This window comes from Gobius niger (assembly GCF_951799975.1).
Source record: "Gobius niger genome assembly, chromosome: 12".
Taxonomy (NCBI): domain Eukaryota; kingdom Metazoa; phylum Chordata; class Actinopteri; order Gobiiformes; family Gobiidae; genus Gobius; species Gobius niger.
This window is the reverse complement of record NC_136863.1, coordinates 29,684,779-29,748,478: the sequence shown is the minus strand read 5'-3', so window position 1 is coordinate 29,748,478 and position 63,700 is coordinate 29,684,779. Positions and strand designations below refer to the sequence as shown.

General features: G+C 42.2%; 2 protein-coding genes and 1 long non-coding RNA gene across 3 annotated transcripts; 1 reads left to right on the top strand and 2 right to left on the bottom strand.

Moving 5' to 3' along the window:
• Nucleotides 1–14,930: 14,930 nt before the first annotated feature.
• LOC306971346 (uncharacterized protein) lies at nt 14,931–24,244 on the bottom strand (the record flags this gene model as incomplete). The annotated part of the gene is made up of 3 exons (XM_079567586.1): nt 23,702–24,244; nt 16,655–16,739; nt 14,931–14,968 (listed from the first exon to the last, which is right to left on the bottom strand). Exons 1-3 carry the CDS (start codon nt 24,104–24,106, stop codon nt 14,931–14,933), a joined length of 528 nt encoding a protein of 175 aa, XP_079423712.1. The 5' UTR covers nt 24,107–24,244.
• A 1,381-nt stretch (nt 24,245–25,625) lies between these two features.
• LOC306971528 lies at nt 25,626–27,360 on the bottom strand. The gene is made up of 3 exons (XR_013793458.1): nt 27,238–27,360; nt 26,738–26,836; nt 25,626–25,806 (listed from the first exon to the last, which is right to left on the bottom strand). It is a non-coding gene; the product is annotated as an uncharacterized lncRNA (long non-coding RNA).
• elapor2a (endosome-lysosome associated apoptosis and autophagy regulator family member 2a) lies at nt 27,307–50,503 on the top strand. Its single transcript, XM_079567805.1, has 22 exons — nt 27,307–27,535; nt 30,522–30,642; nt 31,774–31,963; nt 32,940–33,087; nt 33,205–33,294; nt 35,156–35,261; nt 36,007–36,159; nt 37,412–37,500; nt 37,593–37,773; nt 39,469–39,597; nt 39,672–39,762; nt 40,879–40,981; nt 42,065–42,202; nt 42,990–43,259; nt 44,437–44,610; nt 44,678–44,858; nt 45,489–45,585; nt 45,720–45,821; nt 46,922–47,048; nt 47,147–47,325; nt 48,592–48,760; nt 49,963–50,503. The coding sequence occupies exons 1-22, from the start codon at nt 27,449–27,451 to the stop codon at nt 50,029–50,031; spliced, it is 2,994 nt and encodes a 997-aa protein (XP_079423931.1). The 5' UTR covers nt 27,307–27,448; the 3' UTR covers nt 50,032–50,503.
• The last annotated feature ends 13,197 nt before the right edge of the window (nt 50,504–63,700 follow it).

The window sequence follows — 63,700 nt, the reverse complement described above, 5'->3', positions numbered from 1 at the left end:
ATAAAAACTTGCAAATCAGAAACAAAAATACAATGGAAATAAATTATACAGTAATTTCCCTTTTCCTTTGTGGAATGAAATTGGTTTTGTCCTTTAGTTATCCACATGTAACAGCAGACATTTTTGTTCACACTGTCCATCTAGTCATGTTTATTGGTTTATTTGGTTGGGACAGTGCATGTTAATGAACATACATGAGTCTCATTAGTGCTGTGCAATTAATCGAAATTCGATTACAATTTAGATTATTCCACTAAACGATTACAAAATTAGCATAATCAGAAAAAAACGTTTCCCCCCCTTTTTTTTTTTTGCAAAGCAGACTTGCATATTTCATGGCGCTGGGATTATTTCCCCTTCGCATTTCACGTGCCATGACTCATGCTTTTGCCTGACAAAAAAACAAACAGTGCTGCTCAGTTTACTTGTGCAGGTGTGAGGGCTGGCCAGCAGGGGGCAGGTGTGAAACAGAGACCTCTCCTTAATCGAGGCAAACTTGAAATCATTTGTACTTTTATGACTGTTCAGAAAACAGAAAATATTCAGCATAGTTTATTAATAAATATATGAATAAAATAAGGACCTTTTTTATGGGGAACAAATAATCGTTTGAATAATCATGATTTCAATTATGACAAAAATAATCGTGATTATTATTTTTTCAATAATCGAGCAGCCCTAAGTTTCATGCATGTAAACAAGCCACACCAGATTGTAGCCTTGGGCTAATTTCCATCCGTTGTCCCCCAATGCGCACTTTCAAAAGCACTCTCATTCATCCTAGACTATTGTACATGTTTTTAGTGGTAGGGGAAACCAGAGTACCCGGAGGAAACCTACGCTGATACAGGGAGAACAGGCAAACTCCACACAGAAAGGCCCTGGACCTTCTAACTGTGAAGCACAAGCGCTCACCACTGTACTACCTTGTCCCCTTTTGCTGCACTTTCATAAAAATCTAAATACATAAAATAAATGCCACAATTCTTAATATTATAATGAATCGTCAGTACGCCCTCTTCAATTCAATACACACATGTGTTCAATATGATTCGATGAAAGACTGTTAATGTGCCTCGAATAGTATGTTTCCCTTTTCAAAGGGAAAATAAGAGCTATAGGGCAGTGGTTCTCAACTGGTTTGGCGTCGGGACCCACAAACAGACACCCTGACATGACAAGCCACCACCCAAATATGACCTGGACTTGTAAAATATAATGTGAAGTTTTGTCTTTTCCTCAGAAAAAGTGTTATTGGATAAGCACCAAATAAGCCAAATAGCGGAAATTATTATAAAAACAACCCGATAACACTCATTTTAACAGAGTAGTGATATTGTTCTTAAACATATATGAAAAAAATAAATAAAATAGAAGTTGTATGTACATTATTCAAATCGAAATATGTATTGATTTGTGACAACAATGAATCGTTGCTTCCCTGTAGCTGCCAAAGTGTGTCCAAGAACAGCGATGCAAATAACAGGGTTTAAACAGCCGACATTCAGATGAGTCGCCAGCCAACAAGGCAACAGCTCCATGTTCCTGAAACTTTGAGTCAGTGACATCCTAAAATGACATGATTTTCTTGTTCCAAACTTGACCTATAGCACATGCTGAATAAGCATGATGCACTTGACCCTGACCATGGGGCTACACCGGGTCAGCTGCAGGTGAGTGGATTTGGTTACAACACACCGCCAACCCAGGCGCAGTCAGAATCCCGGCGCCCAGACGGATTATCGTGAAGACACCTGAAAAAGGGATAGTCTCCTCTCAACATATGGTCAGCCCGCAGTCACAGCAAATCTGACCGCTCGTCTGGGGGCTCTGGTGGTCTTCAGGCTATTAGTGTCACCTTGTATTGTCTGTGGCTACAACAAAGACTCAAGCGTATACAAGCAAACAGGGAACATCTCGAAAAGTGACATCTTACACTCGCTTTTGAAACATCTTTTCTACATCGGTATTTCATGAGGCCTTATGTTTGGGAAATTTGCTCTTTCACTTTCTATTCAGACACATCGGAAAGTTGGCCAATATCTTCTGATGACAGGGAGTGAGTGTTTCGAAAGGGCTATAGATACAGACGGCGATGCGTCATACAAAGGGGCGTGGCCGAGCCGAGGGGGAAGAAAACCTCTCATGGGAATTACAATGTTTCACTCTTTTTTTAGCAATTTTCTGTCTGACTATAAACATATTTATCACACACAAATAAAGTCCAACCAAACTCCGGTCCATATGGAAGTATTTTCACTGCAAATTGCTCAGTAGAAACAACAACAACAAAAATGGCACTTGTTGCTAACTCTAACATAAGTAGCATGAAGCTAACGTTAACTTCCTGGTTAGCATGATCTGTTTTTTAAGTATTTGTGGGCTCTTGAACCACTTTGCTCCGCTCTGTATCTTAATTTAGTGGAAAAATTGATTCTTAAATATATCAACATCAACATTTTCTTAAAGTAATGGGAGAAAGATCATTTTTTGTGGAAATTCTACCTCTTCGTGTGTCACTTCCTTTGCCCGAGCATCTATAAAACATTGCAAAACCTGAATATGATTGTGTTTGACTATGTTCTTGTGAAAATGTCTGACGTGTCACAATAGACGCTCGAGTACAGACTGTACCCTTCACCTTCTCGTGCGCCATGTCAGGGCTGTAAAGTACGAGTCGCAGCAATACTGTCTTATCCTTCTCCCTTTGATTTGATTGCAGAGCGTTCTTGGACAGTACCACAGTGATTGTCCTGACCATGATAAAGAGTAATCTGCTTACTGTGGTCAGATGAGAGGCCAGTGGATCTTCTTATAAACCCCCTTCTCCCCCTTCCATCCTTCTGCTCAACAGTCCCCCCACTGCCCCCGCTGATACTGGCCCGGCTTATTTGTTATGGGGGGGGGGCATAATCTTTCACTGTTGCATTTGCTTGGATATAAGTCTGAATGCTTTCCTTGCCAAAGGTCTTTCATACATGTTCTCGTTTTTGCTTCCACTCAGAGGATTTCTGGAATGTAAAATGGAAATGCTGTTTGAGTGATAACAAAATGCCATGCCCTAAAATTAGTGTGGAAAGTGGAAACATGTTTTACTTCGCTAAATCAACCTTTTTCAGTGGTTATAATGATGAGAAACAAACCTCAGTGTTTTCAAAGGATGCAGCAAAATTTTGTCCTTAGTCTAGTCATGGTAATGTGTTTAATTCTTATTATAAGGTACTATACTGGTCAAAAGCTGTTTTTATGTATTGTTTTGTTATTATTTTTATTTCAAGATTATTAATATTGTAGATTCTCACTGAATCTACAATATTAATGAATGAATGAATGAACACATATGCAATTATGTTTTAAACAAAAAAAAGTTTAAATAGTATTGCACTTTGCACTTTTTACTTTTTTTCAATGAGCTTCATGATGTAGTCACCAGAAATGGTTTTCGCTTCACAGACTGTTAAACAATTTCAGGGACGACCTTATGAAGCTCATTGAGAACATGCCAAGAATAAATTTTGAAGTTATTTAATCCTTTTTTGTTTCCTATATAATCCCACATGTTCATTCATAGCCTTCAATGAGAATCACACAATGTAAAAAGTGTTGAAAAAAAAAGAAATGCCAATACTTAAAAAGTGTTTCCTTTTCTTAAACTTTTGACCTGTATTATATCTATGAGAGCATATGGACGAATGATAAAACAGCAAACAAACTTTTCCTTTACAAAGACCTAACGTTATCTCCAAATGTTTGGGTGGACATTGTTCAATAAAAGTGCAGACTGCAGACATTTCAGCTCGTCAGCATACAATCAACAGTTTAGGGGAGGCTTATGGACAACTGTAGCCTCTGGAGGGTCCTACACCTTAATGTTCGGGAGACTCCAGAGGCAACCTTCAAATACCCGTTTGCTGCTTTGTAGCAGCTGTTCTCTTAATCTGACGTATTTGTCTGGCAGAGACCGTCCTCATTGTGCCTTTATCTGCACAAACCCGTGTGTGCTCCGAATCAGCCACAAATCTCTTAACAGTACGATAATTGCGCTTAATCTTTCGTGAAATATCGAAGGTTTTCATACCTTCATACTTTCATTTCACGCTTTTCATCAGCAGAGAGATCCTTTTTCTTTCCCATATTGCTTGAAAATGATGGTCTGCTTAATAATGGTGAACGTCCTTTATCAGTACTTTTTCCCTTAACTGGACTTACCTGACAACTAATCATCTTAGGCTTCTGTTATTCAACTTAAACTGTGAATCTAATATATGATAGACACATTACATGCAAAATGAGATATGTAGCTTTTATTTGTTATAATTTTGATTATTGAGGCTCAGCTTGTAAAAACCCCAAATTAAAAATCTCATAAAATTAGAATATTAAATGGACTGCAAGCCATAATCATCAAAATTATAACAAAGGCTTAACATATGTCACTTTGCATGTAATGAGTATATCATACATTAGTTTCACATTTTAAGTTGAATAACAGAAATAAATAAACTTTTTCATGATATTCTAATTCTATGACGAGCACCTGTAGTAGCACACCCAGACGCTTTACATTAAATTATTTATTCACTCCATACACTTAAACTACCTGCGTCATCTGACCAAAACCAACCATTCACTCACATTCACACGTAGGTAAGGTGGGTGAAGTTATTCTCCTGAACGCAAAGTCAATCACCAACCTTTTGGTTATAGGACAACCTGCTCTCCCATTGGAGCCACTGATTGAAAGCGGAGATCAGAGAAATGCATGCTCCATCTGCATCAAAACTAGTACGGATGGAGAGAAAGAAGAACTGTTTGGAAATGACACAAATCAAACAAACATAAATCAAACCTAGGACTGGGAAGCAGCTCACACTTCTGCAGAATCAACAGGGGAAACACTAAAGTCTGTTAAACAGAGGAGAGAAGTTATAAAGTTCGCTCTAAACGACACTCGCTATTTCAAAGTCTTCAGCATTGGAGTGTCGCATTACAAATAAGGGTGATGGAAACATTTACTGTATCTACTCCAGTCATACCCAACTTACTTCCACAGAAAACATATCCACCCTTGATTACTGTAAATGATGCAAAAGTTACAAGAGTCGTGTGAAACGTCAATGGGACAGGGAGGTTAAACTCTCCCCAGTGCCCCATCATCACGGAGAGGCGTGACTAACATCCCTGTAGGGTTAAACAACAGGCCGTGAGTCAGACGGAGGGCCTGTTTTTTTTTTTTTTACAAAAACTGACACTATCCAGTCGTAACCACGCCCCCCTCTGACCGGGAAGTGCATGTGGCCCTGCGTAAGCCCGACTTTAATGTCCCACAGCTGTCTGGAGCACTTTCACTTGTGTGTAAATAAGAGAGAAGTTTTAGAGAAGATTATTTTTGTTTCTTCTGCTTGTGATACTATATAAGGAGATCAAGAGGAACATAGTCAGATAAGCGAGGCTGTTTGTGTGGCAGTTTAAAAGGCACATAAAATACACACCTTTTATCTACGCTACAATGTTCCCTTATGAAGTACCTCTTTTATTTAACCTTTACTTAACCAGGAAAGTCCCATTACCTTGTGGAGCTGACATAATGTGCAGAGCCTGGAAGGGGAGAGTTCAGCTTCCTGGCCGTGGGAAAGATGGCTGAACCTGCCCTGTCCGGATCATTGCTGTTGAGCCAAAAACACAACAGCCTTACACAGTCCACTGAGAACGTCTGAGCATCTGATCATTTCAGCTTTGAAACAGTTTGTCTCCACCTCAAAAATGTTGTTGCCTAATCAAAACTATAGCTTGAAACTATTGTTTTTAGCTTTGTTTAAACCGCTTCACCTCCCTCTGTGCCAGAAAAGATCATGTTCCGGCATTTCGCATCCTCAAAAGTTATATGACTATATGACTTTGACTTGTTTTCAGACAGGACAGTTAGTGGCCAAGATTATATTTTCATAAATTATGATAAATTTAGTTTCCTTTTAATTTTGGACAATATATTTACGGAGAGTGTGAAACATACTCCTAACATTTTGGTTGTTTCACCAAGATAGCAATGAAATTCGACTTATTGAGCATATGGAACATCTTTTGGAAGCTATTTGGAATTTTAGCTATATACACTGGCTGAGATTGTCACTTTTTTTTCTGAACACAACCTCAAACAAAACCACATGGTGACTGGAAAATGTGCAAAAGTTCCATTTTTGTTACGATTTTCCTAATTTGGTTGACCCTGAATTAGTAGAAGACTTGGTTTTATTCAATACAATGTTGAAATGGTTTGGTAAAATAACAAAAATAATATCATCAGCACAATATTCAGGACAATTCTACAATAAATGTAACGTCTTTTCACCGTCTTTACATGACATTATTTCATATCTTTTTCAGTGAAAATAGGAGCTTACATGAGATTGATTTTCTGGCGTTGTTGTCGTAGTTCCTGTCGTCACTTCGAACCAACTGATAGTGGTTATGAGTTGGGCGGGTTGACACAGAGGAGGCCTCTTCCTGTGTGCATTTGGGGGTTTCCTCACTCGATGTCACTGCCTGGAAGTCACCCTCCCCCCTATCCTCTCCTCTTGGTTCTATCTGAAGTCATTCCTGGGACAGATGTTTCGAGTCTTCTATGTTTGTGCACATGTGTAAGCCTCCGTCCGTGATGTTAGCGCTTGTGTTTGTCTTGGCACCCCCCCTAGAGGGACCCCCGCTGCCCCCCTCCCACACTTTTAAACAGGATATGGCCCCAACCTGGTCACAGACATGTCTTCCTGCCAGTGACGTCCAACAGCGGCTGATAATAGTGACTTTCCTTACTTTAAGAGGCGTTGAAGATTTTTGTTGTTGTAGGTTTCTAGTGTATTTACTTCAGATTGTAAAGACAAGATTGACCCTTTTATAGTATATACAGTATGCAAGATCAACACTGTATTTTCTCTTTCCTTTTCTGTTGTACAGGGCGAAAAAAAAAAACTGTACACATTTTAAAACTCTGTGTTCTTATATTTTCACACAACATTGGAGATTTAATGTTACCAATCTTAGAAGTTTTGGTCCACTCTTTCAAGGGTCTTCAGGGATGGTAGACGATCGTTATAAACCAGGGATTTGAGAAAACCTCACAGGAAACAATCACGAGCTTGCAGACCAGTCTACGCCGCCTCTCAGAGAGATCAGTCGCCTGGGGAAGGCTTCCCTCAAAAAGTCAGTTTGTATGAGTGAAGAAGATTGAAGAATTCTATGAAGAAAACGTCCCGACATGCCAAGGGCAACTGCATATTTGCGAGCAGAATGCAGCACAGACCGACAACCTCGTTTTCAGCTGTTGTAAGGTTGTCCTCTTTGGTCCTATGTTTCCTTTGGACACATTCCCCTTTACCAGACGGCATCACCCATCATAAAATCAATATTTGATCCGGATCGCTATCTTCCATCCATCCATCCATCCATCCACAAACAGATGCCCTAGCAACCTCAGCTGGCTCCTTTCGATGTGAAGGAGCAGCAACTGTACTCCGAGCTCCTCCCGTGTAACTGAGCTCCTCACCCGATCTCGAAGTGTGCGCCCAGCCACCCTAAGAAGGAAACTCATTTCGGCCGCTTGTATTCGCGATCTTGTCCTTTCGGTCATGACCCACATCTCATGACCATGGGTGAGAGATCGATCGGTAAATCAAAAGCTTTGCCCCCCGACTCAGCTCCCTCTTCACCACAACAGTCCGATACAGCGACCGTCTATCGATCTCACGCTCCATCCGTCCTTCACTCGTGAACAAGACCCCGAGATACTTGAACTCCTCCACTTGACCCACTGACTGCAATCTTGACAAACTAAAACACAAATGTAAATACTGTGCAAATAACCATTTTTATAGGATTGTTAGCTTGTACTGAAGTCATATGGTGCAAATTTGATGTAAATAGCACCTTTAAAAAAACAACAATCTTTGCTTAATTAGTCTAATTAAAATGGGGTGTTTGAATTATCACATGGTGAATACTCGTAGTATCATTATTTCTTAATCAAGTCTATGGATTTTAGAATTAAAGTAGGCAACAAAAATGAATGCAGCCGTTTATCTACATTTGCAGTGAGTAGATTGCCACAGATTGCACATAATTGTCCTCTATATAAACACTTCCTCCTCTGTATTTGACCTACTTCTTTGTCAGACTCTGCTCTGCCACAGACATATACTATGTGTACAAGTTGGACGTGCTGAAAACTGTAGCTTGACTTCTTAACATCAACTTTGAATTTCTTTGTTATTTTGCCTGACGTTGTGCATTCTTTCCACATTATCCTTCTCCCCACTGCCCGCTTGGCCCAACTGCAGTCTGAGCATCAAACCACAAACCACAGCCTTCAAGAAAATAGTTAACACAATTCTAGTTGATAAAAAAAGATTCGTTTATTCAGCCAGTCTATAGTTTTTCAATCGTTCAAGTCATTCACATAAACACACTCTCTGTTCCCTTCATCGTCCTCACATTTCAGCTCCATCCTGCCTCTACCCCATATCACAACAGCAGAACCATGGCCTTCCTACCTCTTCATCTCCTCCTCTTCACCACCACCACCAGTATTAGACCATCAATGTAATAGTTCCAGCAAAACCTTTGACCCTCAGTTGATTTACACAATTAATGAAATATCACTGTGGACACACGAGAAAATACTCAGATGTATGGAAAATATTATCCACAAATAAGCAGACTTCCCTATCCCTGCCCTTAACTCTGGATCTTCATCAGTAATGGCCTTCTTCATGTGTGTAGGGGTATATGCTTGTTAACCTGATATTATCCTGACCTGGTGTGTCTCTTCATCCAGGTTATGTCCATGTCTTTGGCTAAATTTTTACATGCACACCAAAAATCAAATCTTTATCTGATTTCAGGTGAAGTGGCTGTTCACAGCATAATTTTACCAAAATCTTATTTTGAAATCCAATCAATCAAAGATTATTTATACGAATAGCAACAACAACACCAGGCACACCAACACCAAGGTGCTTCACAGAAAGATGAAAATTTTAAAACACTAAATCATTGCATCCAAGACATAATTCATGTACAGAGGACCCCCGAAATAACAGAAAGGTGTGAACAGACCACATATGGAGGGTACAAGCAGGGCTTCACTTAGTAGCGAGTTAATCATCTTCACCTGGTGCTGCAGGTGAATCAGTTCCTCCTGGTGGTGCAGGTGAATCAGTTCCTCCTGGTGGTTCAGGTGAATCAGTTCCTCCTGGTGGTTCAGGTGAATCAGTTCCTCCTGGTGGTTCAGGTGAATCAGTTCCTCCTGGTGGTGCAGGTGAATCAGTTCCTCCTGGTGCTGCAGGTGAATCCGTTCCACCATGGTGCTGCAGGTGAATCAGTTCCACATGGTGCTGCAGGTGAATCAGTTCCACATGGTGCTGCAGGTGAATCAGTGCCTTCTGGTGGTGCAGGTGAATCAGTTCCACATGGTGCTGCAGGTGAATCAGTTCCACATGGTGCTGCAGGTGAATGAGTACTACCTGCTGCTGCAGGTGAATCAGTTCCTCCTGGTGCTGCTGGTGGAACGGATTCAAGCAAGGGCAGAGATGTAGTTCCACTGAACAGTTGATCCAAACTTCTACACATGAAGAGATGCGTGGAAAACTTGAAGATTTGGATGATCAGCTTTCCGGATTGTGTGTAAATGCGTCATATCTGATTGCTGGGGGACCAGTGTTCACTGTATGGCACATTGCACATCTATTCAACAGAGCAGGAAGTCTTCATTTGCATTGGCGTCAAAGCATCACAGTAGTTTGTTCCATTCAAGCCCAGCATGTTCATTCAGCCCTACAGCAGGAGTTAACTATACTTCCTCTGTATTTGCATACCTCAGTAACACCTCCTGAGTGGCTGTGATATCTGGCTATTAAAAAAGGGAAAGTTCAACAATACAAATGATGAAATATGAAATATTATGATGATATAAAGTACATTGACCTAAATAACATTTATGCTGTTTATGCTGTATTTAGGCCTAGTCTGAACATATCTTTTTGTTGTTAAAATAAAGTCATCCCATCTACTTGTTTGAGAAAAGCTGCCTAAAAAAATGTCCCGGCAAGCACCACATGCCCCGCCGTCCATCCTCTGCATGTTTGTTTATGATTCGCTGAGTAAGCAGGATTCCCTGTTACACGAAACAGGAAGGCTATTCAATACACACATGTGCTGTAACAATCAGCCTGGTGGGGACAATGGCCTGTCTGTGGGTGTGCGGGTCGAGGCATTTGGACTCACTCTCCCACAATGCACCAGGAGATTTCTAGTGACCATTCTGTACTCCTTTTGGGCTTTTTGTACTTGACTGGTAGAGGAGACAACACCAAAATGTCTTACTCACTGGGGGGTTGAACATGTACAGTATGCCAAGATTTAAATGGACATGTCATGCATAATTATGACTTCTAAACCTGCTTTTGGACACCTCAGCCATGATAATTAATGTTTTCTAATTGTACAGGGAAAGTAAACTAAATGAGCAAAGACCGGCCTTTTAGGGATCTTGGATGTTGCGAGGAGCAGAGTAAAAGTAGCAATAAGCACATGGTTAATAGACACATCTTTCCTCCATAATACCACTGGGTGCGTTGCAATAGGTTGCATTCACATTCTACAATTTGACGATCATCTCAGATGGAGGGTATGGACCAATACAATTCTATGGGAGAGTTTTTGAAAGAAATGTCCTTTTTCCTGGCTGAAAGTCTTTTCTACTGAGCAACATCATGCAAATGTTTTTGTCACCACTTTTGGACAGGTTGAAGCTGGGGTACCTGATTTTTTGTTGTTGTAGACTAGTTAATTTAGTTTTGTCACCAGAGTGTGTTGTAAACACAGCAAAAAACAGACCTCGTTGCATTGTCTTCACCTAAATGTTTATTGAGTGATGGAAGTAGAATCTGGGTATTAGCCAAGCGCACCTCCACATGGACAACACCTCTCACCCACTGCACGGGACTGTAAAGGAGCTGAGCAGCCCCTTCAGTGGCAGACTGAGACATCCTCAGTGCAAGAAGGAGCGCTACCGCAAGGCCTTCATCTCCACTGCTGTTAGACTGTACAAGAAGACTGTAAAGTAACATGTGCATTAACCCCTTTGCCAAAATACATGCAATAATTTCTCTACGTCACTTTATCTGCATCACTTATTAAAGGAATAGGCCACCGTTTTTACATACCGAGATATGTTCCTACCTCACTTTAGTCGAGTTAATATATACCCGTCTGGTCTTTGTCCGTGCGCTCTGTCACGCAAACGGAGCACATACGCAGCCTCTCCCACATGTCATATAGCTCCAAAAAAGCTCACGATAGAAGCTACCAAGCTCTTCCACGTCTTCCCTATTTAAATAAAGTTACGTGAAGTGTTTTCATGCAAAGTATATTTACACAGAAATGTAGCATGTCGATTTTATAAGCAGATAAAAAGGGGCACTATATTGTGAGGCGTAATGATACGAGGAGCAAAACGTCCGCGCAGTAACTCCAAAAGACTTCTATCATGAGCTTTTTTGGAGCTATATGACATGTGGGAGAGGCTGCGTATGTGCTCCGTTTGCGTGACAGAGCGCACGGACAAAGACCAGACGGGTATATATTAACTCGGCTAAAGTGAGGTAAGAGCATATCTCAGTATGTAAAAACGGTGGCCTATTCCTTTAACCACTTGCACTATGTTTGTAAACCTGCACAACTAATACTGATTTTTTTGTTAAATTATAGTCTGTTTATTTCATTTTTTACTACGCCACCTTAAAGGAATAGGCCACTGTTTTTAAATACTGAGATATGTTCGTTCCTGAGGAGTTGATATGTAGCTGTCTGGTCTTCACACGTGCCCTCAGTCACGTTAGCATATACGTAGCCTCTTCTCTTCTCATCTACGGATCCAAACGGAAGCTAGAAGCAACCAAGCTCTTCCAAGTTTTCCCTATTAAAGGGGCTGGAAGCAAGTTCGCCATTTTATACTCACTACTGCCACCTCAGGCCATATATGTAACTGCACCTTCTATATTAAGCTCGTGCATGACGGCAATTCGGGCCGAAGTGACACATTTTTGAGTGACCGTACAGGATTTTAGAGGCAGTTGTGGTGAACAGGTCTGAGCTCATTCTATACATTAGGACATGGCTGGAACATGTAGGTGGGGGATAATACTTAATTTTAACATTTTTAAACTCCTTATAGTCCCTTTAAACATGTCGATTTTCTAAGCGGATAAAAGGGAAACTATATAGCTGGGCGTAGTAAGATTACTATGTCTTGCAATATAGTAGTATAGGCATAGTAATATTACTACTTAGAAAATCGACATGTTTAATTTTGTGTGACTATACTTGGACTGTGTACAGGCTCATGTAACCATATTTAAATAGGGAAAACGTGGAAGAGCTGTGTTTGGATCAATAGATGAGAAGAGAAGAGGCTAGATGCTAACGCCGTCTGTGCTGTGTTTACGTGACTGAGCGCACGAGTAAAGACCAGACAGGTACGCATCAACTCGTCTAAGCAAAGGTATATCTCAGTATTTAAAAACGGTGGCCTATTCCTTCAAGGGGACAAAAACTATAAATAGTATAAATATAATTAGCTTGAACAATTCGGATGTCCAGGAGGGATTGCGAGAGCTAAGAAACAACTTTGGGCCACAACCAGAGATGTCACAGTTTGAACAGGAAAGATCAGGTACTCTAGCTTTGAGTAGAAGACGTTGACCTTTGTGACAGTTTTTGCTTCATGTGGATTGTTCCAGTAATGACAGAGGTATTAACCAAAAACAAATACTTTTTTTTTTATGGTTTCCATTACTATTATGGAGTTCTTACCTGCCTGCCACCTCTTTTTAAACTGTAGGCTTTTAAGAATGTTGCGCTGTCAGGTGAACTTAACCTATTAGCCTATTATCTATTTCCAGTATTATGGGAAATTGTTAGGGAAACAGACAATAACTGTTTTGACCTATTTTACGGTCCTTATGCAAAATGGCAAAGATCTCGGTCAGCTTCCGTCGTGATGAGGGCGAGACCTCCAGCTTGTTGACATTCTATCCCAGATGGATTGTGAATAAGTGTGCCTGTGGTTCAGTTGTATTTAAACATGTTAATCCTTTGAAATCACCCACAAGTCCGCGCAGGATTAGTCAGCCCAGTCATAATGGCACTGCAGTGGGAGGGGGAGTGGTGAGGCAGGGCACTAGGATCAGTGTTGTATTGATGAGGAAAATGCACTTGTTATTTCCCATAAGTTGTGTAGTTGTTAAAGATTACATGGGAAGGGGTTAGAAGCTGCCCTGCTTGCCTCACATACAGCCACAAGGAGCACCAGTCAAACTTACATGTATGTATTTCCCAATGCGACAAATAAAGTCTAAGCCCCATAATGGAAAAATGAATGGTTTGTACACACTCGTCCTGTTGCGTGTGGGTAAATACTGTACGTACGTCTAATAAAAAATACCACTTTATTGTTGCTGTATAAGCAGTTCTCTTGCATTACGGATATTGTTAGCACAGACAGAGTCACTTACGATAATTGCTCATGATGTAATGTATACTGCATAATAAAAAGATACATTAAATGTATATACAAAATGGTTGCATGGAACATAATCAGCCCCATTTTGTCATTTAAACCACTACCCCCATGGGATACTTTTAGGAAATAAAAACAGATGAGAACTACTTATGATATGTAACCGTGGGATTTAGGGCGAGTATAGTATGTGGCCAAAACGCTTTCCACACAAAGAAAGAAAATAACTGTTGCGTCCTCTTGGGAAACATTTGGCGCACAAGGAGAAAATGCATTAATAAATGTGACTTTTACGAGGTATTTTGCCAAAGACAGTACAAACCGTTTCCAAACTCATTTTTACTGTTTTTGGAAAACATGTAAAAAGACATTGTTTTTCTCTTATTGCCAATGTAACCATACACAATGACTTGTGGCTAACGAAATGTCAAATGTAGAAATGTAAAAACCTCTTACCCAAACCTACTAAAAGCTTCTTGAAGGCCTCATTTGAAAGCTAGGACCTACAAAACTGATCCAAATTATTTTTGTCATGTTATCTCTGCATTTATGTCACTTTTTTGTGTCATTTTTGATACATTTCTGTCACTTTATCGTTGTGTTTGTGTTGCTTTTTTTATCATTGTGTTACTGCTGCTATTCCATCACGTTTTTGTCACATTTTTTGTCACGATTTAGTTACTTTTTTGCTGTTTTCATTGCTTTTTTGTCACCATTTTGTTGCTTTTTGGTCTTTTTGTTTACAGCCCATAGACCAGTGCAATGCCTCATTTGAAAGACAAAACCTTGTAATTTCTGAAAATATATGCAACATCTGTGTGAGTAAAAAAACTACTTACAGGTGGCGGATGACACTGGTTAACAAAATGGATAGAAAAGGGCAAGGAGAGGCTAAAAACACAGGCTAAGGAAAAGAAAGGCATTAGCGACCCATGTGTTACAACCAAACAATATGTCAGCTGGTTATGAGCAGCAGCCTCATGACTTAAAGGATCTGTATCACGCTATGTGAGCCATTCCACAGTAAAGTATAGGCATTTATATTGTCTGCTCCATAGTACAGCGACGTGTCAGGTGAGCTAAACCCCCGACAGGCTGTGGGCGGGGCCATCCCTTTGCAGAGTTGCCGATATCGATTTTGAACAAGGTGTGAGGAGCCTCTCAGAATAAAGATGGGCGGAGCCAATAACAAGGTTGACTCTTCCCAACTAGATTGGTTGGTATGCATGAAGCCTGCTGCTAAAAGATCAATAGTTGCTGACAAAGCTGCTTGAGCTCTTTTTTTTTTTCTGATTTTAAGTTCAGTATACTTATTCTACTGGCAGATCGATGTAACAAGTCAAAATCACTCATATTATGGTCAGAACTTCTCAATGTAGAATGTTTGCATGGGAAATGCTAAAACAACCAAGGACAGAGGATTGGATTAAAAACATGTTTGTACAATGGTTGGTGAATATTGTTCTCTGCATTTGACCAATCATGCTTGATCTGGTAGAAAATCATAAAACAGACCTCAAGACATGGAAAGAACATGCACAACTCTAAATCTCCTTAATTGTGAGGAAAAAGAGCTCATCTGAAGGTTGAATACTTTGTTGACATGACCTCTGTCTGTCTGGCTATAGGTGGGGGGGGTACGGTAAAGTTGTTCTTCCAAATTAATGTTTTGCCCATCACCACGGTAACCTCCAGCAGAGAAGCCCCGCCCCTGGCCATAAGCGCACGCACACACAGGAGCAGACGTGGCCTTTATGACTGTTTACTCAGGCTTAAGCCTTAACTCGTCATGATGAAAAGCAAGAAAACTTTAACCATAACTTGAGGATACTGTGTAAGCCCATCATTTTCCACACTTAAAGTATTAGACATAGATTATATTCTTCAGTTTTTAAAGGGACAGCGTTTTGCTTAAATCAACTTAAAACAACACAAATTTAAAAAAAACCCATAAGATTCTAAGCACGTTACCTAATGATGAATAAAATTTTATCTTTTTAATGTTTTTGAATTTGAATTGAATTTGAAACACTTTCTCTAATAGATTTTGGATTGTCTTAAGTATTTTAACAATGAGACTGTACAACTTTTACTTGTATTGGAGTAATAATATTGACTAAAAGTACTTCTACTCCACTGGATTTAACCTATCAAAAGCCCATGAAAGCTGACCTTTATTGGGACCTTTTTTGTACTGCTGATTCTTTGGACCCAGTGCACCTCGTCTTCACCAATCACAAAAACCTCTCAAAACAACAAAGTAGAAGAGCAAGTACATATTCAGTGTTTGTGTACGTCTGCAGCAACATACCTTGTGTTTTTCCAATGACAGAGTCGTTACTGAGTATTGGAAATGTAAAACTTGTTGCTGTTAACTGTTCAACCCATCCACCCACAGGACGCATCAGCACAAGCATTCCAAGAAGGATTTCTTTGAGATCGAACATTCAGATATCCACAATGAAATGTTTTGTATGCTTAAATTAGAGAATTAAACATGTTATCCATGCACTACAAAAAGGGAATATCAAGCATTGGCTTAAATGACTTGAATTGAGGAAATATATCTTGTTTAGAGAGGGTTTTAACTCATGTAGACCTTTTCCCTGATCTGACCAAGATTATTTTGCTAGTTTGATGAAATTTCAGACTGGTTCTATGGTAAATCTCACTTGAAATAAGAAAGTAACACTGCCAATGGGACAAGACCATCTTTCTTACCCCATTGGCAGAGAAACGTACTTGAAATGAAGGCGAAATGTATTGAAACAAGTCAGAAACATCTCAGAACAAGTGAAATAATCTAGGTCAAATGCCCGACTAAATCTTAACGAGTTAAAACAACAAAAATGTGGATTATTATGCTCAAATTGAGATGTCTAAACTAATCTAGTAAATTACTTTTTGCAGTGTGGTTATAAAATGTGGAAAATTGATGCAAATGTGCCCAGAAGTACTTTAAAAGCCATCGGCACAATCTGCTCCCTTATTGTAGAGGTCAAGAATGTTCCAGTTGACCATAGCGCGTGTGTCGGACAGAAGGAAGCGAGGGATGAGTGGAGGAAGAGAGGAGCACTTCCGTACCTGATAACTCTCCATCCTCCGGCTCCCTGCAGTCTGACCGGGCCCACCACGTTTCCTGGAGGTCTGGATCCTGGAACGCTGGGTCCTGGCACGGGACAGGGGGCAGAGGTGCAGAGGGGAGAGGCAAACAAAAGGCTGTGGTCAGTCACTGGAAGGTCATTGCACAATAACAAGCACATTAATCCAATATCCACGGTGGAAGGCCCATTAAGATATGAATGGTTCCAAAGGCAATGCATGTGTGCAAGCTCTCGTCGCACAGGAGTTTTCCATGATCAAAAACTGTACCGTGTTGTTTTAGCAGAGGACAGTTCGCCTCTCACCTTTGGAGGCTTCATCAGCAACTCAGGATCTCTTCGCAGTAGAGTCAACTCAAAAAATACTTTACAGCCAGTTGCTTTATCTTTTTAAGTTGAGTTAACTTTTTCTGTGCACAGGTGAGGTATTTTTCTTGCTCCTCATCAATGGGTTTAAGCAGGTGAGCAGCATAACTGTTAGTAGTTATCAATACAGGAACGATACCAATAATTCCAGCCCAAGTGTCACCTGGTATCAGATCGAATCCATGTCGCCCATCCCTAGTTGACAAGTTTGCTCCATGTATGTCCTGTACATTGCTTACATCATTTTGAAGTTATGTAAAGTCATAAGACAGCGTCAATAGCCCCAATGAAAGATTCCAGAAATGGTTCAACCAAGCCCTGTATTTGCACAACAACAATCTTTGACCAGACTGTAGACCTACCTAGGTGCTGCTCCTGTGCCACAAAACTGGACTTATCGCAGCGCATTCCATTCTCCGACACATTCCTAGATAAAGCTTTGGATACGGTGTTCTATTATTGTTCATATTTGACATTTAAAGTACTTGATAAAAGCAGCACACGCAGTCCCAGTTAGGCTTTAGTTGATCCACAAGTATTGTTTGTTTGTAAAAAGCAAATATGTACATACTGGAGTCCTTTCACGGTCGCACACAGGTTATTCCTCACCGTGGTTGTGTGTGCTAGAGAGAAGTACAGTTGGAGAAGTGGTCAGAAGCAAGAAAAGACAGCACCTTATCACCAGCGACCATAATAGAATGTTTATGGACTGCACTGAAATCCTACATTTATATTGTTTGAATATGGAGGGTGTACCATACAATACAATACCATACAATACCACATTAAATAATACATTAAAGGGACCATAGGGAGTTTAAAAATGTTAAAACTAAGTATTTTCCTCCCCCTACATCCTGCACTGTCACTCAGAAAGGTGTCACTTCGGGTCCGAATTGCCGTCATGCATGAGCTTAATGTAGAAGGTGCAGTTACAAATATGGCCTGAGGTGGCAGCAGTAAGTATAAAATGGCGAACTTGCATCCAGCCCCTTTAAAGGAGACGTGCAAAATTGACTGTTTTCAGATTTGAACCATGTTACAATGTTGTTCCCTCAAACAGTGATTTCACTTTCATGTAATTTCCTATAAGCCGCTACTTTTTTCACACGCTTTGAACTCTGCGGCTTAAACAACAACGCGGCTGGTTTATAGATTTTTTAGTCATACAGAATATTGTGATGTATTATCAATAACACATCAATATGCATCTGGGTCTAAAAACACTCGGCTATTTCTTTATTTTTTTTTAATAAAGTGATAGGTAATACCCAGGTATAAAGTCATGGGTATATAAGATATAAAGTGCATATTTACATAAGTGAGGATGACGCAGGACACAATAGAAGAGACAAATGGGGTACATATGGGGATGGAGGGTTGTGTGATTGGATGAATAAGTAAAACAGAGCTAAATGAAAGGGGTATGATCATGTGTGATCATATGTCGTCATTACATTGACATTCCAAGCTCCCCCTTTCCCCTCTTTCTCTTTCCTACTTGTCTATCTGTTTTCTTTCCCTCTCCCCCTCTCCCACCCTCTCTAACCCCTGCCAGAGACCTGGAGGGCTCGAGGCACCTCCCCAAGGCCAAAACCAGACCAGGGACAATCAGCCACACGGGGCCTTCAACCCCAGCCCTAGCGCTAGTTTGGTTCCCTTTCCCATGTTTTGTCCTAGATTGGTGTGGGGTGCATTAAAATAAGCATGATGCTTACCCAATACTTTTTTCCCCTTTGTTTTGTTTTTTGTACGTCTGTTCTTATGTAGTGTATTAAAAAGAGTGTGAAGGTGGGTGAGTTAGTGGATGCCCCTGGTGGTAGACCCAGGGCAGCGGGCACTCGGCTATGTATAATGAAAGAACTTCCAATGTGAGAAAGGCATAATAACAGCTTCAAATCTTTTATGTTCTGAACACTTTTTTTTATAAAAGTAATGTACCTTTAGGCCACCGTTCTCTTTGAATATTTGACCATGCATGAAGAGAAAAGTCCTGTTTGTAAAAAAGTGGACACCTGCGGCTCATAGAAAAGTGCAGCCTAATTATAAAGTAATTGTATTTGTAAATTACATGTGACAGAGTGAAAGCTTTAGGGAGGTTGTTTTCCTGCCTTGTCACCTGCATTGTCCCATGTTCATGTCATCACTGGAGTCATTTATAAATATCTAAGAACAAATGTGTTATTGGCAAGTGTAAGGTTCAGTCATGGAACATGGTCTGTGTAGGAACTTAACGACTAACCAACTAAAACCAAACTGAAGCTGCTTGTGAAACACCTTCAAAACAAGGACAAAAACAAGCTACGCATTTCTACAAATAAATTATGTTTAAATATGTGGTTCTACTTTTTCCAACCAACGTACCTGTGTCCTCGCTCCATTTTCTGGTAAGGGCTAAGAACCACTCGGATGACTACATACTTTGGAAACCCTTTCTGGATTTTGTTGTGTAATAAACAGAACCCGGAAGTAAGTCCATTACGCCCCTCTCTAGCAGGTCTGCTCTCAAACTGCATTCTTATGATTTGATGCTTGCATACCGACAAAAATGGTGGCCAGTGTTTTGTTTTGATCGTGTTTAATTCCTCTTGCTGCCTGTGGAGGGAGCTATATGTACACATAAATGCTTGTATGCTACAAATGTGCACGACACGTCCACTTTAAAAAGATTCCAATCCCTACACAGACACAATTTCTTCTTCCCTGACATTTAACCTTGACACGTACAGTATCTCTCGCTCACTGACCCCACGTTATGAAATGGCCAGGTTCAGATAAGCTCCTATACAGTGCAAGAGCCTTTGTTCGAGGGGGTGTTCACGGCTCCTCCAATCAGGGTGGCTGCAGTTCAGATAGAGCTACTGATTCTTAGAGTGGGCCGCGGTCTTACGTAACCCACTCCTCAGTGTGAGGATGGGGACAGTCGGAGTGGGATTAGCCCCTTCAAATCAAAGACACGTACGTTCAACACGGATCAACACGGACGACGTGTCCATAACGTCATGTGCCCAGGACGGACCACGGGCCACGGGCGGTGTGATGGTGTGTGGTTACGCAGTGTTTAAAAGAAGCAACTCTTCACTGAACTCGCAAACTGTTGTTGAGTCCATGGACAAGAGAATTGGCCCGGGTTCGGTTGAACAATATTTCTCTAGACAGGTCGCTCAAATGCAAGGGGACAAATGTGAAGTCCATCCTCCTCTCTGCTCATTATCATTCTGCTGCAGTCCCCCTCGTGATCACTTTATCGATCTGTCATGCAGGGACAGGGACAGCGCTTACCCTGACCATGTCACCGTCTTCCCGGAACCGACGGAAATGTCCCGAAAACACTATGACACTTTGGGGCGTGACATTATCCACTCCCTCACTGGACGCTGTGGCAAGTCTTCTTCAAAGGTTATAAGCCAGTGGTGTCCAAAGTGCGGCCTGGGGGCGAAATGCGGCCCTCAGACCAATTTATGGTGGCCCTCGGCCTCTTGCTGTATCGGTACACATCACCAGAGATGGACCTTTTTATTTGAAATGTAATAATTCTGTACAATTCAAACCTAACAACTAACATTTTATTGTGAGACAGAGCTGGCATGAAGGTTTTAAGCTTAAATAGAGGTATGGGGCACAATTTAAACCTCTGCTAGTCGAAGGTTTTGCGGCACTAACTACTGATCTATACAGCCCTTCACCCCGTGTACGCTTCAATATGCAGCCCCCCTATGAAAAAAGTTTGGACACCCCTGTTATAAGCCATTAAACGTCTTTGTTAAAGCGTCTACACTCTTCCCACATTTTGTTATGTTTCTCATCAATCCATCCATGCACAATACCCCATAATGACAAAGTGAAAAAGTATTGACTCTTTGCTATGACACTCAAACTGAGCTCAGGTGCATCTTTCTTCCACTGGTCGTCCTTTAGATGTTTCTACAACTTGCTGGAGTCCAACTGTGCTAAATTAAATGGATTGGACTGGATTTGGAAAGACACACACCTCTCTATGAGGTCCCACAGCCGACAGAGCAGAGAAACTAAGCCCTGAAGTCAAAGGAACTGTCTGTAGCCCCCGAGACAGGTTAGAATCGAGGCACAGATCGAGGGCTCCGAAGACATTCGGAACCACCAGGACTCTTCCGAGAGATGGCCGCCCGTCCGAACTGAGCAATCAGGGGAGAAGGGCCTTGGTCAGGTAGGTGACCAAGAACCCCATGGTCTTTCTGACAGAGCACCAGTTATTCTGATGAAATGGAAGAACCTTAAAGACGGACAAACATCTTTACTATAAAGACCTGGTTGGCCGATTCGTATCTATCTAAGCTCTTTTTTTTTTTTTTTTTTTTCCCCACAGTGGCCTAAGGGTAGACTGACAAAAGTCTGGCTGCCAGTCTCATAATTCACAACATTATAGGAAAGGTTGAACCCAAACCCAAACCCACTTCTTGAAACTCAATTTTTGGGTTTGCAAACATCGACTGCAAGAGCGAGGAAGGGTTTGAGTTAGGAGTGATCCAGACTTCTTCCTAACATCCTTAATACATTATGAACGGCCCAAAAGGAGAACAAAATCAAAAGGAATATTTAGGCTACTTACTTATATTATTTATCTTTATTCACCAAGATGTTTTTAAGCCAAGTGAAACTGAACTGAAATGGTCAACGTTACAAGGTCACACTAAAAGTCTCGCCCGGCCAAAGCTGAAATCCAGCCGTGTTTGGCACATCCTCTAAGTGCAATGCCGAGCCTTATCCTCCACATGTGGAACAGGAGAAACCAGGAGCTCCTTTCACTGACACTCAATCTATCCCTGAACACAACACGTCTGCTCCAGGTGCGGGCTACTGCGTCAGAGAAACGGAGAGGCTCATGGTCATAACATCAAGAGCCGATAGTTCATTCACTGACAACTGATGACCCAACGATAATGTGCTGTGAAATATTGATGCGACGTGGCCCTCTACTGGTTGTGTTGGGTATTACAAGAGGTTTAGCTGATACCATGAACCACCTCGGGCCTTGAGAACCTCAGGGTGGGGGTCTTTTGGTGGTTTCTAGAGCCAGTGGATTGGACTGTCAATGGTCACGACTAAACACGGTGAAGCTGCGTCTCAGTTTCACGCAGCAAAAGTGGGAACAGCCTCAGTGAGGACGTGAGACAGGCCTCAACTGTGACTATGTTTAAGTCCAGACTGAAAGCACACTTATTTACTGCTGTTGATTGTATTTTATCTAATTCTAATACATATATTGTATCGATCTGATGTGTTTTATTGCTTTTTATGGTTTTTTTATTGTGTTTGTGTGTTTGGTGTTGCTGTGAGGCACACTGAGTTGCCTTAAACATGAAATGTGCAGTACAAATAAACTTGCTTTGACTTCTATTACAGCTGCTAAAGTCCGGCTACTAAACCAAGAAATGTAAGTCAAATGTACACATGTACACAAATGTGTCAGTCTACCCCAGGGCAGCTGTGGCTACAATAGTAGCTTACCACCACCGAGTATGGAGTGAACGAATAGTGCAATGTAAAGCGTCTTTGAGTGTCCAGAAAAGCGCTATATAAAACCAATGCATTATTATTATTATTAAAAAGGTTTCACAGAATTGAGTCTCCAACCCCTTTCCAAGTAGCCCCCAAAGACTTTCTTCACTTCCAATGCTCGATGAGTCAATTTTAGTAATTCAACACAATCTGCAAAAAAGTTAAAAAGTTGTGAAAAAGTTATTTTCTTGAACTACTAAAACCATTTCAATGTAATTTTTTTTGTCACATAAAAGAACCTCACCTTGTATAAAGTTTGCAGACCTCTGCTCTATAGGTTTATATAGGAACTTGTAACTCCAAAGTTTCGACCGATGTGTGTTTTTCTTAGGCCGATGTCGATATGCACCGCTGATATTACTGGCTAAACATGCTGAACTGTGACAGCAGGGGGCGCTGTATATTCAAGTTTATTTGGTACTTCAGAGGGATCTTGTTTGAAAGACAAAAATCATTAGATTCCAAAACATAAGAGTCTCGGTCTCTTATGATTCTAAAATTATACGCAAAGTCACCAAATATATAGACGAGGTGCACAAACGTGTGACCGGTTTTCACTGTGATGTTTCTCCGCTGAGGCCTAGGAAGTTGTGGGAGAACTCATTTTAAAGCTCTGATGGAACTCTGTCCAGTGAAACAGGGAGTTTCACTTTCGATTCCTTTTTATCGGTTTCGGATATCGGCCGATATTGAAAATACTATAATGTCGGCGCCGATATATCACCATTGCAGTGGTTTCTATGATGCTTCAGGCTCAATTGTTTTTTAGAGTTTCTGGCAGGATTTCACCAGAAAGAGTTGTAGAGGCCGCTGTGATGGAAAGTAAAGGTCTCACGGTAATCACTCCTTCAGCCATTGGATCACAAATATCTTTATTTCTTTTTTACAAATAAAAGGTTTCATAATGCACCTTTAAAGCCCTATTTCTGATTTGTTTTTTGTTTGCAAATGTTAGTTGTTGCTCAAATTAATTCCTAACACATTTCTATCATCCCAAATTATCACAGGGACAGGTTTATATGCACGTTTCACAACTTCCAGGGAGCTGTCGTGGTAATGTCAACGACAAAATCAAGTACAAGGCCTTTAATAGTCCCTGACTATCCAAACCACTGCCCTTACTCACCTCTGCAAATGTTACAATGGACGGTCTGGGAATCTGCGGGAATCTCGGCTCCACCTCAGGACAGTCCGACTCTTCCTCCTCAGAGGCCACGGAGATGCTGAGAGAGACCGAGGACTCCAAACACATTTCCTCCTCGGGATCGGAAAGGCGGCCATTTTGACCCTCCACGCTCCCATTGTTGTTGTCGGGGCGGTCCGAGACGTAGCTGACTGTTCGTTTGTGGGGCTGCTCCGCCGGTGTGGAGGCCCGTTTGGGTTGGGACACTATGGGATCGGGCGGTGTCGTTGTTGGCGGGACATTGCTGGCTTTCTGTATCGGATCGTCGGTGTCGTGCGGTGTTTCGGCGTCGACGTCCGCTGCGGTGTCAAAGCAGCTGCCCAGCGATGCACAGGGCAGGCCGTGCATGCCGGCGGAGAGGTTCGGGTCAAAAACGGGTCAGCAAGGGTGGCTACATCCCACGGCCATGTGGCGGACCATTTTAATTATGATGTGAATTGGATTGGGTTGCAAAAACTAAAATGAAGCAATTTAGTATAAAACTTGTTCCACTTAAAACGACTATCACATTTAACCTATTGGCAAAGGTGGGTAGTACTTTATCACCCGGTACTATGTATGTTTAATTGGTCATATTATGTCATTACAATAACTTGAGTAGTTCTTTGTTTCACTACTCTGCATTTACTTAAAGCCACACCGCGTAACATTTCACCAAATTAATAAAATATAATACAAGCATTTATCTTATTACTAACTACTACTAACTATTACTTTATTACTAGATAATTAAAATAGCTGAAGAAAGACCAAACAAATGCGTGTTTGTTGAGCGGCTCAGCTCTCCTCAGACCTGACTGTAACTTTACCGGGAGCGGGACGTGTCCAGCTCGTTGCCATGGAGATGATGACTAAAGGCGGCCAGATATGAGATTTAAATAGGTTGGGTCCCCATCCAGATCCATTCTTCGAGTACCCACTGCAAAACTAGACTTTTCTGTGTCTACAGTATGACCCCAAATGTTACGCGGTGTGCCTTTAAGTAAATATTCTTTCTAGCCACTTCTGCCAATGGATCGAAGAAGAAATTTGCGCAAGATCAGGTGCATCAAAAGCAAAGCCTAACATATGAAATATTTAAAGTGGTGCTAAAGTCCTTCTCCTTCCAATCCACCAAAAGCTCACCTTCAGTGGATCAACAGACAAATTAGTTTGGAATTTGTTGCCGGCCGGGACATATTTTTTCAGCAAAATCAAACTTGGGCTAAGAATCCTTCTCCAAAATTAGTTCCATCTGTCTGTCCAGTCGTGAAGTCCAGAAATAAAACACTATTGTGACGAAAAGGAAGACCTACCAACCTATCCGAACCCTAAGAACTTGGAAAACAAATCCGTCCATGCACAAAAAATGACCTCCTGCAATCCACAAAAGTCCAAAAATAAGTAAAACCAGTATTCCGGTTGAAAGTAGCTCCCGGGTCACTCTCTCTCTCTCCTCCGCTGCCAGGCTGAATGACATCCCGCTCGGCCTGCCCCGTGCGCCGGTGTCCCCTTACTGTGGAGGTAGTCCCTGGGTTATTGTGCTTTTGGAAGACGGCGGTGGCGGCAGCATCGTCCGTGGTGTTCCAAGTGTCTCCGGTTACCGCCCGATCTGGGACCAGTGCCCGCTCCAGCTGTCCCCGAGCGAGGTGACGGGCCGGGCTGACCGCGGAGCAGCCGGCCGGGAGGTGGGGAGGGTGGGGATGGCTGGGGGGCAGAGACAGGTGGGTGAATATAAGAGGTCGGGTTACAGGGGGTCATTGTTGGAGCGAGAGAGAGAGGAGAGTGATAGGATGGAATCATTAGAAAGAATGGAGCTTAATAAGATTTGATGCCATTTAAAATGAGTGCAGTGGCTATTTTTTACTTTCATTAACCTACATATTTCATTATGTAGATTTAACAAAAGCAAAAGAGTGAAGAGCACTGGGCAGGTTTAAGGCTTTTCTGTTTAGTTTGTAGCAGAGGTGATCAAATTTTGTCGTCTGGACTGGGTCGATTGAGTGGAGGACGTTTCGCCTCTTTCTTCGGAGGCTTCTTCTCACTCGTAGGTCAAATCTTCAGGGTTTCTAAAGAGACAAAACATAATATTGCCAATAAACATCCAAGAATGTGTTGGAAAAAGAGAAAGTCACTACAGTCTGAAAAGGAACAGACTTAAAAAAACAAAACAGGTTCAGGAGAACTGATGTAAGTGATTGTGAAGTAACAAAGGGGCAGACGACTTGGCAGTTTTGCCGCTTTTGAAACAAATAAAAGGAAATGACATGATAAGGCTGGATAAACAGACAAACTGGGAGCCAAGTTAAACTTTGTCTTCAGATTATGGAGAGTCGGAGCATTAACAACATTAACAACAGCAATAATGTATTTGCATTGTGCTTTTCACAAGTCATCATTCGATCCTGTAGGCCCTTGAGGTATAGACTGAAGCGAGGTCACCAATCTGCGCATCCATTGGCCTCTCCAACCGCCACCAAACACTCACTCATGTGCAAGGTGTTCATTTCTTTAACAAACATGTTTTGTCATATTTTTAAGACTAAAAGTAAATTCAACGTTTTTCATAAGTCTAAAACTATATAACAAAAATTTTCAGATATTTTCACTGACTAAAATATGACAATCATCCAAACGTACAGGGACAGTTTGAAAGAGCGACATATCATTTAAATTCAACACCAAAGGAACAGCTCTGAGCTTTGTTCATGTGGGAGAAACATCCATAACCCAGATTAAAGATTATGTTTTAGACACAAAGTCGACTAAATGTACATACAATTTTAATCGACTAATAGACTAAAATTAAAAATAATTATTTGACTAAATCTTGACTAAAACTTAGTCTTTTTTGTTGTTGTCAAAAGACTAAATACAAATATGTTGTCAGAATTAACAAAGCATGTTAAGAAGGTGGGCGAGGTGTCTTGCCCAAGGACACAACAGCACCTGCCAGGATTCATCATGACTCAAACATCCTTCTGAAATAAATGACCTCACCGTAAAGAGGCTGGTCCAGACCTCTGCCGCCCTCGTGTGGTGTTTGAGGAAACTGCTCCAAAGCCCTCGACGTGAGAATGGAATGAAGCGATGGAAATCCTGTTCATAAAAGCCAAAGAACACACCAGAGGGGCTCACAAATAACAACTCGTGACTCAAATGACATCATCATCCGTCTGTGTGTAGAGCCTATAGCTTTTATACTAACAACAAGGAAAGAAACAGGCAGAAGAGTTCATTTCTGATCAATTAACAACATTTTTTAGCAACGTCACAGCAGCGTCAGACCCGGAGATGTGTGAGCAGCGTCAACTCCGCCGCTGTCGGAAACGCCAGGCGCCACGCAAATGTTTTACAAACGTATTTAAACAATAAAAATACAAGACTGCCACATCAGTGTTTGCTAATACCACCGCAGTCTTTGAAAAACGTCCAAACTGAAATAAATGTCTGTCTAAGCTTTCCAAAACATTATGATAACGCCATTTTTTTGTCCTGACCGGAACCAGATCGATCCGCTTGAAGCAGCTTGACTGCGCCTGCGCTCCTGGAGGATAATCGCAGGTGGCTACTGGGTGACAATCTGCCCCAGGTCGAGCGCAGCGAAGCCCCGCGTGTCTCCTTGTGCCGTTTCGCTCGGCTTTCACGCTCTGACGGGTAAACGCGGTCTCCACATTCGTGCGTAATTTTGCTGGCTGCCGATGCTCCACGATGAGGTCGTGCGCTCTCCTCATCCTCTGCTCCCTCCTCCACCACCACCACTGCCACGGGGCCGTCGGACAGCGCCAGTGCACGGAGGTAAAGATGCTACACTGGATCAACGCGGAATTAGCTGTGATATATTTGATGGCGTTCGTGCGTAAAAATCAGGAAACGGGCCCGTGCGTAATGAGCGTTTCGGAAAGATTTGAGGATTAATGCGGATTGTGTGGTGCTGGAAATTCTGAATAATGCTGTGTTGTTGCTTATCAGTGATCATAAACAAATATTTCGCTTCATTGGGAGGACTACGCCCGCAAGTGTTTGATGATGGGGGAGTGGCAATCAGTGGTTTCATCTAGTCCAAACTGGGTCTCAATCAGGGATTTTAAAAACATGGAACCTGGACTAAATCAGGACAACGGCTGTACAGATGGTAAAGGATGGACAAATAAAAGAGAGTAAGTGAGTAACACAGGACTAAACAAGGGTGCAAATGGGACTAAACCAAGATAAGAATGGACACACAATTCAATTAGGACTAAAACTGATTAGGAGTGAATCAGGACTGACCTGGGGCAAACCATGGGAGAAGCGGGACTAAACAAAGACTAAATATAAATAACTATAACTGGACTAAATAAAGAGCATAGTTTTTGTATGTTTTTCATTGATGAAAGCATGAGAAATACATGAATTAAAAGCACTTATTTAAAGAAACATTGGCGAAATTGTATCACTTTTATTATAGAGAGAGTCCTTTGCAAGAAAATGTGAAGAAATCATTTGTCACTAGCTTCATTTTGCCTCAAATGTAGCCACATGTTTTTTGCAACTCATCACTCAAACAACCGAGACTGGACCAGGACTAAACTGAGACTAAACCAAGATGGAAACAGGACTTGACAAAGACTAAAAACGATGGACCACAAAAACAGGGGCAATAATGAACTGAACCAGAATAAAAACAACACTGACTGACTGGCTGGAGGATAAGTGACTAAACCAGGACTCTGCACTGGCAGTGAATGATCACAAATACCGTGTCAGTCGTCACTAACAAATATGTTGCTTGAAGAAAGCGTTCCTTCTTCCCAACACGGAGGAGCCGGTCCGAGCAATGCCCTGGAGTGTGTTGAACCTCGCGTTATCTGGTTCCTGCCTGGACCAGCGAGTTTCCTTCCTCTGGTCAAGCTCAAACGGACACCTCATCAGCCTCTCACAGTCTGAGATAAAGGCTGGGCACTGGCATCAAGGGCACTTTTCACACGGCTAAGGCTAAATTCACGGACGGCCTGGTCACTAGAGGCACCGCAATGTTGAATTGTGCTATTATGAAAACCCTTCTCACTGCACAGACTTGTTCCCATAGTGCGTGGGATGTTGTCAAGGTTTTTGACAACATAAACAATAAACTAATGCAGATTATAAAATGCATAACACTGAACTCTATGTTTCTCTATGTGCTGTTTTTTCTTAAAAAAAAGTATTTTACTGTGTTGGATTTTATCAGATTGTGTGTTGTGTGTAATTCTGATTTTATTCCCTTTAACTGTCCAGGGACTACAGATGGAAAATAGCCCTTAGGCTAATTCTGGCATATTTACATGTATAATGTATATTAATATGCACTGTCCCTATAATTAACAAATAAGAAAAAAAAATAAGTTTTATTTTTTCCAGTAGATGTTTGGATTAAATGAATATGATTCCTATCCTCAACTCCATATCCTCCACTCTTTATAGCAGCCGGCGGTGTCGAAACTACTGCAAGGGGACAAACAAACTAACTCTCTCATAATGATTTTTTACGTCACATATTTTGTCTGTGCTCCTAGATCAGAAAAGTTGGGACATCCCCCCTATTATACACATGCCAGTGACCAAAATAATACTATGGCTGCAAGTATAATCGCTATCAAAGTGCAGTTAGTGCAGTTAGTGGCCAATGCTAATCTGCTGGTCTGCTCTGTTCTCCTGAGCTGCGCTGTCAATAGTATCTGGAGTGACCGACTACGTCAGTTTTTATTCTGATATTTTACTAACCATGGTATTTTCATACAACATTCTCATGGCTTGTACAAGGGCAGCACGGCTCTGGAAAATAAAATAAAATAAAAATAAAATAAAAATAAAATGCAAAGAAAAATATTTCTTTGCATTTTATTTAAAATATATATTGGCCCTTCTTGCTGAATTGCTCCCATCTCCAGATATAGTGCTTTTTAATAATTCCACATGATTAAAACTAGGGCCCGACCGACAGATTTTAGGGGTTTGATACCGATATAAAGGGGGCTGGCCTGGCCGATACATAGGCCGATTTGATCTTATTAAAGTATGTCGGTTGGACTCTAATTAAAACCTCAAAAACTATAGTTTTATTGAGAGACAAACTGCTCTTAAACGCACCGGGTGAATGTTTCACTGCACTGACCAGTGATCTTTGGCCTCTGCCTCATTTATATGTCAATGGTGAACAAGATATTGTTTCTATTTCTGTGACAGAATGTTCAGTTCAGTTTAGTTTTTCTGACGAAACCATAAGGAATAATTCCTCATTGATGATACTGAACCCTGTTTAGCTCTTGATTTTGAATGGTGTAGTGACCCCTGCTGTGCTTCGCTCACTACCACACGCACACATACACACAGAAACACACAGAAACATCACTATGGAGACGGAATGCCCCACTCTAACACAGCCAGTGGAGATAAACCCGAGCATGAGCTCCTCTGTCACCTGTCTCCAAGGCGTTGGCACACACACTGAGAGACGGCACATTTAACCACTGCACTGACCTGGGCTCTGTCATCTGCTGGTGACACGTTTATTTTCTTTGACATTTGTGATTTATCTGTCGCGCCACATTAGGGACAGGAAGTGAGAGAGTTTAATGCTCCCCTTACTGGTACTCCGTCATTGCCCATTGGTACAGCATCGTTCCACATATACATTTTTAAAGAATAAATATGAGCAAAAATCTCAACATGGCAAAACTAGCTCAAATCTTTTGCAAAGTCTCCGTCAAAAAGGAGTCGAACCGGTCACATGTACTTTAAGGTGAATGTTGCGTGTTTGCAGGCAGACTACTACTACGAGTACACGGAGTGTGACCGCAACGGGGCCCGCTGGAGAGTGGCCATCCCCCGGAGTCCAGACACCTGCTCCGGTCTTCCCAGCCCTGTCCACGGCACCGAGTGCAGTAAGATGTTCACCATCTCATTTAATAACCACATTACAGCTCGAACATCCTGGTAGTAGACTGTCTAATATCATCATAGCTTTTTAGGTTAATATGAGCATTCCTCATAGTTAGCAGTACAGCCTTTGACAAACCATAGCACTGACAGACATCAAAGTGACAGTCCTGTGTTGCCAGCAGAGGCATAAACCAATATGGTAATGACACCTAAAGTGATACTATTGCTATTTCAAACCAAAGATTAGGATTGTAGCCTTTAGTTGTGTTCAACATGCAGGTTCTCCTAACTCTGTGTGCGATTTCAACAGAAACCTGTGCCATTGCCCCATCCTCAAGCAGAATCCTCCGGACTAAGGTCTTTGCTCAGATCTGGAGATATCTCACACAATGCTCTCGGTCATGCAGTGACAGCACCTCAGAAAGCCTTTGTCAGTGTCACATTTATTCTTTCCCTCTTCTGTACACTAAAGAATGAGGAAGTTTTAATATTTTTTTTGCCCCTCAAATGATGAAACTTAATGGACTCGTCTGTAGCTCCTACTCCTATGTAATTATAATCATTAGTAAAAGCAATATATGCAAAAGTGCAAATGAATGGCTAAAAATGAATGTCTTGAAAATAAAGTCTCCTAATAGAAAATCCCACAGTTGCTGAACTTGATCAAGCCTGATTTGGTGAATGTTTTTTTATGTTTGGGTTAAAAACAAAGTATTGTAGTTGGATGCTCTGATTTGTGATTAATGTTTTAATCCTCGTAGCAGATTCTTTTGTAGTTTTCAGAGGTACATAATGATGTTGCGCATAATAATTGTGCTGCCTCATTGTAACGATATGGATTAGACTCCACCGCCGTGAGCAGAATACACTGTCACTTGACACTTGTACGAGGCTTAGCTTGAAGATGGCTGATATGGTTCATGTCAAGAAAGATAAGAAAACGCCCGCGGGGCTCTGGAGAGGGAGAGCGAGTGAACAAAGGGGAGGAATGGCATTAGTGTCGGCTCGTGCGACTTTATTCTCACGTGGCATTTTGTTTGATGCCGAGTTGCCTTCAAACCAAAAGCCTAAAGTGACCTGATTGGCCGTGTGTAGCGTCTCCACTTTGTGACCTTAAGCCTGCGTGTTTGCAGCGTTCTCCTGCCAGGCGGGACAGTTCCTGGAGATGTCTGCCCAGGAGTGTACCCCCTGTGCGGCCGGGAGCTACTCGCTGGGCAGCGGGGTGCGCTTTGACCAGTGGGACGCGCTGCCGGCCGGATTCAGCAGCGTGGCGACGTCTGTGGAGTCCACCGCCCACACGAGTGACCGGCTGAGCTGCAACAGGTGGGTGTGTGGCAGTGGTGATAAACAGAACAAAGTTTATGCTGTTTTTTTGTGCCGTTTTGTCGGCTGGTGCTTGGGATTTTGTCAGGAAGGCACAACAACATCGCCGCCTTCCCATTCAAAAATACTGGTGTTTGGTGTCCATGTGAGAGCCCCGATAAGATCCAAATATGGTCATTTCCTTTGTGGAAGATGCCCGCCGCAAATGTCTGTTTCAGAGCGTGGTGTCCTGCACTGGTCAGCTCCTCTTTCCTCTTCTTCCTGCGCAGCTCCCTCCACTCAACCACAGTCTTTCGCCGTCTTCCGGGAAGAGCTTAGCAGAACATAATAGTACGGATAGAAGATTTATGTGTCTTTGCTGTGAGTCTTGCCCGGATACCTCCTTGTTGGTCCCTTTTTTGTTTCCTGTAGCGCCCCTTGTGATGCCGAACACTGTCCTGCAGCTGTGGGGGGCTCTTGGTGCCTCAAATGTCTTCTTCTGTTTCAGAAGAAGACATTTGTAGGTCTCAAATACCATGCGCTCATAAGCTAGCTGCTCCATTACTTTTTAAAAAGCTATTTCCTAAAATGGTCGGTACAGACTGCAGTAAAAAAAAAAAATCCACTGAACCTCCACAAAAACACAGCAAAGATCACAGAAACTACAAATGCAGTTGTGAAAAAACACTGCAGTACCAAGAGAGAAGGAAGTTGCTGTTTGTTTACGCGTCGCCATGACTCGTATAAATAAAATAAAACCCTGATTTTGAACCTGACTAGCCAATATTTGATTTTATTCATATTTAGACATTTTTTTTTATATACAAAGTGCTTTGTTTGTATGAAAACATAAAATGGCAGAAAACCTGCAGTGCATTTTTTTTTTAAAGTTTCAAACTGTTTCTGTAAATGCGATTTATTTCCCTGTTCACCTGTAGTGTCTCGCCTTAAAAGACTTGATCTGGTGGTATAAGTGTGCCGCTTGTGTGTTGTGCAGTTCATCGTGGCTGCCTCAGGGGAACTACCTGGAGTCCAACAGAGACGAGTGCACCGTGTCTCTGATTTACGCAGTGCACCTGAAGAAGCAGGGCTCGGTCAGCTTCGACTACCAGTACCCCGACAACAACCTGCTCTTCGAGTTCTTCGTGAGTTTATCCATTAGAAATCCCACCGATACTAAAGCTGTGAAACCTTATACTGTATTGTTCTATTTACTACTCAAACCAAAACCTGTAAGGACTGAGCATGTCCGGCTGTTGCAGATCCAGAATGACCAGTGCCAGGAGATGGACCAAGCGGCCGACACCAAATGGCTCAAACTCACCAGTCACGGAGAGTGGGGGTCTCAGAGGGTAAGAGCTGAGCAGGGGCCGACTGGTCACATGCTTTTACTCTCCCCATGTCCGTCTGAAGCGGTCAAGCTCATGCGTTGTGAACTTTGTATGACTACAGTATATTGGAACTGCTTGATGTGTTGCCGACATTTTTTTCTGAGCCTCAGAGAAAAGCTAGTGTCTCCATAATACTATATACGGTCCTCCTTTCTTAGTCCACTTGTTATATTTCCAAGGTAATAGCATTAGAAAAACCAAAACACGCACATCCAGTCTGAATCGTGTGCAGGATCAGAGTAGAACACAAGGAGAAAAAGTGTGTCCGCAACAACTAAATAGCTTCCAAAAAGTTTTTATTGCTTGCACTGTATGCAATGTTTCGGGCATTGGCCCTTCCTCAGACATGAAGGACCAGGACACATACACACAGTACTTACAGGGTGTGATTGGCGAAGTCACCTGAGCCTTCACATGATACAGTCACATGATTTCTGAAGAGGGGAAAAAGAAACCCAAATATACAGAGAAAAGTGCAATATTTACAAATTACTTACAATGTGTACATTTAAAGATATAAGTACAATCTTGTTTAGTATGAAACCTTGAAGTATTTTTTTATTTAGTGGTTATGCCAATCTCAGGGTACCTGTCATGCTGAGTAGCAGATAAGCTGATCTAAGTATGTGTAAATAGTGTTTTAGTGACCAACGTAGTATGACAAGATAAATAAAAAGGGAGTTGACGTAAATAAATAACAACACTGCAGTGATGGTGCAGAGAATAGAGAAACCACAGCACTGGAGTACCGACATTTAAATTATAGAAAGGGTCTGATATCAAAGTCTTCATTTAGATCCCGAGGGCTCAGTGTGTCCAAAGTGTGAATCCAGAAAGCTTCCCTTAACAGAAGAGTGTTGATGTCGCCGCCTCTTCTTGGCAAACTCACTGTCTCTGTCTCTGTATTTCCAAGGTAAAACACGGAGAAAGTCTTTCCTAATTGTAATCCTGTAATTAGTTTAATATGTCTTTACAGATGTAACCAATCCTCTTCAGAAAGGTTAATTCCAACCTCATTTTTCCATCGTTGTTTAATATACATGCTGGGGAGGCTATGCGTAGAAAAAGAGTGAAGCAAACAAAAATGGGGACGATCGCGTACAGCTGTTGTCGCGCCGAGTTCTGACTAGTCGAAATTATCGCAGAGACTCGTGTCTCGTAGTGTGAGGGTCAGCAACTGGACTTGTGTTTGGAATGGTGTAATGTGGACCACAGAAAACCTCAGTCGCAGAAAATCATACTTGAATTCTATGCCTGATTTTGGAGGCACAGGAGAAGCGCGGGTGATGTTACCGTCCCAAAGCAGTGGTCAAAAGCAGAGCGAGAAACACAGTGGTTTGCCCCTCATTCTTAAATACTCGCAGTAGTGGTGGTACAGGCTAAATTGCAGTATGATAATTGTAGTATGAATAATTTGGCTTTGCTACAAGAGGAAATGTTTGGTCTGGAGACTGTAAATCACTGTCTGGAACAAAACCTGCATACCTCGCCCTCACAGACCTTTTGCTGATGCAGAGGGGAGTCTTCCTTTGGGCTACGACACGAGGGAGCCTACAGGGAGGAACGGGCGGCTCCAACCAGGAAGTGTTCACATTCAGAGGCTGGCATCGGCTCAAACGCTGTAGGTTTCCATGAGCCAAAAGGAGGGAGATGCTGTCGTGTCCAATGAAACGGTCAATCAAAATAAAAATGTAAAAAAATGACACACAAACGTCCCAGTTATGTCCTGGGAGCTGGTAGAGTCAATGCGACCAGTTCAGGGTCAACTTACTTCCACAATTTGATGTCATAATTCCAGATATTTGTTTCATTTTTTTTTTAGGTGAATTTGAAATCGGGCACCAACATCTTGTACTGGAGGACCGGCGGCGTGGTCATGGGCAGCAAAGTGGTCAAACCCGTGTTCCTGAAAAACATCCAGATAGAAGGTCAGTCCATTTCCAAGACGATTGTGGGGGTGTTTTACTGGGGAATTTTACAACTAGATGGGGATATCATACAGACGATAAAATGACCAGGCTTGAGGACATTAGAAATCGTCTTGACGGGAGTTGCCTGTTTTTTTTAAAAAACTTTAACCTTTACTTTCCATCACGACGGCCTCTACAACGCTCCAGCATCACTTGTTTTGTAGGTTTTCTGGTCAGCAGTGGAAACCTACCAGAAACTCTAAAAACAACTGACCCTGGAGCATCATGGAGGCCACTGTGATGGAAAAGAAAGGCGCCATGCTGACCACTCATGCAATGAAAGGTCAAATAAGTACAAATAAAACAATGTAAGACAATGTAAGAAATATAAATAGTATTTGGTAATTCCTACAGACAAATCGCCTGAAAAATGTCTTGTAGATGATTTAATGGTGAGAAAACACACTGTGGGTACTTTTACTAGCGGTTTCTTAACTAGTGGGTCGAAAACATTAAATTTAACAAGGAATGTTGCTCTGAAGAGGAGCATATAATGTCAAATCAACCATTTTAATTCAATAAAGATAATTCTGAATGAGACATGATTTGAGAGTCTTGGAGAAACTGTGCTTTTGATGCTAAAACTGGAGATTTTATTGAAGTGAAGTGAATGTTTTATATGGGTCACACCTCTTGAATATTGACTGTGGGAATCACTCTTTTATGTGAGTGTGATCGCCCCCTTCTCTCGTGCTGTCTTTAGGAGTGGCCTACACCTCGGAGTGCTTCCCCTGTAAACCTGGGACCTTCAGCCGGGCCCCTGGGTCCTCGGCGTGTCAAGCCTGCCCTCGGGACACCTTCTCTGGGCATGGGGCCAGCTCCTGCACCCCCTGTGACGGCACCACCCAGTACGCCGGTGAGAACAGCCGTGATGAAGAAGGATGTATAGACCGGAAATATTCCAAGTTTGTCAATAATTCGAGAGAGAAAAACAAAAGAGAAAAGGGTTGAACGGTGTTGCCAGGTCTGTGTCCAATCCTGTCTGCTGGTTTTGGCAGAGCTGTTCATAGCTTAATTCTTAATTAAAAAGCCTTTTTCAAATGACAAATCCTAAAATCCAAGGCTATTAGAGCTGCTTTTTCTGAGAGGGAGTGAAAATGAGAGGGAGAGAAGGGGTGGGTCTGGATCAGTTTCTGGTAGTTCTTTGCAGTATTGAACCTTTTTTTTCAACTGTTCTTCTTGGTGTAGTTTATCACAAAGTACTTTTTACTGGTGCCTGTAATCTTAATTTGAAGTGGCTGAACTCTCACTTGAGTCAAATGTTGGGTTGTTCTTCCCACTCTTAATATGAACTCCAATGCATTTCTTGTATATTATCTTCTGTTCTATATTCAGTCTAATTCTTCTTCTTTTTTTTTATTTTTATAAATGTATATTTTTAAATGTATTTGAAATGTCTGTGCCTTTGGTCAACACTAGAATATGAGTAAGACACTTACGCTCAGGTAGTCACGCATTACTCACATTATTATTTTAACAAAGTTTTTGCTTAAAGAGACTATTCTGAGTTTAAAAATGTTAACATAATGTATTTTCCACCCCCTACATGTTCCAGCCATGTCTTAATGTGTAGAATGAGCTCAGAGCTGTTCACCACAACTGGCTCTAAAATCCTGCACTGTCTCTCAGAGGTGTTAAATATGAGCTTAGTATAGAACCTACAGTTATGCGTAAGACCTGAGGTGGCAGTAGTGAGAATAGAAATGACCAACTTGCATCTAGTCTCTTTAAAGGGATTATAAGGAGTTTAAAAATGTTAAAATTAAGTATTTTCCTCCCCCTACATGTTCCAGCCATGTCCTAATGTGTAGAATGAGCTCAGACCTGTTCACCACAACTGCCTCTAAAATCCTGTACGGTCACTCAAAAATGTGTCACTTCGGCCCGAATTGCCGTCATGCACGAGCTTAATATAGAAGGTGCAGTTACACATATGGCCTGAGGTGGCAGTAGTGAGTATAAAATGGCAAACTTGCTTCCAGCCCCTTTAAGTAGCGTTTTAAGCACACATTTTTAAGCACAAATTTGTAGTTCTACTTGAGTCCAATTATTTTAAAGTAACCTATTTTATACAAGATCTAACTGTATTTCTGTGTGTGTTGTTAAAGTGGAGGGCTCGCCCGAGTGCAAGCACAAAAACCCTTGCTCCGAAAAGGACTACATGCAGATCCACACGGCCTGCGACCACGAAGGCAAGGTACAACATGAGCCGCCATCTTGGTCACCGATGCCACTATCGCACACGTCTCTACGCTTTCCTCTGACGCTCCTCTCTCCATCCCTTCCCAGACCCAGGTGATTTACAAGTGGATGGAGCCCCAGATCTGCCTGGAGAACGTCCCCGGAGCCGTGACACTGCCCCCTAGCGGTGACCGCGAGCAATGCCCGCCCTGTAACCCTGGTTACTATAACAACGACACAGCCACCTGCTCCCCCTGCCCCCCGGGGACGTACTCCGACGGGATGAACCGTACGGAAGCTTATTATCACTCTCTCTCCCGCTGTTTTCTGTTTTCTATGGTTTCTGTTTTCCATAACTAGAAAAACAAATTAGGCTTTTACCTAGTCACAAACGCTAACAAAAATTAACTCAAACCTACACCAAAATTAACTTTAAATTGTTTTATTGTTGGTGAGCATTTTAAGGATCAGTGCAGTTTTTATTATCATTCGAAACTAATATTTCCATGGCTTGTTCTGGTCTCAAAGGAAAGCATCAGGAAAAGCTTTGGTTTACATCGTTAGAGAAAAAGACCGACTTTTATTGGGAGATTGGCCGCTGTTTGGATCAGGCGCACATCATTTTAGCCAATCACTGCTAGTCTGAAAAACGTGGCTAAATAACAAAGCACTAAAAAAATAAGTTTGTAAGTGTTCATCTTTGTTAGTGGCAGCATACCTCGTGTTTTTCCATTGGCATTGTTGTGTTGAGAAAAATGCTTGCTGTAAAATCCGCCCACTGGTTCTATTGGCCCAAATGTCTGGCAGTGGATTTGAGCCCGTGTGTGTCAGCCTGAGCCTTCCAAGATGGATTATTTGTGAGACTGAAAATTCAGATCCAGTGTAGGGCTGGGCGATAAATCACTGCGGAAAACAGACGATGTGGAAAAGGGCTAGATTGTCTTGGGTCTTGTGTCCATCACTCCATGTCCACTTCAAATTTTGCAGCTGATCAGACCTCTCCAAAGCGACTGTTTTAGAGATGACACCAGTGGAGGAACCAGCGACTTTCGGACAATCTCTGCTGCTTCACAAAGGCTGCGTGTTGTGTTTGCGCGATGGAGTTTTCTTCTGCTAAAACATTTTGTTTTTCATCCTGTCTGATCCTAGGGATAGCTCCAAACTAACACCGCCCCCTTTCCCCAATGTGAGTGTCTCCATGTAGATCAGGGGTGTCCAAAGTGCGGTCCGGGGGCCAAATGCGGCCCTCAGACCAATTTTTGGTGGCCCTCTGCCTTCTTGCTGAATCGGGACACATCATCAGAGATAGTCCTTTTTATTTGAAATGTAATAGTTCTACACAATTCTAACCAAACAACTAACCTTTTACTGTGAGACAGAGCTGGCATGAAGGCACTAACCACCGATCTATGGCCCTTCACCCTGTGTACGCTTCAGTATGCGGCCCCCCATGAAAAAAGTTTGGACACCCCTGATGTAGATGGATGTCAATCAGAGCAGCGCTTGAGTCATGAGGAGGATAAAAGTAGAACACTTTTAAAAACTCTGTGGCTTATTATGAAGTTTTACTTTTTAAGAGCAAACAAGGCATATTTAAAACAGAAATAGCTATTTTAAATGATTGCATGATGAATCTAAATATAAATGGGCTGGACTCTGAGCAGTTTTCTTCATGTGAGCAGAAAATTGTCCATACAGAGTAAAAAAAAATGTAGATTTTATTTTTTGGCCCAGCCCTAATCCAGCAGCAGGGTAAGGTTATCCCAAAGCTTCACTGCCTTAGGTGATCGTACCGCTCAGGTGTCTAAAACTGGACTAGAACAAAGCAAACGTTCACCAGGACAAAAACATGTCTCCGTTCTCAACCAGAGAAGAACTAGGCCCGTCAAGGTTAGGACGAAACCAGATCTCAACCAGGTCTAAAACAGGCTACAGCACAAGACTCTGGCTGAAGCCTGTCTAATTGACTTTTGACCCTCCCCAGCGTGCAAGCAGTGTCCGGCCGGCACCGAGCCCACCCCCGGCTATGAGTTCAAATGGTGGAACGTTCTCCCTCCGAACATGAAGTCGTCCTGCTTCAACGTGGGCAACTCCAAGTGCGACACCATGAACGGTGAGTGCGCTCGTCCGGATAGTAAGTGCTGCACTTGTGTGAGCTCCGGACTGACGGAGGAACGTGTCTCTCAGGCTGGGAAGCTGCCAGGGGCTACGTCCAGAGCGGAGCTGGAAGTTCCGACAACGACTACCTCATCCTCAACATCCACATTCCTGGATTCAAGTGAGTGCAGCCTCAGCTCATTTTTACTCGTGTTTTTTAGACGTCTGTTGATATGCATACGGCTGCGTTGTGCAAGAGCCAAGCAGCAGGTCGTCAAAAAATATCAATAGAGTTTTCCCCGCGCTCTTTAAAGCTGGGGCTAGACCGTGACCATCAGTATATTCGGGAGCTGGACAGTGTTTAACTCACAGTGGGGGAAATAGTTTGTAGTTTGTCCTGCGGCAGCTTGTGCGACATTAATGTAGAGAAGAGAAGGTGCTCATTGTAGTCAGCGCTTTTCGCAGCACACCTCAGCCTCAACCTCTTGGCGAATGGCAAAAGCAAGATTCCAACTTCGCCTTGAGCAAAGAAAGCTGTTGTTGCGCCAGGCGGAAGATCGGGGCCTTTATCACAAGTAGTTTTCAAATTGTTTTGGATCTGTAACAGAAGTGGTTTGACATGCTTAAAGGGGCTAGATGCAAGTTAGCCATTTTATATTCACTACTGCCACCTCAGGTCATACGTGTAACTGCATCTTTTATATTAACCTCGTGCATGACGGCACTTCGGACCCGAATGAACACCTTTTTAAGTGACAGTGCAGGATTTTAGAGGCAGTTGTGGTGAACAGGTCTGGGCTCATTCTACACATTAGGACATTGTTGAAACATGTAGAGGGAGAAAAAACTTAATTTTAATTGCTTGCTCCGTGACCAGACTAACTTCAGTGCGTGGAATGGACAGGGAATGGTAGGGCAGAGGCAAAAAGAATACTATTTTTTTTTTCAAAATCTGTTTCCAAATCGTTATTACCCTTTATGTAAGAGTTAAGTTTGGTGTTTTAGCACTGTTGCAATTCTAGACTTCAACTTCAACAAGGCACAATTCACTTCTCTGTCTCTAGCTTTGTTTGTTTAGCCGCAATGTGCTGCTTTTTAGCAAGAACAGAGGCTTCAGGGACACTGGGTTTTTGCTGTTTTTAGCTCATAGACTGCAGACAGAGATGTCCTGCAAAAGTTTCTGTGGGCGTCATGGAGACTTGGTTATTCCTCTGTTTTGTCTTTTGTCTTTTTTCAATCAATCTTCCATTTACTCCCATTTGAATGCCCCTGCTGTGCTCCTCCTCCTCCTCCTCAGACTTCCCACGTCCATGTCGGGGCAGTCGGCCACAGAGTACGGACGCATCACCTTTGAGTTTGAGACGCTGTGCACCGCGGACTGTGAACTCTACTTCATGATGGTGAGGGATATTTCTGTTTGAAAATGTTTTGAATTCATCTGGGTGGCACTGGCCAGGACTTGTCACACATGATTTGAAGTAAAGTGGTTTTGTCTTGAGCTCTGACCACTAAAAGGAGGAAGTGCGCGCTCTACTGGCCTAAAATATAACTGCATTTTATCATATCATTAAACATTAGCATAGTATTAGGACATATGTTATTTAAAGTTATACTACAATAAAGATCAAGGCTAAGGAGTATAAAATCAACTAAACTAGTTGAAATGCGATCATCACGATCATCAGCCACAAAGAAATGTCCTGTTGGTAAAAATGCCCATTTTTAATGTTTTCTGTCATCTTCTAGGACGATCTATCTAAAAGCCTGAATAAGCGTCAAAAGAGCCACTTCCACCCGTTTCAAACCAAATGTAAATCAGAAAGAGCCACAAAAATGAATTTATCTGCAGACAATAAGTACTTTTTTTCTTGAGCTCATTAGATTGTATGATTATTAATAAAATATTAAAATTTAGTTTAATTTAGCATAAAATTATTGATTGATTTTAGTAGGAAATATTGAAAAAAAAATCTAATGATTTGTCACTTCTTGCACTTAGTTTAGTTTTATATATAATTTTTGGTAGCTCTTAATGTAAATACACTGTTTTGTTGTCCTTTTTTCCATCAGAGCAGCTTTAAATAGCCGCATGTGGACCACAGGACCATGATGGGGATTTACATTATGGCTTAAAGAATAAAAAAGAAAAAAAAAATGTTATAAACTATTACTCATGAACTTAAAAGTTGGTTTTAATGGGCATTATTTAACATCAAGATAAACCTTAATGATTTAACTTTGGAGAAATTTCCTGGTCACAGCAGCTCCTAAAAACACAGTAAGGCACAGAAAGAAGAACATGCGCTATCAAACAACAAAGGAAAATGTGCATCAGAGACCTACATTTTAAAATGGAAATAAAAATAGACTAAAGACTAAAATAAAGTGTAAAGTGTAAAAAAAAGATGACAATGAAAAATGTTTGGTATAGTGGTGACTGGAATCACTGCCCAGCCCTTCTCTGTTTCTCGGTTTCTCCTCAGGACGTGAACAAGAAGAGCACGACGGTGGTGGAGTCGTGGGCTAAAAGCCAGAGCAAGCGTTCCTACTCTCACGTGATGACCAAGAACGCCTCCGTGTCCTACACCTGGGCCTTCCAGAGGACCAACCAGCCCTCGGAGGTGAGCCCGCTCTGTCCACACTGCTGCTGAGGTGGAGCCGCTGGGAGAGCCCGCTATCGCAGAGCAAACATTCGCCAGGGCTTAGGTCATGTGTGTTCACTGAACACAAACAGGGGGAGTGCTGTTTGCTTTGCTGTGGTTTCATTTGGAGGCAAATAGGGCCGGACACTGTGTGGAAAAAAGTGCAATATTGGATATAACTGTCTTGGATATTGCAAACAAATATACAAAGATCTTTTGTATGTTTATTTTTTTTTTTTTACCAAATTGTGTCAAAGCAAGACTTGAATAACAGTAAAGCAGGAACAAAGCAAGCTGTATGGCAGAATGTGCTTTGACAATATATAACTCTTAATGTTGTGTAGTATTGCTTTAAATGGGACATTTAAATACCAAATGCAAAAGCTATTAAAAATTTTTTTCTAGAAATGAGTATTTAGTATGTTGTAAGCTTAAACATTTTGGGGGAAACACTGCATCTAATTATTAAAAAAATGTATCAGCATCGTGAGCTTTCAGGCTAGTTTTCTTGCATATCTGTGAAAAATGACCCTGCAAGTTGTGACATTTGCCAGTAAACTTTAGTGGCTTCCCCCTTTATTTTAAATGGCCTTTAAATACGCTGTTTTCAATAAAAAAAATTTTTTTTTTTGTCGTAGCGTAAGCAGTAAAAATTGACGGTGCAACAACTTCATTTACAAACACTAGTTACAGAAGATAACTTGGTAGTGGTCGTTTTCTGTAATTTAGTTTCTAACTCCCTCGTTCCCCTCTCCGCCTCTCGCAGACACGGCGCTATGTGAACGACGTGGCGAGGATCTACACCGTCACCGTGAGCAACGCTGTGGACGGGGTGTCGTCTCGGTGTCGAGCCTGCGCCGTGAGCAGCCGGCCCTCCAGCTCCAGCTCCCCCTGTGTGCCCTGTCCACCCGGACACTACATCAACCCAGAGACCAGCCAGTGCACCCAGTGTCCCCCCAACACCTACCTGACCCCCCACAGCACCCCGGGGCCCGACGCGTGCCAGGCCTGCGGGCCTGCCAGCAAAAGCGACAAGGTGGGACGACAGCAGACTAGCACCCATCAAGTATTAGAGATATTTCAGGATTTCTGACATAGGGCCTCATTTCCTAGTTATCCAGAGTGTTTCTGGAGATCTGTTTTTTTTTATTCATGCAGTCCTTATATTTGAAGTCTAGTTTGAACTAGTTTGAAGGCTAGTGCATGTCTATGGTAACTAGTCGCCTGCATTGAAAACCTCTTCAAAATCATGGGGTCGTCCTCCAAACGTTGCCATATCTGATTTGTAGAAAGCTCCTTTGTGAATTCCACTTCCGCTTACAACCAGGAAGCTGAAGCTGTTCAAATACAAGTTCTTTTAAATGCAAATTAAAAAAAAATTATTCATTCAACACAGACATTATATCGGTAGTCTAGTTTGCCTCAGGCAGGCCCGGATCTACGGGGGTGCAAGAGGGTGCATTGCAACCTCGTTTTGAAATGTTTGCACTCTTAGTTTTAATGGCATTACAATGTATTTTAATGCTATAATACTGTTTAATGCAGGCTACTAGTTACCATAGACATGCGCTAGCCTAGTACTAGCCGAGCTGGCCAAACACAAGAAATAGTTAAAAGTGCATGATGCAACTTTTTTCCATCACCGAGGCTTCTAGGATCAATTGTTTTTTGGGGGTTACTGGCAGGTTTTCACTGCTGATGGATCGGTGTCCATGGTTACATAATACATTCCACTTAGAAAACCTACCAGAAACCCTAAAAATCCTGAGAGGCCACTGTGATGGAAAGTAAAAGTGCCAAGTTAACCACCCATAAAGCTGCTGGGGTCTATACAATGGGGTCTACAAATCCAAACTTTTTTTCCCCTAAAAAGTTGCATAATGTATCTTTAAGGAACCGACAACAATGAGTTAAAGGTTTTTGCACAAAAATAATGACTTGGCAAGACAGTTGCAACCTTTTTTAAACTATTTTAGGCTCAATGTTTTATTCATTTGACACACATTTCAAAGGTTAAGATGAATCCTGCTGGAAATATGTCATTTTATCTGAAATGTGTACTTCTAAGCACATTAGGACTAAGACAACATGTGTTTTCTGGCTAGCTTCTTAAAAAGAGAGAGAGCCACTACTACAAAATCCCCATTGCTGCCAGCCGAGGTCGCAGGAAATATCTAAGCCTTTTCCATCTATGCTTTGTTTGCTGCTCCCAGGACCACAGCCTGTGCTTCAGTGACTGCCGGTTCACCCACAGCGAGGGGAACCTGACGCGCACGTACGACCTCGGCGCGCTGCGGCCTGTGGGGGCGCTCATGAACGGGCCCAGCTTCACCTCCAAAGGCACCAAGTACTACCACCTCTACAACATCAGCCTGTGCGGAGGACAGGTGAGGCGATATCATCGAAGCCGCTTTTTGACGTTGTTCCTGATAACCGTCCCGTTTCCCTCCTCAGATGGCAGAATGCAAAGACAACGTGACCGACCTGTCGCTGTACGAGTCCCAGAACGGGAAACAGGAGGGAAGCACCTCCGTCAAAGCCTTCATCTGTCAGTCGACCATCATCCCGGCCAGTGGGCGGGGCCTCCACACCTCCCTCTCATCCCAGTCCATCACGCTGGCCGACACCTTCATGGGTCTGTGCACCACTTTGTCGACAAACCTCACAACATTAGGAGTTTTATCAGAAAGGACACATTTCATTGCACACAGGAGAGACTTAAAGATGGCAGCTTTTTGAATGAATCACTTACATGAGCTACTACTTAATAATTTTAAAACATTAAACAAAACACTTTACTCTCACCGCTACTGCCTTCATCCAATGAGTAGTTTATCCTCCTTCCATTTCACAAGTACATTTACCATAATACTGTACAGCGTTTGAGGATCTGTACTTTATTCGAGGATCTGTACTTTATTTGAATAGTATTTTTGTGAGAACTTAAAAGAAGAAGAACTTTATTCATTCAACATTTCAATAATGACACCAAAGGAAATAGCCTGTGTTTTGTCCCCATAGATATACAAGAGATAGCCGGTTATCCATTCAGCCCCAGTCATAGTAATTATCCCATGTGGCCTGTAAAATTTCCATGGCTGCTCTATCTCCTCCTACGAAGCGGACCCGCTACGAGCCTCCATAGTGTTCCAGAGCATGTCAGTCATGGATTTAGGCTTAACCTTTTTATTTCTGCTGTACAAAAAAAAGCTGGACTTTGTTGTTTCTGATCACAAAGTGAATGAGGTTTTCTCTGTGTTGGCAGGAGCCACTGTAGAGAACACTCTGGGTGACATCACGGCACAACCTGAACTGTTTCCGGAGGCGTCAAAGAAGATCCCTGACGTCAACTTCTACTACAGGTAATCGAGCATTTCTGTATTGACAGAAAACACAGGACATTGTGGTGGAAACGCGCACCATCACTTTATTGTCTTTGGGTTAGATCTAACACTTATCTAAAAGTTCTGATGATCAACTTTTCCTGTCGGTGCAGGTCTTTGGAGGCCACCTCCTCATGCGCCGCGGGCCGGAGGGTGGTAGTTCGACTTCGCTGTGACCCCGACAAGAGCGCCACAGGAGAGATCTCAGTGCCCAGGTGAATACTACTACTACTACAGGCACTATATGGTCTGAGACTGTCGGTACTGAACTAGTCCTGCTGTGGACAGGGCAACGCTAGACAGACTAACATGGTGGGTCTGCGGGAAAGTTTGGATATTTTGGGTGCAAAGTTTAGATGGAGGAGGCTGTTTCAGAGCGAACGGATTAAAAGGACAAAGGAAACTACTGTTTTCTGTCCGAGCTAAATCCCACAGAAGTGACGCTGATGTCGTTCACCGTTTGCCTGACATCCAGAATGATTATCCCTCTGTATATTTTGTACACAGGGATATCCGTGTACAGGCAGGGAGCTGGCTGTTACCCCTCCTGCCAAAACGGATCCGTACAATCAGAATCGTTTATTTGAGGTCACGTGATGTTCATGAGCAGCGTCACTCTTGGGATGCGGAAATCCCCTCGATAACAATCTATGAGGAGAGCCGAGGGTTTTTTTTTTCTTCTATTCAGCGTTGGGGGAAAAAAAACACATCGACAATAAGTGAGTTTTATGATTAATTTTTTTTTTTTTTTTTCATATTAACGCAAAACCGCTAATATCGCCACTGACTGCCCTTCGCTGATTGGTTTATTATGCTTCCTGTTTGCTTGTGTATGTTACGCTGTAGAAATCAAGTTGATGTGGACTCTTTGTGGATTTTTCCAGGCTAGTTCATTGTAGCGTTTGCCATGCGGTAAAAAAAAGACTTTCACGCTAAAGCGACGCTCATAAACAAACTTGATAGTTGGCGCTCGCATCACGAATGAATAAGCCAAAAAAAAAATCAGTGAAAAATAGTTAATTACTGACATTGCTGATCCCGTGCTAATGCACATAAAAATGACCTGACGTCTTGGAGTAATTTCAGTTTTACCGACTTCCCCAGGTCATTCTAATCTCGTGCAAATAGGGTTTAAGTAGATTTCCAACCACATTTGTCTGTTTTGTCTGGGTTCAGCTGGGGAAAGTTTTCTTTAGCATCCACACACTGAAGCGTTGGATTCGGTGATGGACTGAGACCTGAGTGTCATATACACAGTAGCTGTGGTCAGAAAGGTTAATGACCTTCTTTGTGTCCGGTGGCTCTGTGTCTCCAGTCAGTGCCCGGCTGGGACGTGTGACGGCTGCACCTTCCACTTCCTATGGCAGAGCTCGGCAGCCTGCCCTGTGTGCTCCCCACAGGACTACCACCGGATCGAGGGCGCCTGCAAAGGAGGCCAGCAGGTACACCCCGTAAAAAACACACCCAGGACTCCTCCCGAGCTGAGGGCCACGGTTTTGATCTCATCGTGACTCAACCGACATAATGTGATCTCTCCCAGGACGTGCTGTACGTGTGGACGGAGCCGCGGGTGTGCGTGGGGGGGGTGGCTCTCCCTCAGAAGAAGTCCGTCCCCTGTGAGAGCCTGGACTCGTGGATCGAGCTGGGGGCCGTTCTCGGGGCCCTCAGCGCAGTGCTCCTGGTCTCGCTCACCTGTTACTTTTGGAAAAAGAACAAGAGGTGAGCTTTTAACGGTTTGCTCTATAGTCGGCTGTTTGAAGTGCCAACTCTTAGTGGTTGTGCCGCCTGCATCTCGGCACGAGGTGTAATGTGCACGACAGAAATCACAGCCTTCCGGAACATACATAGACAATTATAAAAAATATTCAAGTTTTAACATTAAAGGGGCATTATGCAACTTTTTATGTGGAAAAGAAGTTGATATTTGTAGGTATTTGACCTTGTACACTGCAAAAAGTAAATGTCAAGCATTGTCTTAAATGACTTGAATTGAGGAAATGTATCTTGTTTTGAGCGTTTTCGCTAATTTAGACATTTTTCCTGATCGGACCAAGTTTACTTTGCTTGTTTGAGGACATTTCAGACTGGTTCTAAGGTAGACCGTTTTTCTTACCCCATTGGCAAAGAAAATGACCTGAAATAAGAACGAAATGTATTGAAACGAGTCAGAAACATCTCAGATCAAGTGAAATAATCTAGGAAAAATGCCCAAGAACAATTTACCTAGTAAAAACAACTAAAATGTTGATTATTATGTTCAAATTCAGATATTTATACTAATCTAGCTAATTACTTTTGCAGTGTAGTGACCCAGTTGTTGTAATGGTATTCATTCCATACCATACCACACCAACTTTATTTTTATAACTATAATTTATAACTACAACTTTACTTTTAAGAACTGTACAGTTGGCCAAAGTGCCGCACACAGAAACATATACAAATAGTTACAGTAAAAAATATGAGGAAAAAAGTACAACAGCAGCAACATCAATTTGCGTTAAATGCCAGAGAAAAAAGGTGCGTTTTTAGGAGAGATTTAAAAACAGGAAGGGACTGGGCCTGTCTAATCTCTAATGGCAGCTGGTTCCACAGCCGCGGGCCAGCAACAGAGAAGGCCCGATCTCCCCGAGGTTTGCGCGTGGTTTTTGGGACAACCAGCTGCAGCTGATCCGCTGACCTGAGAGCAGGAGAGGGGGCGTAAGGCTGAATCAGGTCAGACAGATAGGAGGGGGCGAGGCCATTCAGACTTTTAAAAGTAAAGAGAAGAATTTTGAAATCAACTCTAAATCTGACTGGGAGCCAATGGAGCGAAGCTAAAACCGCTGAGATATGGTCATGTTTCCGTGTCAGTGTTAAAAGCAGAGCTGCAGTTGAGAGAGAGCGCCCCCTGGCTCACACCAGCATAAAGGCCGTTACAGTAATCCAACCTGGTCGTCACAAAGGCATGTATTACAGTCTCAAAATGCTGCCATTCGTCCCCAGGCTGGAGTACAAGTATTCCCGCCTGGTGATGTCGGCCAATAAGGAGTGTGAGCTGCCCGGAGCGGACAGCTGCGCCGTGATGGAGGGCGAGACGGAGGCGGAGCCAGAGGACGAGGTGCTCTACTCCAAACCCTCGCTCATCCGGAAACTCAAGGCGCTGGCATCCAAGGTACTGCCCCGTAACATCATTCTTTAGGACAGCATGTCAGAAAACTACACCCCAACATACTGTACACTGAAAAAGTGAATGCACCCCTCAGTGAGAATGTCTAAATTAGGCTTAATGTGTAATATTTTTGTATTGTCACTTAATGCATTATTAAAGTGTGAATGAAACGCAGGGTTTCCACGGAGCATTCAAAAATCAAGTTTAAGGTGCTTTATTTGTCATTCACCTCTTAAAGGAACAGGCCACCATTTCTACATACTAGTTGATACGTACCTGTCTGGTCTTTGTGGAAGAGCGTGGTCGCTTCCAACTTCACCCCCATTTGGAGCTATAGGAATACACTGGGAGAGGTCAAATGCTAACAACATCTGAGGGCACGCACAAAGACTTGTCTAAGCTCAGGCAAGAACATATCTCAGTATGTAAAAATGGTGGCCAGTTCCTTTAACCCCCGCCCATGGAGTTTACAGCATAAGGCCAGTGTAACGCCTAATTTGAAAGCTAAGACCTACCAAACTGATTTCAGATTTTTCTTGTTGACGCTTTTTGTCACTTTTTTTTGTGCCTTTTTGTTGCTTTCTTTGCGCTTTTGTCACATTTTTGGCGCTTTCTTGTCACGCATGTCGCTTCTTTCGCTCTTTTATTGTGTTTTTATTGCACTTTTTGGTCACGTTTTTATTATGCTTTTTTTGTTGCATTTTCATCCTTTGTTTCCGTCCCGATTTTTGTTGCTACTTTGACACTTTTTTTCAAGAAGCTTTTAGTTTTGGGTAATGCCAAACTGGAGAGAAGGTGAAGTTAGGAGGTTAAATGAACAACCAAAATCAAGGCTTTCAATGTCATTAGAAAGCAATTTGATTCAAACTGGTATTACATTTAAATTCCTCAGAGAATAAGATTAGATTAGATTTTATTTGCACATACAGCATATTGAAATGCAAGTTTACAAATCACAAAATTACCACAAACGGGCGGAAAAAGGCTCGAACAAGCAAGGCAATGATTTCAATGACACAGCAAGCATTTAAATATATCTACTGTATATAATATACATCACATTGTTTTCAGCTGTCTTTTGAAAGAGTCTATTGTGTTTATCACATAGCGAGAAGTTCTGATCTTTTCTCATTATGTACCCACGTTTCCCAAACTCCTTCCTCCCCCCAAACCCCGCCCCCTCCATGTGGTCTTCCTCTGTGCAGGGAAACGGCGACAGCTACGAGAACGTGCAGCTCAACTCCTCGCACCCCAAAGCGCTGGTGTGGAGTTAAAGAAGCATCATGGAGACTTTATTCCACTCCAAAAAAACTCCCAAAAAACAGAGCTCTGCCTCCCCCCCCCCCCCCCCGGTGTTGCGTGGCGACCAATCAGAAGCCCCGCATTTCCTCCAAGCTTTTCAGAGCCCCTTTACAAAACGGTGGCCTTAAGACTCGGAACGACGGCCCGTGACGGGACACGGGCGCTCGAGGATGCCCCCCCCCACCGATCCCACACAGAGCGAGAGGTGGGACGGTCTGGCATCGGCTCAGGGTACGACATGGACCTTATGTGTGTTTCTGTTTGTGTTTATTTAAGCGGGCTGTTTTGTTGGTTAAAGGGTGTGGTTTGACAATGTTTTTTGCAGTTTCAGTCTTGTTTAGGAGCTGGCCGTTTTTGAGCTTTATTAGAAATCACTTTAAAATTCCTAAAGGATGTCGAGTAATGAGGTTGTGGTGTTGGCTGCCGTGCGTCTTTGTCAAATTAAAGACATATTTATTTAAGAAAGCCCTGGAAGCTGTGTTTTGTTACATCAAAAATCCTCCAGTAATATTCATATCAAAGACAATGATGAATGGATGTATCATTGTGCAGGCACTATCTCTAAGGTTCCCAAAGTGGGGGTCTCGAGATGATTTAATCACCCCGTCGCAGAGAATGACGGAAATAAAATGGGTGTAGACGGAAAACTCGTGAAAAAGCTCTAAGGAAATACGTTTGCATGGCCTCAGGCTGATCAGAGCGGGAAGAAGTGACCTCCGATTATTTTAGCGATATGTGCACAGCTTTCTGTTGTGACCCTGCATTCATGGTTTGGCTGTGAGGAGCCGTAAAGAACTGAAGCCGAATAATATATTTACACAGCTGTACATCAACATCACGAATGAAAGCCAGTATCAGTTAAATTAGACCTGCATTCTGGCCATGAACACAAGATGGCGCCACCGGCCGCGAGTGCCTATATGAGTATTCTTGTGAAAATACATAAGGTAAAGTAATAATTTATTTAACACTACCCCTGATGCATTGTACCTACTAAATTCAGTACAATGTGATCGGCTAAGTAACAATCTGTAATAACTTGTACCTGTTTAGTAGGTACGCAGTGGAGTAATGTGTATTTGTACTGTGGAGGTACATAATATAAGACATGTGACCATATATTAGGGCTTAAAGTGCATATGGTTTTATTGCTTTTGAAAATATGACTTATTTAGATGGATAGAGTCCATTGTAAGTAATACATATCATTTTAGTTCAGTGAAGCAGAATATTGATGAAGAAATGTTGGTCAGGGAAGTGATTTTGATTTTTAAGCTACTGACAGGAAGTGACAGATACGTGTGAGTCATGATGTCATCGCTTTACGTCCTGTCCAATGGAGCTTTAGCCCTGTTCACTATGGTGGGATTTAGCTGATTTTACCCTGCTATAGAGCTGACTACAGGCTCTTTTTAAACTATATCTAATTACACAGAAATATTACTTTTACTCCAGATTTTCTTGAGCAAGGCTTTTACGACAAGCAGATTTTTTTTTTTCATACACAATGAAGGCTTATTTTAAAAGGACTGGATGCAAGCTGGTCATTTTTTATACTCACTACTGCCACCTCAGGTCATACATGTAACTGCAGGTTCTATATTAAGCTTGTGCATGACGGCACTTCGGACCGAACTTCCGAACACCTTTGTGAGTGACAGTGCAGGATTTTTATTTTACACAAGGACATGGCTGGAACATGTAGGGGGAGGAAAACACTTAATTTTAGCATTTTTAAACTGTTTAGTCACTTTAAATATTAAAATATCTTCATTTTGCCTGGAGAAATGGTGACATTTATTATTCGAATGAGGTGTAAAAAAAGTTTATTTCAGCAGGAGATTCAGATGAAGTTGCAGTTTGGACCTGAAAGTAGCTTATTATTGTGTGTCGCACTTAACAAACCTATAGAGGTAAAGTTCACTCATTTCCCGAGTGAAACTATAATCACAAATGGTTAAAAAAAAAAATATATATGTATATATATATAATTTTTGTGTGTGCAAAACCTTACATAAAGTTGTTGTGTGTCTCATGTGTCAGATGCACTTTAAGGTTAGGGTTCGGGTCTTTTGTCATATTACATTATCTACCTCCAAACTATTATTCCATCTTGTATCTAACCCGTCGGTACAAGTTATTACACAATGTTACAAAGCACATTACATTGTAATATCAAAGGTAGTGTAATATAATGGGTCACTGGTCATGCTGTACTGCATGGTAAATGCTAAATGGTATAACTTATATAGCGCTTTTCCACCTACATTAGGCACTCAAAGCGCTTTACAGCAAGGATCCACTCACCCATTCATACTCTCATTCATACACCAATGTACGCAGACACTGGGGGCAATGTGGGTGAAGTGTCTTGCCCAAGGACACAACGACAATGTGCACTTTCAGGAGGTGGGATTCGAACCCCCGACCTTCCGATCATGAGAGAACCCGCTCTACCATCTGTGCCACTGTTGCCCCATGTTTGGGGATGCTTAAGCAGGCCCATATGAAATGATTTTATTACTGTTGTTTAAATACATAAATGACACTAGTGGCAGGATTTAAAGAGAATACATCCATGGAGAAAAACAGAATAATGCTAATCTTGGAGAGACGTGGAATGGAAATAGTCACCTGCCCCATTACTGCATAGCCAAAGGGAAGGGACGCAGTAATAGCAGCTGAGCCTCCATTCGGTGCAACGCTCACACGGGAGCAGACTGTTAAAATAATGGGCACTGTCTTTGTTTATGTGGCTGCACGCTCCCAGATTTAGAAGTTTCTTCACAGTATTTTCAGACGTTTTTCAGAGTTTGACAGGAAACGCCATGCCAGTACGCTTCAATACATTTTCAGTGTAGCAGATTTGGCACAAAAAAGAGACTCTTTTTTGTTTGTGCCAAATCGGAATAAGCGCAGCCTGGACTGGATTCTCTTGCAGAGATGGTCTGTGCTGGAGGTCCGGTCCATACATGCACATGTACATAGTGTGAACAAGACGATCCCCACATCTCCCACACAGCAGCTCAGGGTCCTTGAGATGTTCTTTCCTATGCAGACGCACTGCACACAGTCTGTTGGTTAAAAGCTCTTCCTTACATGTTCACCCTTTTGACTTGGAAGTTGTTAAAAAATCCAGTGTCTGCGTACATTGGTGTATGAATGAGAGACATTTTCAATTCCCTCCACACTTGGTGGTGGATTGGCATCTTCACCTTATCCCGCCCCGCCCACATTTGCATTCTTTTGCCACCGATTTGCACTTCCTTTGTCTTGACACTTCTGGTAGAGCGTAAACTCACATCCCGGTTCTAATCAAGCCTAACCTGCATTAAACACAGTGGTATTTATGAATGATCCTCTTGTTGTGTAAATATTTTGTATCTTAAGTAATAGATAACCATCAAGCCAATCCAATCAATCAGTCGTTTTGTGTAGCCCAATATCACAACAAGAGTATCCTCACAGGACTGCACAGACATTAAGACAGTGAAACAAAACAACAAACAAGACAATGTAAAGTTCAAATGAAGTATCCAGGCAAACTTAATGTCCAAATAGGCATCGGCAGCAGGCAAGTGTCCCCTGTACTTGCCTCCGACACGGCAATGATAAACTCAAAAACCCACTGGGAGAAAGATCTACAATCAGCTAAAAATGAACTATACCGTGCCCTTAGTCCATAAAGTTCCATAAGACCTACTTTATATAAAGGACTGAGGTCTGATGTCTGTGTTGAATCTTTAGCAGGGGAACCAGCTTTTCATCAAACTGAAAGTCCACATGCTTAAAATGCATGGGCTTAATTTGCTTAATTTGCATTTTTTTTATGTGATCAAGCAGAGTCTATACTTCAACTGACCAAAAGAGGGCGCTACATGACGGTGTTAGCACTCCATCCTTATGCGCATACCATGAGAAAAAACTGAGATGGACGTTTTTACATATATAAACAGACATTTACAATCCAACCATGGTTTGTTTAAGCTTTTATCATAAATGTGTATTCTGTGGTGTGCTTAAACCTCTATGTCCCAGGATATAAAGTCAGCCTGTCCAAATCAAACATAACTTGTTGTCGCAGCTACTTTCTGCTTCATCCTCCGCATCTTCAGAAACATCTCTCCCTTTTCAGCTCGGTGGAAAACGTGCTCTGATATTGCGCAGCAACACAGCCAAGGCCAAACTGTGAAGAAACTGCACCGTCTATTGTATCACTCGGAGGCTGCAGTATTCAGCGTTTAATTAACCAGGCTTCCACAGTGCACTCCTGCTCCCTGCATTCTGCTCGCTCTTTCTTCCCCAGCTCTCCTTCATCCCCTTTCCCACCACTCCTCCCCAAACCCTCTCCCTCTCCTGGTCCACAGCCGGCTCCTGCCTGTCAGCCATCGCAACGCAGCCATTTCAACAGTCACTTTTGGGGGGGTTTATCAGTTTTTCCAACACACTCGGATGAGAACAACACACTCAAACCGATTCCATTTCAATGGTTTGTTGTTTTCAACTCGAACCATTCAATCAAAAAACAGTTGTATCGGTGGCGTAGACTTGAAAGCTAATGGTTCAAAAGCTCATTTGTTTAGGTGAAGATAAGTTAATATTTCAAAATGTTTTCTACGTAATGACTCAAATTTGAGCTTAATAGGAAAATGTGTGGACTGTCCTTGAAGATAAGAGTTCATTTAGCAGAAGAGAAATCCACTTACTGCGGCTTTTGGAGGCAGACCGTCTGAAAAACAAACGATCTCGTATGTGAAAATGTTGTACTATTTTTGTTATAATTTAATTGAAAACAATTAAAAAATGACAAAACACAATGTTCCTGCTCATCCCTGCTCGTCCTGATGTTTCTGCTCATCCTGATGTTCCTGCTCGTCCTGATGTTTCTGCTCATCCTGATGTTCCTGCTCGTCCTGATGTTTCTGCTCATCCTGATGTTCCTGCTCGTCCTGATGTTTCTGCTCATCCTGATGTTCCTGCTCGTCCTGATGTTCCTGCTCGTCCTGATATTTCTGCTCATCCTGATGTTCCTGCTCGTCCTGATGTTTCTGCTCATCCTGATGTTCCTGCTCGTCCTGATGTTTCTGCTCATCTTGATGTTCCTGCTCATCCTGATGTTTCTGCTCATCCTGATGTTTCTGCTCATCCTGATGTTTCTGCTCTTGCTGATGTTCCTGTGTACAATCGAAACAGACGGCTTGTCGAGTTGCACTACTTCTCGTTGCTGCGCATGTGCAGAACTATCGAGTCATTTTACATTCAGCCATCGAGTTCCGCTTTTTCAGCAAATAACATGATTTCATAAATTTTACTGTGGAATTAGGCAGTCTATTCTACATGTAGGCTAATTAGTAAATGACGTAGCTGCTAAAACAATTTGCCTTTAAATATCTGTCTGTTGAAAATATAGGCTTTAAAAACAAAAAAAGTACAAGTTTTGTCAATAATCAGAAAGCATGACCGTTTAAATGTAATAAAAGTTGCTGAGGAAAGAGTCGACTGCTCTTTAGTTACGTAATATTATGCAAAACAAAGTTTACCAGCTGTTAATAACTCGTTTTTAATGAGAGACAAAGACATGTGCACATGCGCGTTGATACTGTCAGTGTAGCATGACAAAGAAGTGCAAAGAAGTGCATCCTGCTCATCTTGATGTTCCTGCTCTTGCTGATGTTCCTGCTCATCTTGATGTTCCTGCTCATCCTGATGTTTCTGCTCATCTTGATGTTCCTGCTCATCCTGATGTTCCTGCTCATCCTGATGTTTCTTGCTCTTCCTGATGTTTCTGCTCTTCCTGATGTTCCTGCTCTTCCTGATTTTTCTGCTCATCCTGATGTTTCTGCTCATCCTGATATTCCTGCTCTTCCTGATGTTTCTGCTCATCCTGATGTTTCTGCTCTTCCTGATGTTTCTGCTCATCCTGATATTCCTGCTCTTCCTGATGTTTCTGCTCATCCTGATGTTCATGCTCATCCTGATGTTCCTGCGCATCCTGATGTTCCTGCTCTTGCTGATGTTTCTGCTCATCCTGATGTTTCTGCTCATCTTGATGTTCCTGCTCATCCTGATGTTCCTGCTCATCCTGATGTTTCTGCTCATCCTGATGTTTCTTGCTCTTCCTGATGTTTCTGCTCTTCCTGATGTTCCTGCTCTTCCTGATTTTTCTGCTCATCCTGATGTTTCTGCTCATCCTGATATTCCTGCTCTTCCTGATGTTTCTGCTCATCCTGATGTTTCTGCTCTTCCTGATGTTTCTGCTCATCCTGATATTCCTGCTCTTCCTGATGTTTCTGCTCATCCTGATGTTCATGCTCATCCTGATGTTCCTGCGCATCCTGATGTTCCTGCTCTTGCTGATGTTTCTGCTCATCCTGATGTTTCTGCTCATCTTGATGTTCCTGCTCATCTTGATGTTCCTGCTCATCCTGATGTTTCTTGCTCTTCCTGATGTTTCTGCTCATCCTGATGTTCCTGCTCATCCTGATGTTTCTGCTCATCCTGATGTTCCTGCGCATCCGGATGTTTCTGCTCTTCCTGATTTTTCTGCTCTTCCTGATGTTTCTGCTCTTCCTGATATTCCTGCTCTTCCTGATGTTTCTGCTCATCCTGATGTTCATGCTCATCCTGATGTTCCTGCGCATCCTGATGTTCCTGCTCTTGCTGATGTTTCTGCTCATCCTGATGTTTCTGCTCATCTTGATGTTCCTGCTCATCCTGATGTTCCTGCTCATCCTGATGTTTCTTGCTCTTCCTGATGTTTCTGCTCTTCCTGATGTTCCTGCTCTTCCTGATTTTTCTGCTCATCCTGATGTTTCTGCTCATCCTGATATTCCTGCTCTTCCTGATGTTTCTGCTCATCCTGATGTTTCTGCTCTTCCTGATGTTTCTGCTCATCCTGATATTCCTGCTCTTCCTGATGTTTCTGCTCATCCTGATGTTCATGCTCATCCTGATGTTCCTGCGCATCCTGATGTTCCTGCTCTTGCTGATGTTTCTGCTCATCCTGATGTTTCTGCTCATCTTGATGTTCCTGCTCATCTTGATGTTCCTGCTCATCCTGATGTTTCTTGCTCTTCCTGATGTTTCTGCTCATCCTGATGTTCCTGCTCATCCTGATGTTTCTGCTCTTCCTGATATTTCTGCTCTTCCTGATGTTTCTGCTCATCCTGATGTTCCTGCTCATCCTGATGTTTCTGCTCATCCTGATGTTCCTGCTCTTCCTGATGTTCCTGCTCATCCTGATGTTCCTGCTCATCCTGATGTTCCTGCTCATCCTGATGTTTCTGCTCATCCTGATGTTCCTGCTCATCCTGATGTTCCTGCTCATCCTGATGTTCCTGCTCATCCTGATGTTTCTGCTCATCCTGATGTTCCTGCTCATCCTGATGTTCCTGCGCATCCGGATGTTCCTGCTCATCCTGATGTTTCTGCTCATCCTGATGTTCCTGCTTATCCTGATTGTCCTGCTCATCCTGATGTTTCTGCTCATCCTGATGTTTCTGCTCATCCTTATGTTTCTGCTCGTCCTGATGTTTCTGCTCATCCTGATGTTTCTGCTCATCCTGATGTTCCTGCTCATCCTGATGTTCCTGCTCATCCTGATGTTCCTGCTCATCCTGATGTTTCTGCTCATCCTGATGTTCCTGCTCATCCTGATGTTCCTGCGCATCCGGATGTTCCTGCTCATCCTGATGTTTCTGCTCATCCTGATGTTCCTGCTTATCCTGATTGTCCTGCTCATCCTGATGTTTCTGCTCATCCTGATGTTTCTGCTCATCCTTATGTTTCTGCTCGTCCTGCACTATAGTTACTATTTGTCTAAACTGTTCACTGTCCGATTCCGATCGAGTCTGTAATCACGTGATCCCGATTTACGATCATGTGATCGGATCGGGACATCCCTACTTACACTCACACTGTGTTGAGGGGCTGCTGGCAAAGACTGGCTGGAAGCTTTGAAGATTTTGATATCTTGGAGCCTACCAAAGCTACAATGAACTATTTTGTTTTCCTTTTTTGTTTAAAACCACTTCATATGCACTTCATGTTGTAGTTATATCTGCTTTACTTCCTTGGTATGATAATTATCTAAGTTAGTATTTCTGTGTTTCTTTCTTTCCGACTGTCTTGTTTAGTTATAAGTACCTCCACCTTGTTGTACCTTGAGAATTCTTGTTTGAGTGTATATTTTGGTGACTGACCGCTGAATAGAAGTGTCCTTTCTTGTTGGTTTTCGCAGTGCTGGGTTATCCGGGGTATGTTGGACAGACAGACTGTGAGATCCCATTCTGCAGGACTAGCCCTGACCTAAATGAGTGCACAGTCGAGGTTAAGTGCTCTATTTGCACAGCGTTAAACCTTGTGGAAAAGTAGCCTGCTGCCTTTGTCTAAAGCCTCGTCGTTCACTGCCAGCCAGCACCATTTCAGCCGGTACCAGTCCCCCCGTCTACCTCCGTGCCATGCCTGCCTTCTGTGCAGAGCGTCCGAATAAAGAAAAAAAAAAGGAATCCTAACACATTCCAACAGAGGCCTGGCCGGTCGTCCATAGCAACAGGCCAAGCGGGGAATGGGTAATCCGCATGCTAACAAAAGACGGAGATGTTTGGAAGAGTACAAGCTATACGTGATCCGGCATACTTCTGTGAATTTGTCATTCAACACAGGAAGGTACATTTATACAAGAGGTAATATTGGTCTAATGGTATTCATGCTTTTGTTTTACACAATTACAAAAACATTTTTTAAGGTAAGTTTTAAGTAACTCTTGCCCCTAGAGGCCATAAGCGCAACTGCAGGTGTCGTAGCAAATACTACGTTAGCAGAAAAGGCGAAGGGAGAGAGAGATATTGTACATCCAATTATAAAATGGAAATAATTTTTTTCACTCAAACTTGGCTGCTTGTTTAAAGTGACACTAGCCCGCAGTTAGCTTTTCCCGCTAGCCTGTTAGCTTCTTAGTGATTCTATTAGTGTGTATTGGTTGCTCCAGCCCGGTGTCAGTCAAGTTGCAAACATGGTTTTCTGGCCAGATACACCAGGGGGAGATGAAAGACCCCCCAATCATCCCATTAACACTTGTATTTCCCCCATATAACTGACCTTGCATCACATGAATGATCGCATTTTGAGGGACTATTTTCTAGCAGATCACTCCGCCGCTGCATAGCTTATACAACCACAAAGCAGATGCTGCTCAAATATAAGTTCTTTTAAATGCAACATGGTTAAAATTATTCTATGGACACAGACATTTATATGGTTAGTCTGGTGTTATAAGTGATTTTCCTCAGGTGCTCTGTGGAGCGGGTCAGACTGTTTTTAATGCAGGCTAGCTGATACCATAGAAAGGCGCTAGCCTTGCACTAGCCTAGCACCACGTAACTCTTCAAACATAAGAACTGCATGAATTACAAAAAAAATATCTCCAGGTACCAGCAACACTCTGGATAACTAGGAAATGAGGCCCATGTCAAAAATCCTGTAATATCCCTTTAAGTCCATTGTCAAATCATATTGTTTTACCACCAGTGTTGGGGGTTATGTATTACAAAAGTAATGAGTTACAGACTTTTTTAAGTAACTTTTACAGAAAAAGTAATATATATATATAACATATTACTAACACAAAACACGGGAATAGTCATTACAATTTATGTAAATGCCAAACTCCCCCCAAATATAATGTAGCACCAAATCAAGTTGGATACTGGTGTATAAGACCTGTAGTTGTGTTTGGCTGATGTCGTCAAAACAAAACATGAGAGAATGGGGATCGAAAAGGAAATCTTTGGCTGCACTTTTGCTTGGTGGCATTATTACAGTCAGCATTACAGTATTTCAGTCTATATTATAAGTTGTGTAGCATTTTTTTTTTACAGTAATATGTAATACAAACATATTACATTTTCAAAACTGTGACAACTAATATTGAATATATTACAATTTAAAAAGTAAAACATTAACACCAACATATTAAAGGGGCTAGATGCAAGATGGGCATTTTTATACTCACTACTGCCATCTCAGGTCTTACACGTAACTGCAGGTTCTATATTAAGCTCGTGCATGACGGCACTTCAGACCCATAACAACTTTTACACAACTTTTAGAGGCAGTTGTGGTGAACAGGTCTGAGCTCATTCTACACATTAGGACATGGCTGGAACATGTAGGGGAGGAAAATAGTTAGAGTTCAAATGGTTTAAACATTTTTAAACTCTGTATAGTCCCTTTTATTAAAGCATGCTCCTTTAAAAGCATCAGATTGAAAGAACTCACACATGGAGTCGTCTCAGTGAGAAATCATTTTATTAAAACTCTAAATTAGCGTCTGCTTCAGTAAACGACCACAGTTGAAAACATTGCAGGGGACTTGCGCGACTTGAATCTATTGAGACATTTGGTTGAGTAAGTTGTGTTGCACATCACCTGTCGGAGCCGCATTTCGTAGTAACACCGCGTTACGCAATAGAAGCTGAAATACATTAATAAAAAAAAGAAAGTCACTTGACAGCATTTCGTATGAATCTTTCGCGATAACGGCGGCGCTATTGCGAAATGTGGCCGGACGGTCCTCTATCCGTGTGTGCCGGAGCTGTATGCGCGGGGGTAGAATGCGGTTGTATGACATGGACGTGGTGCCGGTCGGCCCCTCCTGCCACAGCTGACGGTCTGCACGCTGCAGATCCGGTCAAGATCTGTGAGGACGGGGCTTCAGAGCGAGGGACGGAGGAGAAAGGGGAGTTTACGCGGGGGGCATTAAAGGCCAGGTCACAATCAGGTGTTTCCGAACTTGAGCTAAATGTGCGATTTGTCAGGAAGAGGCCGAATCGAAAACACAAAAACAATCATGTCAAATTAAAACACACAAGTAAAAAGTGTTTTTGACTCGAAGTTTTGCAGAAATATAAAGGCTGATGTTATTACGCTTTTGACCCTTTAATGACGCAGGGCTGGGTTGTTAGCATGGTGCCTCAGCTTTCCGTCACAGTGGCTTCTATAACGCTCCAGGATCTGTTGTTCTTAGGGTTTCTGGTAGTTTTTTTCTCCATGGGCAGCACGGTTGCACAGTTAGCGGGTTAGGTTAGCGCTTGTGCCTCACAGCTAGAAGGTCTCAGGTTTGATTCCCACCTGGACGGGGCCTTTCTGTGTGGAGTTTGCATGTTCTCCCCCTGTCTGCGTAAACCTCCTCCAGGCACTCTTTCCCCTACCACTAAAAACATGCACAATAGGCCAGAATTGATGTGGTTGTTGAAATTACTTTTTTTTTCCTACTGTAGTAGTCTTGTGCTTTTTATATGTTGATGAGCAGGACTGTCCATCGAGAGAACCCGGAGTTTTCCCGGTGGGCCTACATACTTTTGGGCCAGTTGGGCCAGTCAGATCGAGAGATAAGCCCTGTAATACCTTCCACCAGCCCACAATTAGCGCCAAAAGCTATAGGAATTTCTATCATTACATAGATGCAATTACACAGTTCCTCCACTAGAGGGATCTGATGCCTTTTTTAACCTTCTGGTGGCGCTTTCTTGACTTTTGGTTCCCAGATAAGCTCGTATAATGAGCAATGGACCTCTGGGACATAACACTCATGCCCCACACATTGCGAATGTAAGAGGAACCAGTTTATTGTAACTCCCTCCAGGACCCACAGAACCGCAGACCTCTATTTTTTATACATTTTAGACAAATGTTCGCAAAGAAGTGCATGTTGGGAGACTCACCCTCTACCTCGGTAGAAAATACAAATGTATTCAAGGCTTGTAAAGTACAATACAAGTTTAAGCTATTATTATTATTATTACACATTCCATCCAGAAAACCTTACCAGTAACCCTAAAAAGAATTGGTCCCGGAGCATCACCGTGGCAGAAAGTAAAGCTAACCATTAATACAGCCGCTGGGTCACTAATACCAGACCACTACAAGGTCAAATACGCACTAAAATGTACTTTTTTTTTTCTCATAAAAAGTTCCATAATGCACCTTTAACTTCCCATAGTTAGTGACCCGCCCTCTAGAGCCACCCGCAGTTTCAAAAACAATCAAAATCTGCCGACTGCACCTTCACTCGGACGTCAGGACATAGTTTATCTGTATCTGTGTCCAGCTCTCGCACACGCTTAAGGCACATAGCCATATTCACAACCACACGCCTCGTCCGTGAGTTTCCCAAAGCCCCCACCGCAGCCCCCCGTGGGCCCCCCGCCGCCGCAGAGCTCTGGTTGGAATGCAAGAAAATAATCATCAAACAGGTTCCTTTAAATATACTGTGTGTTGTATTTTTATGTTAGATCTAAGCATGTTTTTTATTTATTTTTATATCTAATTCAATGAAGATGGAATTGATTCATCGGTTTAAAGATAAGTCCAATAATAATTTCCTTTTGCGGAGAATAATGTCTTTAGAAATTCAGTCTATTGAATTATTTTTATGCACAGCACAAGCAAAAATAACTTGTGTAATCGTTTTCTGCGGCAGAATGGTGCTGCTTTGCTGCTTTACTTGAAATAATTAATGAATTAGTACTTGAACTCCTTGGCATTAATGTGCAACTGTTTTAGAGAGCGTTATCAAAACTCCATATGCAGTAACCGCAGTGAAGACATGCCATGATTGTAAATGTATTGTTTCTAAAAGTCTAACTGACTAACTAAACTATTTAGACTTTTTTTTGCACAGGCGTAAAAAAGTTATGCTATACTTTTGAAACAACAAGATGGAGCAGATTAGGCCCTTCAGTCACTTTGTGAAACAAGCTCAAAATTTGACATAAATGTGGACACTCTGTGCTTCAGAAAAGGGCTTCCTTTTCAAAGAGGAAACTACTGTGAACGGGCCAGATGTCTGCCCTGATAATGATACCTTAGTTTATTTTTTGACTACTCACTTTAGTCTGTTTAAAACTAGAGCTGCACGATATTGAAGTAACGTGCGACAAAAGAAACGACAATGCAATATTGCAATAACAATATTATTGCGATATTTTACCTAACCTTTTCAACACGATATGTTGCATTCAAATTACAAATTATAAAAACACAAATCGCAAGTTTTCCAGTGAGAGAGTGAAGTCATTAAAAACCCCAGGATCAAAACACCTGCAACATTGAACTAAATTATACAAAGTTTCAAGTTCTGTTCATTGTTTGTTTTTGGCTGAGTTTTCTGATGAAGACTTTAGTGATGTCGCCATATATTGTGGCTTCTTGCGATACGGAATTGCATCACCTAATATCGTGAAATGATTTTGTTTTTGCGATATATTGTTCAGCCTTATTTACAACCTCATAACCCTTTGTTCGAACTTGTCCTGGATCCTAAAACCTTTGTGACAGGATACTACATTTGAGATGGCACTAATCGGTCTCGTGTTTCTACCTTTGAAACAATGAAACAATCCAAATGCAAACAAGTGTCTTGTATCACAAAGTGAACAGGTTTGATTTTCCTAATCCTCCCGCTAACATGACACAAATGGTTCCTAACTATAGTCTAACAGTGTCTACAGAGAATGATGATAATAATATACTGCTACTAGCATAAAGTCTGTACTGTACAAAGCCCTTTTTTCCCTTTTGGAATCAAAACAACAATATAAAGCTTGTTTATAGAAAAGTGAAGTATAAGTGACTGGTCAC

Coding starts and splice junctions, on each gene's coding strand:
- elapor2a (XM_079567805.1), top strand. CDS start 27,449: ATGAGGTCGTGCGCTCTCCTCATCCTCTGCTCCCTCCTCCACCACCAC. Junction 36,160..37,411: donor CGGCACCACCCAGTACGCCG/GTGAGAACAGCC, acceptor GTGTTGTTAAAG/TGGAGGGCTCGCCCGAGTGC. Junction 39,763..40,878: donor ATCCACATTCCTGGATTCAA/GTGAGTGCAGCC, acceptor CCTCCTCCTCAG/ACTTCCCACGTCCATGTCGG.